Source organism: Sander lucioperca, chromosome 19 (assembly GCF_008315115.2).
Source record: "Sander lucioperca isolate FBNREF2018 chromosome 19, SLUC_FBN_1.2, whole genome shotgun sequence".
Taxonomy (NCBI): Eukaryota; Metazoa; Chordata; class Actinopteri; order Perciformes; family Percidae; genus Sander; species Sander lucioperca.
In genome coordinates this window covers 5,968,533-6,037,668 of record NC_050191.1, presented here as the reverse complement: position 1 = coordinate 6,037,668, position 69,136 = coordinate 5,968,533, and the positions used below count along the sequence as shown (strand labels likewise).

The following is a 69,136-nucleotide window of genomic DNA, read 5'->3' as shown; positions in this document are numbered from 1 at the left end:
AATACAAAAACAGCTCAAATAGAATAAGACAGGGCTGAAAAATGAAAACAAGAGTTAATGCTCCAGCGCTTAGTAAGAAATTAACAGTGTTGAATTATTTAAAAAAAAAAAGGCAGCATAAAAAAAAAAGTCTTCAGCCTTGATTTAAAAGAACTGAGAGTTGGTTAAAGACTTCTAATCAATCAATCAATCAATCAATCAATCAATCAATCATTCATTCAATCACATGACATCCTATAAGATTTCAGTGAAATGTAATTCCAGCAGCATTTCGCCTGTACCTTTGCGTCCTTTGAGACTTTTCCGCTCTTTGACCGAGTCTTTGCGAGTGATATCATCGTTGTCCTCTGCCTGGGAGCCTGACTCATCATTGGGATGACTAAGCGCTTCTTTTGCAAAAATGTGAAGGTACTTCAATGCCCTGGAGAAATTTTGTGAAAAAAAAAAAATGTAATACAGAAGGATTACATTGCCCTGTGAAAAATGGTATGCATGCATGGAGAACGTCTGATAAATGTCTGAAGCCGCTGGCTGTTAATCGAAGAATGTTCTCAAAGCATCAAAATGTTTATAGTTCCAACCCGTACATCTACGCATGAATTACTTTTTAACCCTTGTATTGTCTTTCCTGTCGACCATGCAACTTTTAAATTTTCTGGCTCAAAACTTTTGAAAAAATGACACTTTTGTCGCTTTTCCTGATGTTTTTGTCGATTTCTTCTGCACTTTATTTGAAGTTTTTGATTTTTTCCCAGGTTTTTTTTAAACTTTTTATCATTTTCTTTTTTCAAATGCTATAAAATTGAATAAAAACACCCAAATTCAATGAAAGTAGTGAACTATTTATTTTACTTGTGAAGAGTGTTGTATGGAACCATACTCGTTACTTTTTTTTTGACAATTTGGTTGAAAGAAACCCAAATTTTTGATATAGAAACTTTTTGAAAATGGGTCAAATTTGACCTGAGGACAACAGGAAGGTTAAGTGTATAGGTATGCAGGGTTTCCCTACCATTATAAGGTTTAGGTGCAGCACTCAAGCCGTTTTGGGCACCACCTAAGCCAAATCAAAGTAAACTCAATATATGAGCATCAAAACTAACTAAATGACTTTTCTCAGATCTAATGACTGTAGTTGGTCCCCAGTGAACTTCTTTAGCAAGTTTTGTCTTTAAGCTTTTTGAGCGTTATTTATTTATCATATGCTCTAGCCTTTTCAACATTTTAGACACAGATATGGAAATAACGGCAGAGCTGCAACGATTAATCGTTTAATCGATTAGTTGTCAACTCTAGGGCTGTCCTTGACTAAAGAAATTCTTAGTCGACTAACACTTACATGATTTTGTCGATTAATCGATTAGTTGATGTAATCGACAGAGCTGTGCTCTTTGAGAGGTGGTTAAGACTAGAAAAGCACAATATAAATGTAGTTAATGAACCATCTGTAAAACTGAGTTTCTCCACAATTAATCATGCAAAAGCACCACTTTAAATCTTGTGTTTACCAGAAATGTGCTCACAAGTTTCTTGGAAATGAGTAATTAAGCATGAATAAGCATTAAAAAAAATGACTCATCAACTAAAGAAATCTTAGTCGACTAAGACCAAAACGACCGATTAGTCGACTAATCGACTAAGAGGTGGCAGCCCTAGTCAACTCTTAAATTTTGTTTTGACAAAAGTCAAAATTCCCTCATCCCAGCCTCTTAAATGTGAATATCTTCTAGTTTCTTCTCTCCTCTGTGACAGTAAACTGAATATCTTTGAGTTGTGGACAAAACAAGACATTTGAGGACGTCATCTTGGGCTTTTGGGAAACACTGATCCGCATTTTATAGACCGAACAACTAATCGATTAATCGAGAAAAAAAATCAACAGATTAATCGACTAAGAAAAAATAATGTCAAATTGCATATTTTTTTCTGTGAAAAACGTAACATTTTCTTGAGGGAGGAACCCTAAACCTCGCCGCCAAATACGCTCACCTTAGTCTTCCGCAGACCTAGTGAAAACGCTGGTATGTTTCTCCATCTTTTGCTGAATGTAATGACAGACTACATGTCACTTACGCTTTAGCAGCACCTCTCCTGTGGCGGCCACTCGGTGTGGTCTCCTCCTCGGGTTCCCCTTGAGCCTCCTGACGTGGTGGTTCTGGAAGTGGTTCCGGTGCAGGCAGCTTCCTCACATACTTTCTCTTTGGCTTTGGGGTCCCATTTTCCTGCAGCACGGTATCTACAATTCCACCCTCCCCAGTTGCGAGGCCCCCATCGGTGGTGGGAGTTTTTTTGGCAGGAGTTCTTTTAGCTCGAGTCTTTTTTGTCGGGGTCTTCCTGGCTCGAGTCTTTTTTGTCGGGGTCTTCCTGGCTCTCACGGCATTTTTAGGAGTTTCCTGCAAGGTTTTGCCGTCAGACTCTTGAGGTATTTCGTCAGCTGCTACTTTTTCCCCATCTTCTGTCTGTTGTGTGGCATTCTTAGCTTGTCCCCTCTTTGCCGGAGTCTTTTTAGAAGCTGCTTCTCTTGCTGCTACTGGGCTCTTTCTACGTCGTTTTTGCCCATCTGTGCCCCCAAACACAGCATCGATTTCATAGTCTGAATATTTTGGATTAATCTTCCGTTGCCGTCCTTTGGAGCTGGGTGATAAATTGCAACACTGCTCCGACGACTTCTCTGGCCCTGCAAAGAGAGTGATGTTTCACTTCACAGGTGTACAGTACAAAGTATAAACAGAAATCCATAAACTAAAATACAGATGTATTGAAAAGACAATTAAAAGAATGTATTTTCACCAAGAGGACCATGTGCACAAATCTATCTTCACAACTACCTCACCAAATGTTGCTCTTACAGGCTTCATCCTAACAAAAAGAAAACATGATCTGAAAAATAATAATATATAATATGGAAGGTGTCATTGGGAAATTGAAGAAAGTGAGCACAAACGAGTAATTCATGCAACATTGAATTAGTAATTTTTTTTTAGCAAATGAGGGGATTATTTTTGCTCTCAAATTAAACCATTTGTGCGCACAAATCAGCTCACGCACTGGAATTAAAAACTTTGAGCACACAAAATAACAGTACATAATGTTAAAAAGTACTGTGTACATTCCAATGGGATGTCAAAGATGTTGCATAATGGGCAAAATCCAAAGTTTTATTCATGTATATCCATGTACAAAATAAACACAACACTGCATTAATCCAAGCGGTTTCAGCATTGGATTGTCAGGCCTACAGTTCAGGCAATTTGAGCTTGCTATCCTGAAAATATGGACAAAAGAGTATTAAAATCTGACCTTTGTTGCTTGATTCGAAGGCCTGCGTCAAGGCCTATCAAAACATATCTATTGGGTTTTACCGTTGCACTACTTACTTTTGATCATAGTGATAACTGCTAAAGTAATTCATAGATTTTGAGAAAAGTACCTGTAACTAATTACTAATGTTCAGTAACTTGCACAACACTGTTCATAAATGACCAGAGTAGTGCAACAACCTGCAACTTCAGTTTCTATTAAAACAGAATCTTGTTACAATTCAAGAGTAAAAAATGAGTCATTTGTGCTCACTAATTATTTATTTCCTACATGACATCTTTATAATAGTTAGTAACCTAATGCATTTGTAAGTTATAGCCTCTATCACCTTGTCCAGAGTCAATGGGATCCATAGGCCCTGGGTTCCTTGTGCTGTGGTGGTCTTGTCAGATGCCTCCTCACGTATGGAGCAAGGTTTCTTCTCACTCTCACTTTGCTGCTGTTCAGGGAAGAAAACCGAAATTAAGACAGACATTAACATTTTTATTAACCACACCACAATATCTGAGAATATAGTACAGACAAAGAGTTGAAGAATACTTTCTAACAGTTATAAAGTGACTGTACACATAGAGTAATATTCAATCATAACACCTCAGTGTTTGCTTCTTTTGGTCTGGACTGACTGACCCGAAGTTGTCAGCGACAGCTCAACAACTTGTAAAGACAGACATAACCAGATACGTCTTTATTGTACGTTACACAGCCTGACACCTTCCTAAGTAGATAGTTTAAAAGATGTAATGTAGAAACGTGGAGTGAAAGAGCCAGTCGCAGACTACTAAAACCATACCTCGTTCAGTATTGTGATAAGTGTATGCTTTCTTCCCTACTGCCAAGTGCACATAGGTGATAGATAGAAAGAGACTTAACGGTTCTAATAGTTTTGGACCACTCATCAATTCGGCGAATTTTTCAAATATCACACATACCAATTACCAAGTTATTTAAGTAGTACACTTTTGTTACTCGGTTGTTTTCCCGGTGACTCACATCGTCTTCTAGGCACGCTATTGAGCTAAAACCACACAGCTAATGCTAACTGGCTAAAGTGGCTGTAGAGTGTAACGTTAGCGCTTCTTACACTGCCGTTAAGTAAATAAAACCCTCTTAAAATCGGCCGGTTACCGACAGCCGTTACAAATAACACTACTAGTACCATTAAAAACTCACCCTGCATGGATTTGAGGCTTCTTCCTCGGTGGCGAAGGCTGAAAAGCCTCGTACCGAATCCGGGAAGCTAGAATCTGGCCACTCGGGATCGAATCCCAAACTCCGCTACCGGGTACGACACCGTGGAAGATCACCGGAGCCGTAGAGACATACCGGACATATGAAACCAGCCGTTATTCTTTCTTGAACGGCAAAATATAAACATCACCCGCGTTGTTTCCACCGACTCCGGTTGCTAAAACTCGCATTATGCTTACGTCAGACCGCCATGTTACTGTACCAGCATGGTGACCTACACCGCCCCCTAGCAGCAGAACATGGAATTACACCGATGTACAACTGCAGCGGTCGGGAGTTCAATCCCATCAACCGGAGGTCTTGGAGTACATTTAACCTGTGGTGGAGGGAGGAGTTCAGATGATTTCTTGCGGTGTGTTAATTTCTGTTCAGAAAGTAATGTAACGTGCTTGCAAAATGTAGTTCTCTGTGCTCAAAACATACAATTACTCGCTCAGGAATGAGGCACATATACATAACGCCATAAAAATACTCCGTGACGAGTAAAAGTCCAGCATTGAAACTATTAAGTAAAAGTATGAATCAGGAAAATGTATTAAAAGTAAAAGTAGGCCTACTCAATGCAGAAAAATGTCCCATCTTATATCATTTGATTACCATAACTCGTGCATGAATGCAACAACTGTCCATAGTTTTATGTGGCACTAGTTCATTTTTTATATTTAAAAGTACATCTTTTAATTATTAAAATCATCTTTAAGAAAATGTTAAGCAAACAAACAGGGAAAGCTCAAACAAGAACTGCAGACTACCACAAGTAGGCCTAAATCCTGAGTAGAAATAAAAAAAAAAAGCATTAGTATTTAACAAAGACACCAAGTTACTGCATCAGTAATAATAATCTAAACACTCCGAAAAGGCTCAGTCTGCATAATGTGTACTTTTACTTTTGGTCCTTAAGTGCTTTTGATCTTTTCATATTTTAGTACATTTAGCCAAAAACACTTCTGTACTTATATTTACTAATATAAGCCCTGTCTAATATGTAATTATTTTTTAAATGCAGGAAAAATTTTACTTTGTAAACTGAAATGTTGTTGAAATTGAGTATATTAAATTGTGGCTTTGATTTTTTTTCTTTTTTACTTGAGTACGGAATCTAAAGTAAATGTGTATTTCACTACTGCCAAACATAAACAGTTATTAAACATAATGTAAAACATCACGTCAAGTGTAAAATAGTTCTCATAACAATGAATATAAAAAATATTCCTATTTCATTTTTATTTTATTTTTTTTTAAGATCAGTTTTTACATTCCATCAACTTGACTTCAATATCTGTCACTGCCCTGTCATTTCAAAGTTTTCTGTTTTTGTCAATTTAAACATACTTATAAATTCTCTATTTTCTTTTATTCTTTTCAAATCCTATTTTAACCTTATTTGTGTGTCTAAAACATTAGTGACAATGTTGTGTCTTACCTGATGCTCTTTGTGACAGTTAACAGTCCCCGCACCATTGTTACTGAAGACACAGAGCCCACAATGACCATGAATTAAACTTTTAATTATCTGTGGTTATAACACTGCTGGTACTATGAAATAGCAGCACATATCTTCTAAAAAAAACAAATAATGACATATTAAATGTACAGATTTGCAACGTAGGGTTGGCTGAGATTGAGTTTCACTTGAATATAAATTATGTCCCACAAAATGGAAAAAATTAAGTGCTTGCTTTGTGTCTTTACAAATGATACAAGACTGAACCTTTATTCAAATCTGGCCTAGATTATGTATACTGTATATTTTATGTATGGGTGGTGATGGCGGGGGCACAAGACATCAGAACATTCATTTTATTCTTCATTAATTCAGTTTTTTTTTTTTTACTGCACGGTTAATACTTTCACAACTCAGCCCCCGGTATTTGGAACCGTTTTTAATGCCTCTCACTAGTCCTCTCTATTGTGAAAACTGGTCACCACTGTTAACATTCAATTAAATAATGTAGCTGTTTTGGTTCTATTGCCTAAAGTAGGTGACAACGCCTCTGTTATTGCACTAAAATACAAAAAAAAATGATAACAGTACAAGCGTTCTATTTCAAATTAATCTAGATGACTGGACTGTGCTGCAGCATTAAGATGAAGAGATGCTACTGCAAATAAAGTAACAGCAGGAAGACACAAGGTGCAAATGACGGTGAAAACATGACGTATGAGGTTTCACTTATTAAATTACCGGTTTCACACAAATATTGGATTGTTTTTCCAATGATAAAGCAAATTACTTGTAAAGTCTCTTAATGCTGAGTAATGCTTTCCTTTGGGCCAAACAAACAGTTCAAAGTGCATGCACGGCGATAAAGATTTGGTCACGAGAATAAATGGACGTGGGAAGTATTTCAACAGCGAGGCAGCTTCAAGCCAGTTCCTAAAAGCTTTTTACATTTTTGAATTGAAAGCGTTGTTGTGAGACAACAATGAATGGGAAAACAAATGAAACAAGTTGCCTCACAAAAATCTGATGATGTTTTTGAGACACTCCTCTAGTAATAGTACCTTTTTTAGGCCTCTGGTTAACTTGGTTATCACCCAGACGTATGCAAACACTGGCGATGGAGTTGCAAGTAGATATTGCTTCCTTTCAAGGGATCACAAGCCATAAAAGGTTGGAAACCGCTGACCTGGGTGAGGAATCGTATCCAAAAGTACTGGATATTTCGCATGAGCAGCAATATAGACGGTGGCTGGAAAAAAAGACAAAAGCACCACCACCATGTGGCCGGGTTGGCTCAGCGGGTAGAGCAGGCACACATATACTTGGGAGGTTTATGCCTCGATGAAGAGGTCCAGGGCTTGAATCCGACCTGTGACGATTTCCTGCATGTCCTCCCCCTCTCTCTCTCTCCCCTTTTTCATCTAGCTGTCCTGTCAAATTAAAGGCGGAAAAGCCCCAAAAAATAATAATAATAAAAAAAATATTAATAAATAAATAAAAAGCACCACCACCGTCTTAGTAAACCATGCAACAACTTTTTAGCACTAAAGATAGAAACAAAAGTAACAGAACATCCTGGGTAAATGAAATGTTAAAAGGGATAGTTCAATTTTTTCAGGGCACCATTGTAAATAAGAACCTGTTGTTAATGACTTTGCCTGAAATAATAAATAAAGGTGAAGTGGGGTTGAATGAGGTACTTCTCAATAGTCAGTGTATTATCTACAATAGATGGCTGTCGGCACGCCCCCAGTTTGGAGAAGCAGACAATCCGAGCAGGTGAATCCGAACGAACCCTTTAAAAACACCAAAGTCACGCAATAACACTAACTAACTAACCGATCGAGGCAGCGGTAGATCCGCAACTCCCGTGTTCCGCGAGGTGAAATGACTGTTTTTGTTAAAGGAGTCTTGGTGGTTTTGAAGATATGAAGAAGCGGATAACGGCTTCAGTTCCCCGTCAGAAAGGGCTGTTTGAGGGGAGGGGCTAACGCTTTCTCACCCAGTGAGAGCGTGCGCCCCACGTAGGGTGAGTCCTTTGCAGCTGCCCGGGTTTCGAATCCGACCTGCGGCCCTTTGCTGCGTGTCATCCCCCATCTCTCTCCAACCCTTTCCCGTCTTTTCACTGTCACTACAAATAAAGGGAAAAAGCCCCCCAAAAAATCTTTTAAAAAAGAAAGGGCTTTCAGACAGCAAGGTAAAAGCTGTGAAAATATTCTAGTGTACACTTAAACATTATTTTTTTTTAGGTGACTAAAATCCGTTTAGCGGTTGCCCCCGTCCACAGCAGTACGTTGCTTAGCTACCGTGTCGGTACTCCTGCCTGCTTCTCCATACTGGTGGTGTACCGCCCGACCGCCGTCTACTGTAGCTAACACACTGACTGTGGAGAAGTACCGCACTTCAAAAGATCCAAACTATTACTTTAAAGCTTTAGTGCGTAACTTTTTGATATTAATGAGCGTCCGTTACATTCAAGCCATTGTCAAATGAGTTGCTACAAAGCTAATTAAGACTATTAGCTCCACACAACTATCTCTGTATTTCTCAGTATGGCTATGTCAACCCGTTCTCACTCCGAACTCGTAAAATACGGACGTTTTGGGCAGTGGCTGTCAGCGTCAGAAACGACACAAAAAAAGCACCCTTCAGCGTGTGTGTAGAACGCACCAGGGAGAGCAGCAGCTACACGGCGTTAGATGATGTAGCATCCCGTTGTTCTTTCACTAAACCCAACTGTCCCGTTCTTGTCCCGCGTGTCATGGAAACGTAAGCCCAGCCACGACCTTTTCCTTAACCTAACTGCGTCTGAAGTGACGCTAAATGAGTCAATAACAACGCCAAAGGCAACCGACCAAGCGTCGGTATTTTACGCGATGGAAGTGAGAATGTGTTGGCTATGTTCAGAAGATTGTGTTGTCCGGCGACTTTCGCGCTCAGAAACTCGAGTGAAGATAATGACCTCTTCTGAAGAGTCATGTTTTTTTAATCCTCCATGTCCTCCTTGGCTACTAGCAACTGCGTGGAGGGGGGGGGGTGTCTGTGCACGATCACGGAAGGCTTGTATCATGTGAGTAATAAAAGCCAGAACAAATATGATAGAGTTTTAACCATGTCGGTGCTTGAACACCTAATAAAAAAAAAAACATTCTCATCACAAAGCATTTAGTGAAACGACTGTAAAACAGTAAGCGGCAATAAAGTGTTCATAAAGAGATCGTTGCATGTTCTCCACGACCGCCTGTTATCCACTTTGAAGCATATAAAAACCATGCTTTTTGAAAAACTTCCCATGTCGTAGGAGGTTTTCTATTTTAAACTCTTCCAAAAAGGCATCTGATGGAGGGCAATGAAGGGTAAAGCACTTTAAACAGAATCAGATACAGTCAATACTTTTGACAGAATAGTTTGACATCGTTTGTTAAAGGTCCTATGACATGCTGCTTTTTGGATGCTTTTATATTGGCCTTAGTGGTCCCCTAATACTGTATCTGAAGTCTCTCTCCCGAAGGAGAGGAGGAGAGAGGGGGGGCAAGGTGGAGGGTGGGGGTGTGGCCTTGACCAACTGCCATGCTTCACTTGTTTTCAAGCCATGATGTCTCTCTCTCTCTCATGGGTGGGCCAAATTCTCTGGGCGGGCAAAGCAGAGAAAGGGGAGGTAACCTTCCTCCTTATGACGTCATAAGGAGAAGATTCCAGATCGGCCCATCTGAGCTTTCATTTTCTCAAAGGCAGAGCAGGATACCCAGGGCTCGGTTTACACCTATCACCATTTCTAGCCACTGGGGGACCATAGGCAGGATGGGGGAACTCATATTAATGTTAAAAAACCTCATAAAGTGTAATGTTCATGCCATGGGACCTTTAAGGACAGATAAACAGATTAAAGGGAACTCCTCTTTGAAGGTTTCAAATCAACGCAAATGATAAACTAATTATCATTTTGAAGAAAACTCAACAGAAGTGCACAACAGAGGGGTAACCAATAACCAAATACATTCATAAATGCTAAAAAGTTGTACAAAATATATATTTGAAATAGTGTTAAAACGCCACAAACAAATGACTGACATCTATACGTCACTGTAGTAGATACAAAATGTAGAGTACATACATATTAGGCTACATGCTAATCGGTTAAATATTCGGAGACAGACGAAAACAGGTCCGGTGAACGGAAAAGAAAAACAGCCACCCTCCATGTTAAACGCTTGGAATGTTAGCTCTCCTTCATCAGAGTTAAGTGTCGCTTGTGTCTGACCACCTGTCCAGTTCACCTGCAGTCCATTAACTTCCTCAACAATAACGTGACGGCCACATTTCCTGGCTGTTGTTTTGTAATCAGCCAATAAGATCCAATTCTATTCATGTGCTTTACATTTCTTTTCCTTCCCTGCTGCTGAAACTCCTGCATGGAATGTTTCAAAAACCCCATTTAATAAGCGTAGAAGTTAATGTTCACGTGAAAAATGCAGTTTGATAAAACAAAAACGGCATTTTAACTTAAAAAAACGTCCGCTTACTGGCTTTTCCCCTGAGCTTTCAAACGTATCTTTCGGGATTCCTCAGCAGATGGAGACTTCACCATGACATCTGAGCTCCGTCTGCAGAGGAAGATTCAAAAATGCCGTTATAAGTTTCAGAAAAAAGCTAGTAAGTGGATGTTGAGTTAAAAAATTATGGATTACTGCAATTCAGAGATTCTTACATCTTGACATCTTTTAGGAGGCTACAGGACAAACACATCACACAAAAAACCCTACAGATTGGCTTCACACACTGCTGGAGTCAATGTTGCACTGTAAGTTATCACATCAAGTATTTTAATTTCTTTTTAAAACATGTTTTCGGTTTCTTGGAAAGATATTGAGAGTACAATATCGTGAGGTAGGCCAACGCGACTGACTAGCTAGTCCAACATTTTGGGAAATAAACTGATAAGCTATCCGTCCAAGATTCAGATAGGATTGATCCCACTTTGGTGTCTGTGTGTTAAGTACAGGGATGGCGCAAGGTGGTGATTAGCTTAGCTTAGCATAAAGACTGGAAGCAGGGGGGGGGGAACTATTAGCCTGGCTAACACCTAAAAATACACCTACTGCTTAACAGGTTCTTTGTGTAATGCTTCACGAATAGGAATGTAACGACAACAATTTATGGTTTTAGGGGGAGCTACATACTCTAAGTATTTCTTGGCAAAAATTACAGCCGGGTGCAATGATTTCCTGGATTCTTGTCATCACAGTAGCCATGTTTCCATCTAATTGTCAAGCGAATTTTAAGCAAACTTTTAAAATGTCGCAAAAAAAACAAAAGAAAAAGAAAATGCAAATTAGAAGCGTTTCCATCAACTGGTTTAAAACGAATAAAGTAGATTGTGTAAAGCGTAGTTTCGTCACAAGTTGACGTTACGCATGGTTGTAGATTACAAACCGGCTTGCTAAATCAACGAGTTTAGAAGCCAAGTTCTTTGGCTAAATGGAGAGAGGTAGCATTGTACAAGTTGGGTTGTGGCAGAGACATTTCAGCCTGGTCCTACCAGACTGGTACATTTCATTTGTACAGAGAGTCTGGCCACTCTCCATTGACAAGCATTAACTTCCTTGAAGGTGGGTACTCTGTTGAAGTTTAAAACTATTGGATCTGCCCAGAGCCACTCTGGATCTGCCATAACCAATTGCTAACGTTTGGTCGTGACGTATGTCATGCGCTATAACTATTGGCTTAGCATTGCTAGCGTTCGCCTTAGCTAACTCCTTCACCGCTAACGAAGCGAGCTGGAAAATCTAACTTTTCCCGAACCCCGTGGGGAGGAGGGCCACAACATCATGGCCACCAACAAAACTCAGCAAAGATTGTTCTTGCTCGGGCTTTAACTTCTGGATATTCGGCAGCGTTGCCACAACGGACCGAATGGCTTCGCTCGCATCTTTCTCCGCCGCCATTACGGAACTACAATGTGCCAGCCGGCCAGTAGTTATCTGTCCCTGAATCTGGGGGGTGGGGGGGGGGGGGAGCGGAGCTTCTGAAGGGGGTGGGGGGTGGGGTGGCGGTTTTGTAGTTGTTTGGCAGTTGAGTTCAAATATCAACAATCTTTGCGCAGCATCGCTTACTGCACCTTTAACTGAACTTCTCAACGATTTAGCCAGTTAGTGTGTTCTCCAGAATGTTGAACTATTACTTAAATATTTAATATGTAATATAAACTTTAAAAAACTAAAAATAGTTTGCCATGGATTTGCTTCATTGCTCTCTTTCATATGTGATTTGCTTTGTTCAAACTCTTTTAACTGCACTGGACCACTACAAAGATGTCACCTCAAGCTGCCAGCAGACTCGGCTCATGAATGGCAACGTGACGCCGGTCACGAGCCAAGTTGCATTCACTGTCGGAAAAAATTAAATGTAGTCAAAATCGCACTGATGAAAATATGGTATGGGAAGGGACCAGGTAAGGAGAATCCTTTTTTTTTTTTTTTTTAGCCCAGAAGAGGCCAATCAGTTGATTAGTAGTATGAAGTGACACAGATCATACTTAAGAGGCACAAAATCTTTTCAGCGAGAAAGAGAGTGACTAGACTGATCTAATAAAATACTATACTGTAGCAGCCTCTCTTAAGGTTAAAGTAACTATTTCCCTTTAAGGTAATTATGAAAAACAGGAAAAGGGGTTTATCAAACTGTTTTTGAAAGAATAAGACACATTTAAAAGTTGGTGAAAAGAATCAACACACGGATAAACGGTATACTACATTTCTCAAGGCTATACAATGACAACCATTCCAAGACAGAGAAACACCCTCTAAACCAGAAGGGTGTCTCATATCCATGCAGACTCTGTGAGGTTCTTCTGAAGGTTTCCATCGTCATCTTCTCAAACTTTAAAAGTTACAGATTGTAGTGTAATCGGCAGCTGCCCCCTCACCTGTCGCGTCTTGTGGAAAACGGTTTGTTTTCTTCTACGTCACATTGTCACAGCTAATAAAGTAGGGACAGACGCTCGACCGTATCTTTTTCTACCTCTGTTAAACTCGGCTCTGACTATGACGAGTGTAAGTGTAAATTTTAGGTGTGGAGTTAGGTGTGTTCTTTTTAAGTGTTCCTTGGTTCCTTTCCAGCCTCAGGGTGGGGCTCCATGACGTCCGGCCGTTTTAGATTCCACTGGTCGATCTGTCTCTGCCTGTCCTGCTGCTCCACCTCTGATTCGCTGGATGAGCTGCCCGTATTGCTGCTGCTGCTGCCAACGCCGCTGCCGCCACCGCCGAAAGCAAAGCAATCTTTCCGCTTCCCGTCAGCCTTCCCCCTCTCCCCCTTCTCCCTCCTTTTCCCCTCCACCATCCTGCCGCTGTCCTCTCTGGGTTTGTCCATCTCCACCGGGGCCTGCTCTGGGTCCGGCACGGCTCCACCCCCCGGGTCCATATCCACCCACATGGGTCCGGGCGGAGGCTCCAAAGGGGTGTAGTGCAGCATGGGCTGCTGGAGTTGGGTGTCCACCGGTGGATGGAGGTTCTGGTGCTCTGGGTGGAGGAGCTGAGCCTGGTGCTGGAGGTGATGCAGTGGCTGCAGAGGGTGCTGCATGGGTTGGTGCTGGAGCTGGTGATGCTGCTGCTGATGGTGGTGGTGGTGGTGGTGGTGATGATGCTGCTGCTGCTGATGATGATGATGATGAGGATGATGATGAGGATGCTGGAGGTGATGGAGATGATGAGGATGGTGATGCTGGTAGTGATCGACAAGCTGCTTGTCCACATCATGGACAAACTCTTTGGGCTGGCTTTTGAGGAACTTCTCAAATTTCTTGGAGGCCTTTTTGTTTGTCACAAACCAGTCCTGTTGAGAATATATACAAGGCGGCGTCAAAGCAAGTCAGGAGGGCAAATTTTCTCACTGAATGCCATCTACAAGCCGACAGAAAAGCTATTCTTTCTAATTGAAGAATAGGGTTGGGTATCGTTTGTTTTTTTTCCCCTGATACCGGTGTAGGGGTGCATGATATATCGACTCAATATCGTTATCGCGATATCACGTTGCGCAATATTATATCGAAAGTGTCGCGATAAGTACGCAATATTTTGCTTATTTTGTGGAGCGCTGCGTCCCGTCAGTTGGCTGTGTGGCTTAGTTGTGTTTGATTTAGAGCTCGCTTGAAACGCTGTAATGATCATCATTTCATTGGCCAGTTACCGTGCCACTTGCACGTTAGTACACGTCAGTGCACGGGTCCACTACGTGACAAACTACGGAGCGTACCACGTGTGTGCATATATCAACAGAGTGACAGTGTAAGTGAAGAAATAGAGACAACAAAACGGAACGAATCAGAGAAGCGAAAGAAAAGTTGTGTCCCGTTCTCTTTATTTATATATTTTATACTGTCCAACCAGTAAAACGTGTCCTGTTCTGTAGACATGGTTATTTATTTATTCATGTTGGACCAGTCCAATATGACAGTCAGTTGAAATAAACCTTGTATTGTTAGCAAACTTGTTTGATTTGTTAGGAATCTATTTTGATGCGTTTTCCCGTAACTTTTGTAATTTTACATATGTATAAAAATATTGAAATTAATATCGATATCGCAATATTCATAATCCATATCACATTTTGTCAATATCGTGCAACCCTTAAACGGTGCCAGAACCGCTACTTTTAAAAAAAGAATTTAAAAAGAAAAGAAAGAAGAAGCACAAAACAACAGTAGGCGACATTAAAGAACGCCTTGTTTATTGCTAACGCCATATGGTCAGAATTAAAGGATTAATTAAAAATGTAATAACAATAACGTATTTCACCAAAAACAGATGAGAGAAGGGTATTTTATAATAACTTTAAATGCACCACGAAGCTTACCGGTTTCAAGTGAACGCACCGTCTGTGTTGTTTTTTCGAAAACGGCAGCTGCGGACTGTTACGTCCCGCTGTTGGAATCCTCTACAGTGAAGTACAGTCACACTTTACACTGTTTAGCTGTCACCATTTTAATCCAGCTGCTAGCTAACGTAGGCTAACGTTACCTGCTGTCCAGTCACTGAAGTGATATCTAGCGTCACGTGCAGCGATGTTTCTGTTGCCTCTAACAGCCGTTTCGGAGCATTAGAGAGCAGCGCAGGCATTTAAGTGGCACCGAAATGAGGCACAGAAATCCTCGTTTCTATTCGGTCTGGTAGATTCCGGTCGTTTTGGTACCCAACCCTATTGAAGAAACAACGTTAAAGATGCTTGTTGTAACTATGTTGTTACCTGTGAATGGACAGAGTTGATGTGGTATTTCACTCCACTTTCAGAATTGAACTCTTTGTTGCAGATCAGACATCGGTATTTACCGGCCTCAAAGTCGCCCTGAAATGAGATCAAAAGACATAAAAGAGCCATGAAATTATTACGAAGCCGGAATACTCTGTACTAAATGATATACTTATTGTATTAAACTATTTTACTGCAACTGTAGTGATCGTGAAAGTAAAGAACGTAGTTTTACTGATCATTTTGGAACAATCGCTGGTTGTGGTGGACGAGACTAAAGATGGATTCATTTGACAAATCAACAATGTCTCTACAACTCTGTATTCAATCTTGTGAGTGTGTATACCTAGTTAAAACATTTTCACAAAAATAATACTCCATACTCGAAAAAAAGGCCACAAAGAGCAGCACGTGAGAAACGCAAATTAGTAGATTCAGATTAAATTCAAACACATTTCAGAATGTATCAATCCTTACTTTACTATGCATGGTTTCTTTCACTCTGCTGCTTATCCCCATGAACACAATTGTTGTTACATTCAATGGACTGCACATTTTGTTCCAGAGATTAAGAAAAAAGCTGACATACCCTCGTGCAGAGTCCCAGATGTGCTTTCAGTCCGGACACACTGGTGTAGGTGGAGCCACAACCCTGAGGAAGACCCAAATAAAGTTGTGAGTTCTGCATTTCTTTCAGAAATGGACTTAATCTGTGATTTTAAAATGCATTTTGACAAAAGAAAGGTTAATATAAATATGACATGGATATACTACCAATACCAAATACGAAGGACCAAATTAATCAATTATGGCGTTTTTCCACTACATGGTACCTGCTCGGCCGCAGTGCCCCGTCCTCATGTACCGCCTCATGCGTGAGGCGAGCGTGGCTGGTCGTCATAGCGACGCCACAGGAAACTGCCGTGACCTAACGCGACACACACACAGAACGTCGAATGTGTATTGTTTTTGATTCTCGGCATGTGGCTGTTGCCACAGCCAGAAGACAAGTTACACCGCAACACTGCTGGCTAAACTATTAAAAAACGGCGGGTTTATTCAGGACACCCCCCCCCCGTCTGTCGCTATAGCAGTGACGAATCTCTCCGACCAATCAGCAGTCTGCAGGTTTTCACGTCACCTTTTGGTATCGCCTCAGCTCGCTTGGAACCTGGACAGAGGTGATACTAAAAAAAAAGGACCTGTTGGCAGGTACCAGGGACTTTTTTTCATAATGGAAAACCAAAAAATGCGAGTAGAGTCGAGCAGGTACCACGTAATGGAAAAACGCCATAAGTTGATTTAAATCGACACATCTGTAAAACTCTGTTTCTCCACAAAGAATCATGCAAAAGCACCACTTTAAATCTTGTGTTTACCAGAAATGTGCTCATATGTTTGTTGGAAATACACTAAGTCATTTAACATAAATAAGTATAAAAAATGTTCAAGTCCCCGGACGGACCAAGTACAGAGTGTGGGCTGGTAGCTGGAGAGGTGCTAGTTTACCTCCTGGGCACTGCCATGGGCAAGTCCCCTCGCTCTGAGATCTTTCCATTTAATACATGTGTATAAGTCCTGTTTGCATGTGTGTATTTTCAGGCTGTGAAAAACTTTCCCTTTGGAGATTAATAAAGTATATCTTAATCTTCTTCTATAAATGTGCAAATGTATCAATTCCATTTAGTCAAGTAGTACCATAATTATAATTATACCTTAGCAGGCTATCCCTCATGTCTGATACTAAATATCTATCTATCTATCTATCTATCTATCTATCTATCTATTTATATATATTGTATACCTTATTACCTGCTTGTGCGTGAAGTGAAAAGCGCGCAAGCAGACACGTTGCAATACTATTTCACATTGCAATATTTTTATTTGGAATCTTTTGCATGTTTGTGTGCTGCTGCGCGTCCCTGTGTGTGTGTAACAAGCATAGTATGCGCGATGTGCATAAGCCTAGGTGCATTTTACTAATGCGCTGTTAAAATAACAATGAAATGCTGTGTTATTGACTTTAGACTAGGTTTTTGTTGGTCAATGGCGTGATCACTTTCCGCTGCCTCGAGATAGCAATACGCCAAGAAAGCACCTGAACACACCTCCCTGTAAGACCAGCACGCCCATGGGCGCACAGATGGACGATAAACGATGCAGAAAAACTAGTCCATGCATTTGTTACTTCCAGGCTGGACTACTGTAATTCCTTACTATCAGGTTGCCCAAATAAGTCCCTTAAGACTCTCCAGCTGATCCAGAATGCTGCAGCACATGTTCTGACAAGAACTAAGAAAAGAGATCATATTTCTCCTGTATTAGCTTCTCTGTATTGGCTTCCTGTAAAATCCAGGATTGAATTTAAAATCCTTCTCCTGACCTACAAAGCTCTAAATGGTCAAGCACCATCATATCCCCCCACTAGAGCACTACGCTCGCAAAATTTAGAGCTACTCGTGGTTCCTAGAGTCTCTAAAAGTAGGATGGGAGCCAGAGCCTTCAGCTACCAGGCCCCTCTCCTGTGGAACCAGCTCCCAGTCAGGGTTCGGGGGGCAGACACTGTCACCACATTTAAGAATAAACTGAAAACCCTCCTCTTTGATAAAGCGTACAGTTAGGGAGTGAGGAGATCCAGAAATGCTTGTTACTAACCTAGCTCTGGGGAGTTTACTCCCCGGAGTCCTTATGTTTCTTTTTCCCAGCATATTTCGTTGGATTAGGATGGCACCAAGATCTTGGTTGCAGCTGTCGCCGTGGTCCTGCTACTGCTGCGCTCTACGGTGCCCTGCTGCGTCCTGCTGAACCTGCTACATTCAGCCATGCCCTGCTGTGCCACGCTACATACTGTAACGCCCTGCAGTGCCCCGCTATGACATGAACTACTACGACTACCATTTTCTAGTCACTGTTCCATTATCTTTGTTGTGACTATTATTGCCACTGTTCATCACACCCCCAACCGGCACCGTCAGACACCAACTACCAAGAGCCTGGGTCTGGCCGAGGTTTCTCCCTAAAAGGGAGTTTTTCCTCGCCACTGTCACACTAAATGCTTGCTCTTGGGGGAATTACTAGAATTGTTGGGACTTTATAAATTATAGTGTGTGGTCTAGACCTACTCTATCTGTAAAGTGTCTCGAGATAACTCTTGTTATGATTTGATACTATAAATAAAATTGAATTTAATTGAATATATGGGCACAGGTCCATTTGCTATTTAAACGACGTGGGCGCTGGATGGGAAATTGACACTTGCGTCGGGCTCTGCTCTGCGCTGCGCCGCGCCGGGTGCAAGATAGGGCCCTGAGTGTACTGTTGTTTCCTACCTGGTTGGGACAATGGACTTTCCTCTGCAGCTTCACCTCATTCTTCCACTTCCGCAGCACCTCTTGGCTGAAGGCAGGCAGGCCTGGCCGGGCGTATTTCAACTGGAGAGGCCAGCATGAACAAGAGGAGGTCAATGAAAGTGAGAAAGCCAATGTAGGGACACTTATATCTTCAGTATATACTGGCAAGAGAGGGAACTCTGAAATATGTCTGTTCTGGCCTTCAAAACAGTAAAAAGATCTTTTCTTTTTTAGTTCCTCAATCGAATCACATTCCTATTAGTTTGTGGAAACATTATAGAATAAACAACGGTACCCTCATATATCCTGCAGCTTGATATATACATTTAAGGCAATCTTCTCTTGCCTTTTTGTCATCTGGCACCAGGTCTGACTGAAACTTCCTCTTGGGCCAGTCTTTGGGCAGCTCGTTGTTGGCGATCTCAGCCAAGTGGAAGTTTGCCACCTGGGCTGATGCTCGCTGCACCCTGCCGCTGGCCGTCCTCTCCGGGTTGGCCTCCCTGTGGGCCTTCAGCGCCTCGTCTTCCTCGCTCTTCTGGGGCGTCTGGGTAACACGAGGGGAAAGATTTGAAGATTTATTGACTTCATTTGTGTATTAAATGTCCTAACTAGGGCCGGCTTCACACTGGCTGCGTGGCGTGAGCGCGGCGTGTCAGTTGCGTGTCAGTTGCGTGGCGGCTGCGTGGCGTTTTCTATGTCTTTGCACACCAGAAACGTGTCTGACGCGGCGCTGCTGCTGCTGCTGCTGCTAGCCTTGTCTGGACACATGTATGTTTCCCATTGATGAAATAAAATAAGCAGTAGTATACTTCATGTTAAACATAAATATATACTGATTTGATTACAGCAAAGATGTCGGCAGTGTTGACGGCAAAATAGGCTACAGAATATTTCGTTCTGTATTGACAGGTGCAATAGTTGAAAATTATTTATTATTATTTTTTGTTAAATTACATTTATATCTGCATTTATGTCAAAAGAGACTTTCAAAGAGACTTTCAAACATCAAAATGTCATCTATTAATATGAATTTGGGTCAAAATGACATATAAAGATCTTTTCGTATTCTATTTTGCCTGGAAACGCTTCCAACACGCTTGCGTGTCGCGTGAAAAATAGGCGTCGGTCCTATTTCTAGCATGCACGCGTTTTCGTGCGTGTCACGCAGGCAGTGTGCAAGCTCTAACCTGTTAACACGGGAGCCAAAATAAAAAACGGACACGCCACGCAGCTGACACGCTCACGCCACGCAGGCAGCGTGAAAGAGCCCGAAACGGTTTCTTCGGTCTGAGTTATCTGAATTGGTACATAAATTTAAAACACAAGACTCACAGGAGCATGCTCGGATTTCAGGTGGTACTCCAGACCGGCCTTGGACTTGTAGGTTTTCCCGCAGTGAGAGCAATTGAGCAGCATCTTCTCGAGCTCAGACTCCTCTTTCCCACACTTCTTCATGTGGTACACGTAGCCCATGATGCTGGTGAAGGCAGCATTACAGCCCTGAAGAGAAAACGAGAGAACACATTTTACCGCGGAATTATCATCTTTTTCTTATCTTATTTTAACGTGTCTCCTATCTTAGATGAATGATTTGTCGGTTTACCTCTTTAGAGCATTTTAATTTGCCCAGTCTCTTCAGGATTTTGCGCAGTTTGTCTTTGATGGCACGGTCATCCAGGTCCTTGGCGTCTTCTGCTGAGGGCTGAAAAAAAGAGGCAGCTAAAATCTGTCAAACCCCCCGAGCTAACCCTCAAACTCACAACATGTGTGAGTGTCTACCGTATTTATGAATGAGACAAGCATTATGTAAGATGCAAAGAAAGACCTCTACTTGAATGAAAGCTTCGATTATCAAGACAATTACACAGCTGAAAGATAATCAGGCACAGCTAATGGCTGAAAACGGTGTCTGAGGAAATAAATGAATGTGGAAAGTGTAAAAAATGTCAAAATGTAAGTCTGATTAGTCTTACCAGATGGCTGTGGTCAGCCATGATGTGGTACTTCATCCCTGTTGAAGACTTTAGCTGTTTCCCACAATGTTGACAGGTGAACGGTTGCTGCACACAACAGATTACAGTTACCTCATATGTGCCCATTTATACAGCGCATATTCAATAAACCAGTATAGTAGATCAATGCCAGTATATTGGGACTCGCAAGAGTGGAATCCTAACAGGAACTTAATACCCCATCACATATGATAGTAACCCGATGGTTACGAATCAATCTGTGTTTTACTCACTTGCCTTTCAGAGTTGTATTTCTTCTCTAGATAACAGCAGATATTCAGCAGCGGTGGAAAGTACATTTACTCAAGTACTGTACTTACAGTTTTGAGGTACTACTGTATGAACGTGTTGGATGGCCTTCTCTATCAACACGGAGACTTAAATACATTCACATACAAGGCTCTTTTAGGTCTACTTCCATCCTACCTTCTGACCTATATCAGTGTAAATAGTATCGGGACTTACAGTCTTCGTTCCCAGGATCTCTTCCAAAGGTTAGAACTGAGCTGGGGAGAAAGGCGTTTAAGTTTGCTGCTCCCTCTACATGGAACAAGTTACAGAAATCCATGAAACTCAATGAGCTGCTCTCACTGGTCGCTTTTAAGAGGATGTTGATTGACTTGGAGGCAGCCACATCTGGCTGTAGATGTTTAGGATTGGGGTTGACATTGAGGGCTTTTTGTTTTTGTGTATTTTGTGTTTGTACCTATGTGCGGTTGTATTGCTGCCTGTCTTGGCCAGGACACTCGTGTGTGTCTTTCAAGTTAAATAAAAGGTTAATAAATACTTGTACTTAACTTCAGTATTTCCATTTTATGCGTGTCTATACTTCTACTCCACTACATTTTCAGAGGGAAACATTGGACTTCTACTCCACTACATTCATCTGACACTTAGTTACTTTTTACATAACAACACGTAGGATATGCTTATATACCTTGTAGTAAACAAAATAAATATAAATCTAAAATTGGCTACACATTGACTAAGTACAGCATTAAAATGCTCTTTCAATAATATTCTATTCTATTCTATAAGTAACACCGTGAAAGGAGCCATTCTGCATCACTTTCTTTTCATACTTTTAAGTACATTTTGCTGATAATACATCTGTAACTTCACTTGAATTCTGGACTATACTTGTAATGGAGTATTCTTTTAGACTTTTATGTATTTGTAAATGATCCAAGTCCTTCTTCCACCTCAGGTACTCAGTATACGTTACATCTGTACTGTATGCGTTAGGACTTGGTCAGATGTAGAAGTCTGTATGCTTTAACCCTCGTATTGTCTTCGGGTCAAATTTGACCCGTTCTCAAAATGTCTATCTCAGAAATATGGGTTTCTTTTTAACTACCAAATTTTAATAACCCCAAAATAACATGGATGGATGATGCCATACAACGCGCTTCGCGAGTACAATAAAAGATCGGATCTCTACTTTCATAGAATTTGGGGTGTTTTATTCAATTTTTTTAGCATTTGAATTTGTAGCATTTGAAAGTTTCGGAACAGTATCCTCGCTGAACGTTGACCCTTCTGTGATTATCCTTCCTTTAATATTATTAGTCTAAATAATTCATAATTTCTGCTTCTTTAACTCAAGAATTAGGTATACAGTAGTTTCCTATAAATGAGGTTTTTAATTGACCATGAATTCCAAAAGTAAGTGTAAAACTATAGTGGTAGTAAGTTGGTGTTAGTGGTGTTTATACATGGTAGTGAAAAGAAGCGTTCAACGTCAAAAAAAGCGCCAAAAACATTGAAAAAAGCGCCAAAAGTGTCGAAAAAAAGAGACCAAAACATCAGAAAAAGTGTTGATTTTCTTACTTTTTTTACTTTAGGGTTCAAACACTGAGCGCTCACCAGTCTGCAGTTCTCCATGTGCTTCTTTAGCCCCTCCACAGTCTTCCTGCTCACACTTTTACATTTTGGACAGGTGACTCTGCCTTTGGCCACAATCTGGAGCTGCCAACGCTCCTCTTGACTTCCTGGTGGATGTCGAACAAATAAAGATCTTATTTTACACGGGGATGTGTCAGAAGGAGGAGCAGCTCATCTCAAGTCCTTCTGTATTCTGACATGAAGTCGGAGTCTTTATATGACTGAAAAATGTCAATTAATATGTTTATGTTGAATTGATAGTGAATATTTATTTTCTTAATTTTTTAGAAATTCCATAAAACATGAAAAACCCAACTATACTATACTATAATTTCTATTTCATTGAATCTCTTTTCTCACCTGGGGAAAGCAATTTCAGTCATTTGGAGACAAAAACTCATATTTTGGGGGGAATGACAAAATATATATATATATATATATATATATATATATATATATATATATATATATATATATAAAAAATGATCCATGACATGTTTTAGCTGTTACACAGTGAATATTGAATATTAACTATACTTTTTTTTTTTTTTTTTTTTTTTTTAAATCACAAGGAAAAGAAATCGCAATTACATTTTTTCCCCAAATGGTTCAGCCCTAGTGGGGATAGATAGAAGAAGGTGAACAGTCTCACCTGGAGGGTAGGTAGGAGGCTCCTTCTTGGTGGAGGGGACGGGGGGTTTCTGCTCCTCGCTGGGTGGGGCCGTCGAAGCCTCCCCAACACTGGCTGCATCTGAACCTGAAATAATTACATCAGATGACTACGATTTTATTTTGATCCAGAACATATACATACTGGGAACTATTCTCAGAAGGCGAAGCACTGCTACTTGGGCGGAGTGACTGTTAATCCAACTCTGAGTGAACTCCAGGCGAACTCTCTGCTCCTCACCACGGGGCTTCTCAGGTGCTGCGAGCAAATCACTCCGCCCAAGTAGCAGAAGTAGCCGTGCTTCGCCTTTCTGAGAATATAGTTCCCAGTTTGTATACAGTTAGAAGATGGCTGTGTCTCATGTGACCTTGTTATTTGTACACGCTGTGACTATACAAATCACAACATGTAAACAGGAACATGTTGGCGTTATTTTGTCACTTATTGGGAGCAGTAGTCTAGATGGAGCCGGTATCCTCCAGGATCTGTGCTAAGCTAGGCTAGCGCTGGGTGCGTCAGACAGTTACGACACGCACGGAGATGAGAAGGGTATGTATGGACTTATCTAACTCTGGGGGTTACGGTGAATAAGCTAAAGTCCCAATAAGTCGGCGTGTTCCTTTAAGACTAGGTTCTGTAGAGACAGTTTTAAACAAAGCAGGAGTCAGCAACTGCATTGCCTATTTGTCAGAAACCAGTTTTGGTTGATAGTCCAAACTTGCTGAACCCCTCCCCTCTGGCAGGAGGCTGCGGTCCATCAGGACCAAAACTATGATGGCAGGCTTTTTTCCCCACCTTCGAGTGTGGCCATTTGGAACAGGTATAAACACTTTTGCTTTTAGATGTGGTTGGATAACATGTTTGTCGTACGATCTAGATAGTTTGAAGCATACAGAGGCTTCAACTTTGTGTTTACTTTGTACCCAGTAGTACCCAAAGTCCCAATAATTCGGCGTGTTCCTTTAACGTGAATCGGTCCTCGGTAGTATCGACATAATTCGGTTGGTACCAAAAAATGTACAGAGTTCGGTACCCAACCCTAAATAATACTAAATATGAAATAATGTCAGTTGACAAAATCAGAATCAGAATGGGTTTTATTGCCAAGTACGTTTTTTAACACATACAAGGAATTTGTTTTGGTGTTGTTGGTGCACGTCACACATTCTCTAGATGGAATATTAAACAATATAAGTATAGGTATAAACAATATAAGTATAAGTATATGTACACAGTATGTATTAAATTAAATTAAAAATAAAGATAGCAATAAAAAAAAGAAATAAAGAGCAAAGAGCAAATAATGGCTCTATCACTGAAATGAAATTCAAAGGTGCCCCCTACTGACCAAACTATAATGCTGCCAGTGGGTCCATCAGAAGGCTCCATACAAACATGCAAGTGTCTTATAATGCTGCTGCCAAACACAATAAGAAGTCATTTGTTGTTTCATCTATTTCAACTTAACTCTTTATTTTCGCAGGAAAGACTCTGAATACAAGAAAAGTGATGTGCGTCTCACTCTCAGCCCATTGAATGTCTATCATCTATACTAGATGGTAACTTACGAGAGTCTCTGCCCTCTGGTGGCTGTGTGAAGTTATTAACAGGTGGGCTTCGCTCCATCTCCACTCTCTGGACTTTCTTCATGTTCAAGTCTTGAAAAGTAACACATGCAGAAGTCAATCTCCCCCCCAGAAAAAGACCAACATATCCAAGAGAGTCTATTGACAACTCACTCTACATGTACAAACACATTTCTACTCTTATCCATGCATGCAAAAACAACAACAAAACACTCAGACATTACGTATGGGATGTAAAATGTTTAAATATTATTATATACTATTTGTATTCATACAAACGGTCTCAGAACATGTCACTTTGTCGTATCTTAAGAAAAAGTAGAGGAGCTGTTGCAGTCAGCAGTCTGCAGTCAGTCCTGTTTTATAAACACTTTAGTTTTTAAATGTATTCAATTTCATAATTTAGTGTTAAATTCATATCCGTATGTATTCATATCCTGAGTTGTAGCTAGTTGTTTTACAACAAAATTGTAGAAAAAAAAAAAAAGTAGGGCTGCCCCCTCTGAGTCGTTTTAGTCTTAGTCAACTAAGATTTCTTAAGTTGATTAGTCATGTTTTCATGCTTTTTCATGCTGAATGATTTACTTCCAAAAAAACTTATGAGCACAATTCTACTAAAGTAATGCTTTTGCATGATTCTTTGTGGAGAAAATCAGTTTTACACATGGGAAAAGGACTGCATTTGTGCTTGCGCTTTTCTAGTCTTAACAACCATTTAAAGCACACAAGTGACTAATCGATTAGTCATTTAGTCGAGGACAGCCCAGAAAAACAAAAATGGGATATTTAAGAGTGTGATGCTAACTTGTAATGTGTTTGAGTACATACCAGGTCTCCAGACATGTTCTCTGTCTCTGCTGGTGTTGCTCCAGTCTTGGCCTTGGCCAGTTCCCCACGCCGGCTCTGACCCTGAGGAGGCCCGGTCTCTTCCCGGATCCCTGCCTGCGTTCCAGGCCTGATCCTGGCCTCGGTCTCTGTCGGCTGCCCAGCCCTGCTCTGGACCACGGTCCCGGCCCGTCATCCAGGCCTGGTCCGGTCCGGTATGGGTCCTGTCCCTGCCTGGAATCCACGTCTGGTCTTGACTGGAGTGTCCTGCTCGGTCTCTGCCAGAGTTCCAGACCTGCTCCTGCGGGCGGTCTCTACCGGGGGCCCAGGCGTCGGGGCCTCTGTCCCTGCTGGAGTTCCAGCTGTGGTCCTGAGGCTGGGGCTGCTCCCTGCCCGTCTCGGGGCCCTGAGGCCACACATCCTTCGCCCCCAGTCTTGGAGGCAGCCTTGCAGTGGGCGGGGCCATGGACCCTGGGTCCACCCCATTGGCCAGGCCACCCGGTGACATCACTGAGCAGCTGGTGGTTGGGTAATCTACTGCTCCTATGGAAACACTCTGGAGGTCCTCGTACCTGACAAAAAAAAAAGCAATATTTCCACACTTATTTCAGGAATAAAAATTAAAAAGTTATTCAACAGATAGAACAGACTTTAACACATTATTTAACAATGAGTTTGTTATTGCATTTTAAATAATGCCTCTAACATTTTGGATGGGACGAAGCCTGATGCATATTTATTGAATAACGGATCTATATTAAAAATGTTCATCGAAGAGGCAAGGTGTTTTCTGAGAGACATGTTTATTACTGGGTGGTGGTGGCGCAGTGGATATGACACATGCCTTTGGCGTGGGAGACCCGGGTTCGATTCCCACTGCAATACATCAACCAATATGTCCCTGAGCAAGACACTTAACCCATAGTTGCTCCAGAGGCGTGCAACCTCTGACACATATATATATACATATAGCAATTGTAAGTCGCTTTGGATAAAAGCGTCAGCTAAATGACATATAATGTAATACTAGGATTATTACAAGAATTGAGGATTTCTCAGCTGCTGACTTATTATATACTTGACATTTTGAAAAGTGTTAATAACATGCACTTGAAGGCAAATCTACCTACGGGTACAAATAAAGTTATCTGAACCTGAGGGCAATTATTTATCAGAAATTGTGTATTTTCTGAGCTGCATGTATTAGTTCACTAGTGATATGTATGTAACGTCAGTATCTATCATGCAAATCAAATTCAATCTACAAAGCAACAGGTCGATGAGTGTCTTACCTTTTTCTGCCATAAGTTCTCTTCATCTTTAGAGCATGTTGGGCTTCAGACTCGTCATTCTGAAACATTCAAGTGCAAAACGGTGAAGTAAAGATCCAACTATGGGCATTAAGTTGACAGATTCTGAGTGTTAGCAGACGGAAGTGGACAAACACATTCAGACACTTCTAATTTGGCGGCTTTTCCCCTCATAACTTCTGGATAGTTTGCTTACGGTAAATACATCATCGCATGCAAAGGGATGCACGTTCTGTATGTATGAGTTCATTCTCACCTTGGGATATCCAACTGAGTTTAAGTTACAGGTTCTTTCTGGCAGTCGCTGAACAACTGTTGGTAGAGGTGAAGGCAACGGTAAGAGAAATTTATCGGATTTTCACTGCCAAAATGACCACAATGACATGTGTCATATGCTCATAATGATTTGAATTCATTGTTTTTCTTTACCTGGACATGGCACTCCACCTTTAGGTTGTGACTGGATGGATTTTCTCTTTCTTGGCACGTACAAAGGTGACATATCCCCCCCAGTGTTTGCAGGGTCCATTCTAGGAGTGCCAACACCCCCCGTAGAAATCACCACTGATAACACAGACAACATCACAAAATGTGTGATGAAAAATATGTATTATGTGTATTTATGTTTGTGATACATACAGGATAAACACAATGTGTAATGATAAAAAGAAACAGAAGAGGTGGAGGCAGAGCAGTCATATTTTAATGGTCCTGAAACACCAACCAAATATTCCTACTTAATGTATGAAACCACGTGAAAAAACAGTCAACTGGTATTGATTCTTTTTTTATGTACTGAAAATTTGTTCTTCAATGCAATGATAATAATTCGGAATTTTCTCATGTTTACCACCATATAGGCTACAACAGATTCCATTTGTGTTTTGTAATAATCAAACATGAATCAATAATGAACTAAATAAACTTTAAATTTACAGATCATAGGATTTAAATGATCACGCTTTTGTCATTGGCATTACTTTAGATACAAATGCTTGAACAATATGCCTAAAATAATCATAATTAGTTTGAATAATTAACCTGCCTCACTAAACCAGACAGAAATGCTCAGAAAGTCAGATGTTAACTACTTTTACTTCCTCTTTAAAAGGTGCTGTAGGTAGGATTGCGAAGATCCAGGACTTAGCCAAAAAATTTGAACAGCGACAACTTCTCAGTCCCTCCCCCCTTTCTGCTAAAGCCCAAAACGCCCCCCCCATCCCCCCGGCCCTGATTGGTGCATCTGAACAGGGCTACAGGCTGTAGGTGGAGCCAGAGGAGCCAGATTTATTTTTTTTTAAACTACCTACTTCATGTAGTTCTACTGAAACATAGGGTCAGTTTCAGCAAATATGACAGAAAGTTAGTTTTATAAGTCTTACCTACTGCACCTTTAACCACGTATACAAGAGATTGTAAAATAATATTTCTCTGCAGCATCATTAAGAAAAAACATCTGCAGCAAGACTATTTCAACTGTTTTAGAGTTTAAATTGTCTTGCTGCAGATGTTTTTTTTTTCTCATAAATGTTCTTTAAAGTACTATTAAATTAAATTGGATGTGCGCCTGATGAGCCGTGCCCTGCTGCTGTTGGCTGTACAGCTCCCGTTATGTTTACAGTGTTGTGTTTCCATCATGCTTGACATTTGAATGGCGTATATACTGTATGTGGATGTTACCCTAATCATGTTAAAGGCCACTGGCAAGAGGCAATCAAACAACGACAGAAAATGTCCAACAGTTAAAATATAGTTAAAATTAATGCTGTTTTTTTCCCCCCTATCGGTCCAGTAAACCCATAAAAACAGCCACACCAGCCAGGGACTAAGGCAAAGATCATCATTGTGTATGTAGCTACATTTTGCTTTTGACGACGACGGGGAGGAAAACGCGTCCAGCTAAAACAGAACTACCTAGCTAACAAGCCGTTTTTCTACAGACGAGACTTCTTAACCTGTCCTGTCCGCCTGTCATTGTTTCTTAACGGGGGAAGAAATGCAACGAGAGCCTACCGTCCTACAGCTCGCTCCCTCTGCAAAGACGGCCAGCCTCCATGTCTGCGAGCCTGGCCTCCTCTGTCGCCTTTCCCCCGGCAGTGATGACACCCAGGAAGGCTAACATCAAGGAAGGCCGGGGTCCGGGATGTAAACAAACTCTTTAGACAAAAACCTAAGCTTCGACAGCATCTAAATGTGAAGCACGTACACCTGCATAATTCACCATACTGTGTTTGTATGCTCTTCAGCGGAACGCCCTCCTGCTTCTTCTTCTTCTTCATATTCTTTGTGGGGTTTAGTTGTTAGCAACCAGCGTAGTAGGTGCATTACCGCCATCTTCTGCTTCGGAGTCTGGATCAGAGAATAGAGGATATAGCTTACCATAAATCCTGTTTCTCTGAGAAAAACGCACTGTTTGCGCCACTTGACAGGTTCATTAATTGTTTTATATTAAAGGTCCCATGAAGTGAAATTTTCATGTTGTTTTTTGATTGTAAAGCAGGAGAGGTAGGCTACTATAAAATACTGTGAAAGTATCAAAACGCTCAATTTGCAGAGAAATGCACACAGTTTGTGTTAAAAAAAAAAAAAAAAACTATCTTTAAACAAGGACATCTGTACGCTGTGATGTCACAACTATACTAGGCTATAGGTAGAAAGTGCAGCTACAGTGCCGTTACAGTCATTCCCCGGCTGCAATGACGGTGCAGAGACTATGAATGTATAATAAGAACTATAGCCTACAGCGTTCAAGGCGGAGGCCCGTTCATCTGTTCTGAAAATGAGCATGATAGGAGACCTAGAGTATGAATGTTGGAAAGGCTGTTGACTGATGTACCAGTGCCCTCTTGTGGAGGAATGGTGCCACTGCACCGTTTATAACTACACACTCCATGATTACATGCACAGCAGACTCCTCAACCTGACAATGCTCACAATAACCAGTTAGACGTAGAAGTACAAAAGCATAAGCATCAAAATATACTTAATGTACCAAAAGTAAAACTACTCATTATGCAGAATGGCACATTTCAGAATAAGGTACATTATATCATCAGATTATAATTACTGATGCAATAATGTGTTCATCACTTTAATGCATAATTAATCATCTGAATCTATAGCTATATGTTTGTCTGTTGTTCGGTGCAGAGCAGGAAGTGTATTTTAAGCTTATCAGAGCTTATTTGCTGAAAACAGCGTCCTGCTACTGCAGGAAATGAGCAATGAGAGTACACCAAAACACAAAATAAACCACGCTGAACTTGGCTCCACATTCGCTCCGGTTCTCTTTAAGTTTCGATTCCACCTTAAAAAATTCCCGTTTCAGCCACTGTGTGGCAGTGTTTATCACAAAACGAGCCATTCTGCATCAGTGCCATAGATTGTATGATCAGTGCAGATCACAGCTTTATGTTATGTACTGTATGTGTGTGTGTGTATATATATATATATATATATATATATATATATATATATATATATATATATATATATATATTTCTTTTTTTCTTTATACAGTTTTATACACTTTATACACTTGTTTTTGTTGAATCTGTCTGAATGAAAGCCAACAATCTTGTAAATTATATTTAAAAAGTCAGAAATTCTCATGACCTGTAGACTACCACACTGTGAGGTATAAGTGTAATATATTGTTGTAATGTTGTTTTTTTTATGTCCATATCTACTGTGGAATTATGGACATGATCCAGCTCAAAAATGTACATTTTGACAATTCGATTGCAACAGATGCTGACTTTGCACTGCCCCCTAGCGGCAAAATATCCTTGTCCGTTGAATTTCTCACCTGATCCACATACTACAGATCATAAGGTTTCCAATGATGCCCAATATGTCCATATCTACTGTGGAAATATGGAGAAAATCCAGCTCAAAATTAGACATCTTGACATATTTTGACAATTAGATTGCAACATTTGCTGATTTTGCACTGCCCCCTAACGGCCAAATATCCTTGTCCGTTGAATTTCTCACCTGATCCACATACTACAGATCATAAGGTTTCCAATGATGCCCAATATGTCCATATATACTGTGGAAATATGGAGAAAATCCAGCCCAAAATTAGACATTTTGACATATTTTGACAATTCCATTGCAACAGATGCTGACTTTGCACTGCCCCCTATCGGCCAAATATCCTTGTCCGTTGAATTTCTCACCTGATCCACATACTACAGATCATAAGGTTTCCAATAATGCCCAATATGTCCATATTTACTGTGGAAATATGGAGAAAATCCAGCTCAAAAATAGACATCTTGACATATTTTGACAATTAGATTGCAACATTTGCTGACTTTGCACTGCCCCCTAGCGGCCAAATATCCTTGTCCGTTGAATTTCTCACCTGATTCACATACTACAGATCATAATGTTTCCAATGATGCCTGATATGTCCATATCTACTGTGGAAATATGGAGGAAAATCCAGCTCAAAATTAGACATCTTGACATATTTTGACAATTCGATTGCAACAGATGCTGACTTTGCACTGCCCCCTAGCGGCCAAATATCCTTGTCCGTTGAATTTCTCACCTGATCCACATACTACAGATCATAATGTTTCCAATGATGCCCAATATGTCCATATCTACTGTGGAAATATGGAGAAAATCCAGCTCAAAATTAGACATCTTGACATATTTTGACAATTAGATTGCAACATTTGCTGATTTTGCACTGCCCCCTAACGGCCAAATATCCTTGTCCGTTGAATTTCTCACCTGATCCACATACTTCAGATCATAAGGTTTCCAATGCTGCCCAATATGTCCATATATACTGTGGAAATATGGAGAAAATCCAGCCCAAAATTAGACATCTTGACATATTTTGACAATTCGATTGCAACAGATGCTGACTTTGCACTGCCCCCTAGCGGCCAAATATCCTTGTCCGTTGAATTTCTCACCTGATCCACATACTACAGATCATAATGTTTCCAATGATGCCTGATATGTCCATATCTACTGTGGAAATATGGAGAAAATCCAGCTCAAAATTAGACATCTTGACATATTTTGACAATTAGATTGCAACATTTGCTGACTTTGCACTGCCCCCTAGCGGCCAAATATCCTTGTCCGTTGAATTTCTCACCTGATCCACATACTACAGATCATAATGTTTCCAATGATGCCTGATATGTCCATATCTACTGTGGAAATATGGAGAAAATCCAGCTCAAAATTAGACATCTTGACATATTTTGACAATTCCATTGCAACAGATGCTGACTTTGCACTGCCCCCTAGCGGCCAAATATCCTTGTCCGTTGAATTTCTCACCTGATCCACATACTACAGATCATAAGGTTTCCAATGATGCCCAATATGTCCATATCTACTGTGGAAATATGGAGAAAATCCAGCTCAAAATTAGACATCTTGACATATTTTGACAATTAGATTGCAACATTTGCTGATTTTGCACTGCCCCCTAACGGCCAAATATGGTTGTCCGTTGAATTTCTCACCTGATTTACATACTACAGATCATAATGTTTCCAATGATGCCTGATATGTCCATATCTACTATAGAAATATGGAGAAAATCCAGCTCAAAAATAGACATCTTGACATATTTTGACAATTAGATTGCAACAGATGCTGACTTTGCACTGCCCCCTAGCGGCCAAATATCTTTGAATTATGGAAACTGAGAAGGGTTGGGCACAACCAAGTCTCACCCAGAGTTGGGGGGGGGGGTTGTGTGAAAAAATGTGTTTTATTTGCTTGCCAATTACATTGAATCAAGAAAGCCAACCACTTATAATGTTTTATAAAAGTTAATATTTTACATTTTATATTTTATTCTTCTCCGGGAACCATCACCTTATCGTGGTGGAGAGGTTTGTGTGTCCCTATGAACCTGAGGGCTGTGTTGTCTGGAGCTTTGTGCTCCTGGTAGGGTCTCCCAAGGCAAAGTGGTCTCAGGTGAGGGGCCAGACAAAGAATGGTTCAAAAACCCTATGAAAAAACGAGGTAGAGATGATGTGACCCTGCCCGGAGGAAGCCCAGGGCCCCCGTCTGGAGCCAGGCCCAGATGGAGGGCCCATCAGCGAGCGCCTGATGGCCGGGTTTGCCACGGAGCCCGGCCGGGCACAGCCCGAAAAAGCTACGTGGTACCTCTCTCTCCAACCCATGGGCCCACCACCTGTGGGAGGAACCGCTGGGGTCGGGTGCGCTGCCACATGGGTGGCAGTGAAGGTCAGGGGCCTCGACGGACCAGACCCGGGCAGCAGACGCTGGCTCTGGGGACGTGGAACGTCACCTCTCTGTGGGGGAAGGAACCGGAACTTGTGCGGGAGGTGGAGCGCTACCAGTTGGATCTGGTGGGGCTTACCTCTACGCACAGTCTCGGTTCTGGAACCATACTCCTGGATAGGGGTTGGACTCTTTTCTTCTCCGGAGTTACCCAGGGTGTGAGGCGCCGGGCGGGTGTGGGGATACTCACAAGCCCCCGGCTGAGCGCCGCTACGTTGGAGTTTACCCCGGTGGACGAGAGGGTCGCCTCCCTATGCCTGCGGGTTGTGGGGGGGAAAACTCTGACTGTTGTTTGTGCGTATGCACCAAACAAGAGCTCGGAGTATTCGGCCTTCTTGGAGACCTTGAATGGAGTCCTGTATGGGGCTCCAGTAGGGGACTCCATAGTTCTGCTGGGGGACTTCAACGCGCACGTGGGCAATGATGGAGACACATGGAGAGGCGTGATTGGGAGGAACGGCCTCCCTGATCTAAACCAGAGTGGTTGTTTGTTGTTGGACTTCTGTGCTAGTCATGGATTGTCTATAACGAACACCATGTTCGAACATAGGGATGCTCATAAGTGTACTTGGTACCAGAGCACCCTAGGCCAAAGGTCAATGATTGATTTTATAATCGTTTCATCTGATCTGAGGCCGTATGTTTTGGACACTCGGGTGAAGAGAGGGGCAGAGCTGTCAACTGATCACCATCTGGTGGTGAGTTGGGTCAGAGGGTGGGGGAAGACTCTGGACAGACCTGGTAAACCCAAACGGGTAGTGCGGGTGAACTGGGAACATCTGGAGGAGGCCCCTGTCCGACAGACTTTCAACTCACACCTCCGGCGGAGCTTTTCGTGCATCCCTGTGGAGGCTGGGGGCATTGAACCCGAGTGGACAATGTTCAAAGTTTCCATTGCTGAAGCTGCGGCGGGGAGCTGTGGTCTTAGGGTCTTAGGTGCCTCAAGGGGCGGCAACCCACGAACACCGTGGTGGACACCGGTGGTCAGGGAAGCCGTCCGACTGAAGGAGTCTTTCTGGGATATGTTATCCCAGGGGACTCCGGAGGCAGTTGCAAGGTACCGAAGGGCCCGAAGGGCTGCAGCCTCTGCCGTGAAAGAGGCAAAGCAGCGGGTGTGGGAAAAGTTCGGAGAAGACATGGAGAAGGACTTTCGGTCAGCACCAAGGTGCTTCTGGAAAACCGTTCGCCACCTCAGGAGGGGGAAGCGGGGAACCATCCAAGCTGTGTACAGTAAGGATGGGACGCTGCTGACCTCAACTGAGGAGGTAATAGGGCGGTGGAAGGAGCACTTTGAGGAACTCCTAAATCCGACTAATACGCCCTCTATGGTAGAGGCAGAGCTGGAGGATGATGGGGGATTGTCGTCAATTTCCCTGGTGGAAGTTGCTGAGGTAGTTGAACAACTCCACAGTGGCAAAGCCCCAGGGATTGATGAGATCCGTCCAGAAATGCTTAAAGCTCTGGGTGTGGAGGGGTTGTCTTGGTTGACACGCCTCTTCAACATTGCGTGGAAGTCGGAGACGGTGCCTAAGGAGTGGCAGACCGGGGTGGTGGTTCCCCTTTTCAAAAAGGGGGACCAGAGAGTGTGTGCCAATTACAGGGGTATCACACTTCTCAGCCTCCCCGGTAAAGTCTACTCCAAGGTGCTGGAAAGGAGGGTTCGGTCGATAGTCGAACCTCAGGTTGAAGAGGAACAATGCGGATTCCGTCCTGGTTGTGGAACAACGGACCAGATCTTTACTCTCGCAAGGATCCTGGAGGGAGCCTGGGAGTATGCCCAACCGGTCTACATGTGTTTTGTGGATCTGGAGAAGGCGTATGACCGGGTCCCCCGGGAGACACTGTGGGAGGTGCTGCGGGAGTATGGGGTGAGGGGGTCCCTTCTCAGGGCCATCCAATCTCTGTACGACCAAAGCGAGAGCTGTGTCCGGGTTCTCGGCAGTAAGTCGGACTCGTTTCAGGTGAGAGTTGGCCTCCGCCAGGGCTGCGCTTTGTCACCAATCCTGTTTGTAGTATTTATGGACAGGATATCGAGGCGTAGTCGGGGTGGAGAGGGGTTGCAGTTTGGTGAGCTGGGGATCTCATCGCTGCTTTTTGCAGATGATGTGGTCCTGATGGCATCGTCGGCCTGTGACCTTCAGCACTCACTGGATCGGTTCGCAGCCGAGTGTGAAGCGGCTGGGATGAGGATCAGCACCTCTAAATCTGAGGCCATGGTTCTCAGCAGAAAACCGATGGAGTGCCTTCTCCAGGTAGGGAATGAGTCTTTACCCCAAGTGAAGGAGTTCAAGTACCTTGGAGTCTTGTTCGCGAGTGAGGGAACAATGGAGCGGGAGATTGGTCGGAGAATCGGCGCAGCGGGTGCGGTATTACACTCAATTTATCGCACCGTTGTGACGAAAAGAGAGCTGAGCCAGAAGGCAAAGCTCTCAATCTACCGGTCAGTTTTCGTTCCTACCCTCACCTATGGTCATGAAGGCTGGGTCATGACCGAAAGAACGAGATCCAGGGTACAAGCGGCCGAAATGGGTTTCCTCAGGAGGGTGGCTGGTGTCTCCCTTAGAGATAGGGTGAGAAGCTCAGTCATCCGTGAGGAGCTCGGAGTAGAGCCGCTGCTCCTTCGCGTCGAAAGGAGCCAGTTGAGGTGGTTCGGGCATCTGGTAAGGATGCCCCCTGGGCGCCTCCCTAGGGAGGTTTTCCAGGCACGTCCAGTTGAGAGGAGGCCTCGGGGAAGACCCAGGACTAGGTGGAGGGATTATATCTCCAACCTGGCCTGGGAACGCCTCGGGATCCCCCAGTCGGAGCTGGTTAATGTGGCTCGGGAAAGGGAAGTTTGAGGTCCCCTGCTGGAGCTGCTACCCCCGCGACCCGTTACCGGATAAGCGGAAGAAGATGGATGGATGAATATTTTACATTGATCATTATAACATTTTTTCTGGTTTAAACTGGCCACTTTTGATTATTGTTAAATGTGGACAACGCCCATCCCCAAATGATACATTTGCGCATACTTGTGGACCAACTCAACTCTGACAGATTGGTGAGGGGAGTGATAGTGGTCATGTACTATTGATTTATTTATAATTTATTATTATTATTATTATTATTATTATTATTATTATTATTATTATTATTACTGTTGTGAAATTAGTGTTCTTAAACGAGTAATGTATGGTCTTTCAACAATTTCAAGTGAATAATATAACAATTTACTGAAAATATTGTTAATGCTTGTGTCATGTGGTGCCCCCCCTCTGGTTGTGCCCCTTGGGCACTGGCCCAAGTGCCCTTATGGATAATCCGGGCATGGTAACGCAGATGCCATGCACAGGCTACGCATCCAATAGGCCATTGTATGTCTATAGGCCATTAAGGAGTGTAATATACACTATTTTAATATGTCATCCCAGATAGTGATGCATATTTCAAGCAATAATGTCTGCGAAAAGTCACAGGTAAGCAAAAGACATTGATTAATCTGAGACTGTATTGTAGGCTGGTCACAGGCGTGGTAACATTTATTTTCTAGCTAGGCATTTTTGGTCAGAAATATTAACAAAAACTGTCTTCGGCACAAAAGTACTTATTTAATGCATTTTTCTTAATTTGCTTATCAGCATTAGGCTATACCATGGGTGTACATGAGCATTCGTTTATATTTTTAACCCAATATGTGGCAGTAACTTTCACTGTGAATATTTAGCTAATATTTGAACAATTATGTTATTAGCCTACAATGTTCATTTTTGGTAAGACGTGGTAAAATTAAGTGTTTGAACCTGTATAATAATATCAGGGTCAACTTTTGTGGAATACAATTAGTCCCGCACACTGACCATTACGCAAGCAATAATTTATTTAGAAAAATACAACATTTCGGTCTCAGACCTTCAACGTTGTATTTTTCAAAATAAATTATTGCTTGCGTAATGGTCAGTGTGCGGGACTCTTCTCTAAGCCTTTGATCATATCCTACGCACCTGCCCGACAAACGAGATGTGCAAAAAAGCTTTCTTACGTGGAATACAATTAAAAATAAATAACATACACCTTATATTTCATACTGACTTTAATCACAGGATAAAGTGACAGTGAGGCTTTGGTGATTAATAGCAGGATGAAATGTTGGTGACATGTCCAAACAGTGCTTTTGCTAAAAGGACAACTAGCATAGCATTAAGGGGGTTATTAAGAGTTAAAAGGGTCAGCAGTTTAGATGCATACACATTTCTTAAAGATCTTACCTCTATGCATTCTTGGTGTTAAACACATTAATCAGTATTTTTTTATATCAGTTTTTAAAAAAAATACATAACTGTAAAATAGGTGTTGACAGAACAAGATTGACCATAATTGTTAGATAATTGTCTTTATAATTTTTTTTTAAATAGTCATAATCTGACTTTGTCTTCATCTTCTAAACTCTTCTAGAGTCTCTTCTAGAGTTTAGAAGTGTACCACACACCTGAACTGGGGACTTCCCAGTTTGAAGTGTGGTCCTTGGAAAGGATAGTGTTTGACGTCACTCAACATAGTGAACGCTCTCGCTTCAGAATTGGAGAGTTTAGAAGTGGGAACCTTCCCACTTCCCAGCCACATGAACACGCTATAATTCATACAGCGTAACTGGTAATAACCATGTCATTACTTTTCCCTTTCTTAAAGTAAAAGTATTATACCTCTAGAGAGACAACACATGTATATCTTTAAGTAAATTAAACTTTTACGCTAATCAAAAATAGTCAGTAAAATCAAAAGAATTATAATGAAGAGACACAGCACACCATTAGGGAGCAGTGGAAAGTCAGCATCTGTTGCAATATAAATGTCAAATTGTGTATTTTATAGATACAGATAGATATAGATATAGATATGAACATATGGGGCATCATTGGAAACCTTATGATCTGTAGTATGTGAATCAGGTGAGAAATTCAACGGACAACCTTATTTGGCCGTTAGGGGGCAGTGCAAAATCAGCAAATGTTGCAATCTAATTGTCAAAATATGTCAAGATGTCTAATTTTGAGCTGGATTTTCTCCATATTTCCACAGTAAATATGGACATATTGGGCATCATTGGAAACCTTATGATCTGTAGTATGTGGATCAGGTGAGAAATTCAACGGACAAGGATATTTGGCCGTTAGGGGGCAGTGCAAAGTCAGCATCTGTTGCAATGGAATTGTCAAAATATGTCAAGATGTCTATTTTTGAGCTGGATTTTCTCCATATTTCCACAGTAGATATGGACATATTGGGCATCATTGGAAACATTATGATCTGTAGTATGTGAATCAGGTGAGAAATTCAACGGACAACCTTATTTGGCCGTTAGGGGGCAGTGCAAAATCAGCATCTGTTGCAATGGAATTGTCAAAATATGTCAAGATGTCTAATTTTGAGCTGGATTTTCTCCATATTTCCACAGTAGATATGGACATATTGGGCATCATTGGAAACATTATGATCTGTAGTATGTAAATCAGGTGAGAAATTCAACGGACAACCATATTTGGCCATTAGGGGGCAGTGCAAAGTCAGCATCTGTTGCAATGGAATTGTCAAAATATGTCAAGATATCTATTTTTGAGCTGGATTTTCTCCATATTTCCACAGTAGATATGGACATATTGGGCATCATTGGAAACATTATGATCTGTAGTATGTAAATCAGGTGAGAAATCCAACGGAAAACCATATTTGGCCATTAGGGGGCAGTGCAAAATCAGCATCTGTTGCAATGGAATTGTCAAAATATGTCAAGATGTCTATTTTTGAGCTGGATTTTCTCCATATTTCCACAGTATATATGGACATATTGGGCATCATTGGAAACCTTATGATCTGTAGTATGTGAATCAGGTGAGAAATTCAACGGACAACCATATTTGGCCGTTAGGGGGCAGTGCAAAGTCAGCAAATGTTGCAATCTAATTGTCAAAATATGTCAAGATGTCTAATTTTGAGCTGGATTTTCTCCATATTTCCACAGTAGATATGGACATATCAGGCATCATTGGAAACCTTATGATCTGTAGTATGTGGATCAGGTGAGAAATTCAACGGACAAGGATATTTGGCCGTTAGGGGGCAGTGCAAAGTCAGCATCTGTTGCAATGGAATTGTCAAAATGTACATTTTTGAGCTGGATCATGTCCATAATTCCACAGTAGATATGGACATAAAAAAACAACATTACAACAATATATTACACTTATACCTCACAGTGTGGTAGTCTACAGGTCATGAGAATTTCTGACTTTTCAAATATAATTTACAAGATTGTTGGCTTTCATTCAGACAGATTCAACAAAAACAAGTGTATAAAGTGTATAAAACTGTATAAAGAAAAAAAAAAAATAAATATATATATATATATATATATATATATATATATGTGTATATATATATATATATGTGTATATATATATATGTGTATATATATATATATATATATATATATATATATATATATATATATATATATATATATATATATATATATATATATACATACACACACACACATACAGTACATAACATAAAGCTGTGATCTGCACTGATCATACAGTCTATGGCACTGATGCAGAATGGCTCGTTTTGTGATAAACACTGCCACACAGTGGCTGAAACGGGAATTTTTTAAGGTGGAATCGTAACTTAAAGAGAACCGGAGCGAATGTGGAGCCAAGTTCAGCGTCGTCGTCGTTCCGCTGACAGGGAGGAGCTGCTATTGTTTTTCTGTCACTCGCAAGACGGAAATGCCAGAGGTATTACCGAGAAATTATCAATCTATTTCGTAAGTAAGACTCTTAAAAAAAGGTTTTGAATAATCTGTGCGAGGCTGTGAACTGCTGAATCTCTACCATGCGGAATAACAATTCAGGTTATAGACCTCTAAGGTAACTTTAACTGTGTCAGACACGTTTGTGCTGAGTAGCTGTGACAAAAGAGTTTGTGACGCATATACATCTCCACCTTGTTTAATTTCACTTAATTTAAAGTGCGTTGACTAAAGGTTTCTTTATCTCCTCCACAGAAACAAGGACAAGGGAGAGATGACTGGTGAGCAAACAAGTTTACTGTTTTTATAAATGTGTTGCTCGGTGGTGGAATGGAACTAAGTGCATTTACTCAAGTACTGTACTTAAAGTGCTCATATTATGCTCATTTTCAGGTTCATAATTGTATTTAGAGGTTATATCAGAATAGGTTTACATGGTTTAATTTTCAAAAAACACCATATTTTTAGCTCCTCTTTTCACCCTGTGTGTTGAGCTCTCTGTTTTAGCTACAGAGTGAGACCTCTCACTTCTGTTCCATCTTTGTTGGGAGTCGCACATGCGCAGTACCTAGGTAAGGACTACTAGCCATTCAGAAGCAGAGTAGATAGATAGATAGATAGATAGATAGATAGATAGATAGATAGATAGATAGATAGATACTTTATTGATCCCCAAGGGGAAATTCAAGGTCTCAGTAGCTTAAAGACATCACACACAACATACACATACATCATAAACAGGGTGATAAAATAACAAATCTACATGAATAATATGGACAATAAAAGAAAAGATACTAAATAAAAAATCCACATGAATGTACTAAGGGATGTATAAGCATGAGACGGTTGCAGTGACAGGGCAGGGACTGACCCTGTGATTCAGTATGTATGGTAAGGTGCTCTATGAGAGTGTGTGTCATGGTGGTAGTGCAAATAAGTCCAATATTGCAAGGATAAAGTCTAGAGACCAGCATTAAATATAGACAATATAAGAGAGTATAAGGGCGTCCAATGCTAGCATTTAGGCGAGCATTATAACGTGTTACAAAGTGACGCACGTTTGTCTCTGAAGTAAAGGCTGGACTACAATAGAGCTGTTTGGAGCAGTTTGTGAACAGTGTTTTCTGTTGGAGATGGTAAGTCCCTTTGGGGAGGACTTTGGGCTTTTTCACTTTGTAAACCTATAACTTGCACAAAGAAGATATATAACACAATAAAGGAAAGGGAAAAAGCATAATATGAGCACTTTAAATTTAAATTCAAATTCAAATACTTGTACTTCACTTGAGTATTTCCATTTTATGCAAATTTATGTTTCTACTCTCATACATCTCAGAGGCAAATATTGTATTGTTTACTCCACTACATTTGTCTCACAGTTTTAGTTACATTTTCAGATGACATTTTTTTCATCCCCTTCCTGTCCAGCATCTTCAAAAATATAATTTTACATTTGAATTATTCTGACAAACTGAAAGAGTAAGTGTTATGGCAGCAGTAATATTAATTCAAAAACATCAGCAAACACAACATATCTAAAAGTATAACACTGACAGTATCCTGATTTTTATGTGAAATAGGTGTGTATTTTTTAAATATAATTTTATTTATAGTGGCTTCACACAATGATTAATTATAGTCATGACTGTGCTATGATTGTCTGTCATTGCTGTACTTTTACTTTTAATACTTTTAAGATCCCATGACATGCTGCTTTTTGGATTCTTTTATATAGACCTTAGTGGTCCCCTAATACTGTATCTGAAGTCTCTTTTATATAGACCTTAGTGGTCCCCTAATACTGTATCTGAAGTCTCTTTTATATAGACCTTAGTGGTCCCCTAATACTGTATCTGAAGTCTCTTTTATATAGACCTTAGTGGTCCCCTAATACTGTATCTGAAGTCTCTTTTATATAGACCTTAGTGGTCCCCTAATACTGTATCTGAAGTCTCTTTTATATAGACCTTAGTGGTCCCCTAATACTGTATCTGAAGTCTCTTTTATATAGACCTTAGTGGTCTCCTAATACTGTATCTGAAGTCTCTTTTATATAGGCCTTAGTGGTCCCCTAATACTGTATCTGAATTCTCTTTTATATAGACCTTAGTGGTCCCCTAATACTGTATCTGAAGTCTCTTTTATATAGGCCTTAGTGGTCCCCTAATACTGTATCTGAAGTCTCTTTTATATAGGCCTTAGTGGTCCCCTAATACTGTATCTGAAGTCTCTTTCCTGAAATTCAGCCTTGGTGCAGAATTACAGCCACTAGAGCCAGTCCCACAATGAGCTTTACTTAGGATGTGCCATTTCTGTGTCTGTAGCTTTAAATGCAATTGAGGAGGAGAGAGGGGGGGGCAAGGTGGAGGGGGGGTGTGGCCTTGACCAACTGCCATGCTTCGCTTGTTTTCAAGCCATGATGTCTCTCTCTCTCTCATGGGTGGGCCAAATTCTCTGGACGTAACCCCTTATGAAGTCATAAAGGGCAGATTCCAGATCGGCCCATCTGAGCTTTCATTTTCTCAAAGGCAGAGCAGGATACCCAGGGCTCGGTTTACACCTATCACCATTTCTAGCCACTGGGGGACCATAGGCAGGATGGGGGAACTCATATTAATGTTAAAAAAACCCTCATAAAGTGAAATTGTCATGCCATGGGACCTTTAAGTAAATTTAGCTGATAATACATATCTTTTCTTAAGTAAGGTTTTGAATGCAGGACTTTTACTTGTAGTGGAGTACTTCCACAGTGTAGTATTAGTACTTTGACTTAAGGGTCTGAATACTTCTTCCAAAACTGGTGTTGTTCTTTCAAGACTGCAATATTTCAACATTAAAGAGAATAAGATATATTTACATTTATGCTAGCTAAAGAGCTTTTTGACAAGATTGTTTTACATCAGGGTCTGGTGGTGTGGCTGCACAAAACGATGTTACAGCGCATTAATGACTTCAACATTCTGCTCTGTCTTCAGTGTTGGGGAGAAAATTTTATGTCCACTTGGCGGGAATAACTAATGGTGCTCATCAAGCCTTTGTTGAAAAGTTTAAAGACGTTGGCAAAATTGAGGTGCAGTGTCCTGAAGAAAGTGACTACCTTCTGGTTTTCTGTCCCATCGCTTCACGAGTTGGAACAGACATCAGCGAGGCCCTGGACAACATGCCAGGTAGGAAATGCCTTCAGACAGTGTTTGGTTAATTTCACACTGATTGGTCAAATATATACAGGGACTTTTGACCAATGAATTGACAAGTCCCTTATTTTAGTAGAAAACGTATGTAATTTTTGTTTTTGTCTTGGCTTAATCCCTTGTGTTGTCTTCCTGTCGACCGTGCAACTTTGCTTTTCTGTGTAAAAATTGTAACTTTTTTCAATGTTTTGGTCGTCTTTTTTGACACTTTTGTCACTTTTCCTGATGTTTTGGAAATGTTTTGACGGTTTAGTCACTTTTTTTTCAGCGCTTTTTCTGACGTTCTTTTATCATTTTCTTTTTCAAATGCTATAAAATTGACTAAAACATCCAAATTCAAGGAAAGTAGTGAGTTGATTATTTAATTTACTTGTGAAGAGCATTGTACGAAACCATCCACGTTATTTCTTTTGAATATTTGGTTTAAAGAAACCCACATTTCTGATATAGAAACTTTTTGAAAACGGGTCAAATTTGACCCAAGGACAACAGGAGGGCTAATTGTACTTGCAATTCCCCCATTTTTAGCTCTTGCCCCCAAGGCCCTCACTCTAACCACACCTCAACTACTAAACCTTGTTTCCAGATGCAGCCGGCAGCTGTTTTAAGCAAAAAAAAGCTCTGATAGGCCAGCTGTATGCTACCTGCCCTGCACCAAACAGCAGACAGACAAAGTCAGCAACTATAGCTGGGGAACATAGTGGAACATTAAGCCGCTAAGGAGCATGACATCTTTTTCAGGAGTTGATGGAGACCAATGTATTTCTATGTAAAAATGTGAATAAAAACAATGGGAAAGATATAAAAAAGCCAACAGGTGACCCCCATGCTGTGGGCTACAGATGGAGTAAAAATCAAACTGATTTATTCATCTAATTTCTGACTCGTTTGGTTGTATTATCATTATTAACAGGTGATAAACCAGCAATTCTGGTGGTGATGCATCACACCTTCAGTCCTGACCATGTTGTAGCTCCAAGCATGAGACAGGTAAACAACCCGAACGTCCTCCTCACTGTGGACTGTCTGTTCTATGAGCGCGACCTCCTGAAGTGTAACCGCAATGACATCGCGTGGCATGCTGTCCAGAAGTTTCTGGGAATTCCCCTTTCACAGGTAATGACTAGATTTACTGATCCAATATAATTAGGTTCACACACAATTACGCAGAGTCTACCTCTGAAATGATGCAGTTTTATTATTACTAATGGATGAATCATTACTCATTATTTTGTTTGTTTGTTTGTTTGTTTGTTTCTTTCTTTCAGGACTCTATCTGGAACTACCTCGGAAGTTGTAAGTGTGACTGTAATTATGAACTTCCGATTAGGTTACTCAACTCTATCTTTAAACTTCACTCACATGGCCAGCAGTACATTAAAGAAGTTATTGCTCGGTGTAATCCAACTGTCCATTTGGAGTTGTGTAGTGATACCTTTCTAATACGACTCCAATGTAACAGATTGGGTCGAAAATCCACAGTTATCAAAAAACATAATTCTTAAATCCGATGAATCAGATAGCAACCCATGAAGAAGCTAACAGCCAATTAAGCTTGAAAATATACAAGTGGGCATAAAAGCATATGAAAGTAAGAAAAAAGTGTTGCACACTCAGGGACCATATGCATTTCTCTATTTATTTTAATAATGTATCGGCCTTCAGGAAAGTATATACCTGACTACAGTGTGGATAATTCTGACTTTTATATTCGTAGCAGATTTTGTCACCAAGAAAAGTTAACATTTGACGACTAGAGAGATGTCCACCAGGCTTAAAAAATACAAAATATTAAAAATGACTATGACAAGACGGATGGCCAAAACTATGAAAATAAAACCCGGATTTTAAAGAAAGAAACATTAAAAAAGATCTTGTTTCCTTTCCATGAAAGGGACTGTACTCGATATTTAGCATATTAATAAAGCAAAAAAATGTTTGTAAAGATATAATGGAGTAATGGTGTCCTGAGCAGAGAAAGAAGTCATGCTCCCTCTGTGTGTGTTGTAATACCAGTTTCTCTGTTCTTTGTTTTGATGGCCGGTCTGGCCGCACGGGCATGTTAGTTGATTTGAGTGAATCTGGTCATGAAAATTTGTAGCTATTTCACGTATTCAGTGGTGGAATGTAACTAAGTACATTTACTCAAGTACTGCACTTAAGTACAAATGTTGAGATACTTGTACTTTACTTGAGTCTTTTCTTTTCATGCCACTTTCTCCTTCTACTCCGCTACATTTCAGAGAGAAATATTGTACTTTTTACTCCACTACATTCATCTGACAGCTTTAGTTACTAATTACTTTACAAATTAAGATTTTTGCACACAAAACACGTAGTTTATAAAATACAATGTTTTATTAATATAGGCCTAAAAGTCCAGCTGAAAAGATTAGCCGATTAAACACTTAAACACTGTTGATTGCCAGAACTGTTCTTATCGTTTCCAGTTTCTAAATTGTGAGGACTTTTCTGCATTGAGTACTTTTACTTTAAATACTTTAAGTACATTTTCCTGATGATACTTTTATACTTTTACTTAAGTAAACTTTTCAATGCAGGACTTTTACTTGTAACAGAGTATTTTTACAGTGTGGTGTTAGTACTTTTACTTAAGTAAAGGATCTGAATACTTCTTCCACTGCTGCACGTATTGGGGAACAGTTTGTGAGAGCTGTGTGGAGGCAATCCCAGCCCGTGGTTTTTCAGTATTTCGAGTACAGCCCCTTTAAAGTGCTCATATTATGCTTTTTGGCTTTTTCCCTTTCTTTTATTGTGTTATATATCTTCTTTGTGCACGTTATAGGTTTACAAAGTGAAAAAGCCCAAAGTCCACCCCAAAGGGACTTACCATCTCCAACAGAAAACACTGTTCACAAACTGCTCCAAACAGCTCTATTGTAGTCCAGCCTTTACTTCAGAGTCAAACGTGGTCACTTTGTAACACACGTTATAATGCTCGCCTAGCTGCTAGCATGGCACGCCCTCATACTCTGCTTCTGACTGGCTAGTAGTCCTTACCTAGCTACTGAGCATGTGCGACTCCCAACAAAGATGGAACAGAAGTGAGATGTCTCACTCTAGCTAAAACAGAGAGCTCAACACACAGGGTGAAAATGTGCAAAAATATGTGTTTTTTGAAAATTAAACCACGTAAACCTATTCTGATATAACCTCTAAATACAATTATGAATCTCAAAATGAGCATAATATGAGCACTTTAAGAAATAAATACATTGGTATTCTTGTTCTAATATGTGAGCTAAATATTTTAGGGTCGTACATGATACCAGATGACTAATTTCTCTGTTTGTATTTCTTTTAGGTTGGAGGAAGTACTGGCAGCCTGCTGTTATAGCAGGTGGTTGTATAGTGGTGGTGACAATTGTGGTTGCGACATATTTTGCAGCGATAAAGAAGTAAGATGTGTGAGGCCTGTTAAAAACATGCATTACAAAAACAAAAGGAATCCACTGTAATGGCAGTTTGCAGTATCACAATAAATGATTCTCAAAGGGACAACATAAATGTGCCATGGAATGCATGTGCAATCATTTGTAAAAATGTAATAACAAAATAATGGTATTATTGTTATTATTGTAGTATAGTTGAGAAGGCTGATATAGAAGTTTTTAAGCTGAATCTTTAGATCTCACACATTTTGAACGAATAACAGATGTGCAAATACAGGCATTAAACAAGTAACTGGATGTGAAAAAGATGGAAAGAAAGAGGCAAAGTTAAAAAGTAACCTTGACAGTTGCATTTTACTTATTATACATACAATTGTCATAAGTTGAAAAGTCACTCAAGTCCATCTTAAAACAGTAATGACAAGCCCAACTGTACATTGAAAAGGTTTTTGGTGGCTGGCACAATATCATTTATTGAGATTGAGATGATTGTAAAGCAGGGGTTACTACCAACGTTACTTCACAACTCCATTTATTGTGCTTTTGAGATCCATGTTTTGTGGCATGTACATGTTTAAATGTGTGTGTAGTAGAGTAGTATGTGGTCAAATCATATGTTTTGAACGATGACATTTGAATGATGATGACATAACATCATTGCACAATGATTGCTGTTTTGTGCTCATTAAATATCAGGATTATCTGTTTTTCTATCATAAAGAATGAATAAAAATGAATCAGCCAAAGTGTCTCTGTAAATTGATCTCATCCCTGATAAACAAATGTGATGGATTCCTATCAAAAATTAGTTAATAAGTTTCAGTTGCCATTTTGGCTTACACATCTTTTGAATTGAATCTACAAAAACGTAACCTTAGTGTCCAGCTCATCTCCAAGCCAATACCACCCCAACTGTGAAGAACAGCAACGGCATGGTTATGGTATGTACATGCATTTAGATGACAGACACTGGGAGTCTAGTCAGGATTGAGGGGATGGTGAGTGGAGTCAAATAAAGAAATATCCTTAAACATTTGCTCTGGTGCGTCTTAGATTCAGCTGTAACTAAGATAATCAAGCATACAGCCATCAGGCGTTTTTCTATTGGTTTATTTTTAGTCATTTATTGCCAGACTTACCTCCTTACCACTGGGGTATGATCTGGCTACACTGCTGGTAGGGAACAAAAATAAAAACGCCTAGACTGTTTGTATTTCTTTAAACCAATCACAACCGTCCTGGGTGGCTGTAAGCCCCCGATGCAGGGATGGTGCCTCTGCAAAATAGATATCTGAGATTGCTGAAGGGGAGGGACATCCGGTGCGTGAGAGACAAAATGATTAATACATGCTATGTTAACATATCACAAATATGTGAAATATTCATAAACATCATTAGTAAATGACTGATAATTTGTTGATAATAATCTGTTGATATATTATGAATTACTTGAGAGCCATTTCAAGCAAAAATAAGAACTAAGGAAAAAAAGGTTTTATAAAACAACCATAAACTAGAAACCACCTTGCTATTGGATCACACAAACTGTGGTGCAAAATTAGGCCAGGGGTGTAAAGTGTGTGTGTGTGTGTGGGGGGGGCTCCCCTACTTCCCATTCCCCTACTTCCGGCCTGCTTGCTCGGACCAGTGGCGCCTGCAGCCGTAATAAAGAGGCGAAGTCCCTCCCCTTCCGGTGGACGTCATGGGACCTTAATTTGGAAAGAAATATGAACGGTAGTGAACGGGGAGAAGCAAATTATTTTTTGATCCCGTTTGAATTGAGCCAATTGTTCATCAATTCAAAAGATTATTTTTCATCCGAAGAAAGTCTCAGTTGGCCGTAGGTTTGTCTTATGACCACTTAGTTTTGTGCGAAACCGCTCAGTGAACTACTTCTCTCGTCTCACACAATTTACGTCACCTAGCTTGATGCATCAACTTGATTGCTAGCTAGCTAGCTTAGCTCTGTTCCACAACACATGTAACATTATCTTAACTGATGTGTTTTATCCAGTGAAGTGTTATTAGCAGAAAAGCAAAAGAACAAGCAAGATCCTCTGCTCCTTTGAGTAACGTTACATCCCCGGTACGATACACACAGACATCGTAGCTTCAGCGAGACGTCATCCATGTGACTTTGAAGTGTGGAGTCTTTCTAATTACGTATTTTCACAGTCTTATACTTCAACAGTTTAACAATAAACCAAGACTTTCTTGACTTGCGAAATTATCTATTAAACTGATGAACATCATATGTGTAATTCATGGCTCAATTCAAACAGGATCAAAAAATTATTTGTCTTTCCCCATTCACTCCGGTTCATATTCTTTCGAAAGATATGTCTCATGGACCTGAAGTAGAAGGGCGTGACTTCGGCTCTCTATCCTGTATGCAGACATGCAACGCATCTAATGACAACAATGAATAAATGCGCACAGTCTGGTCTGCTCTCTGCTATGTTCACAGTAATAATTTTCTCAATAATTATATGTTATTTTACCCACAACCCATCCACTATTAATAGGAATGTTCATGTATTGCTGAACCCCTTGATAAAGTGCTTCCTTTTCCTTTTCCTTTAAAGTCAAGCTGTTTTGCAAGTTGTTGAGTTAGAGTAAAGGTCAAGGTACTTTACTGTCCCATACACATACATGTAGCGGAAATCATTCTCTGCATTTTAACCCATCCCTCAAAGGAGCAGTGGGCAGCCATTTACAGCGCCCGGGGACCAACTCCAGATCTAAGCCAGTGACTTAGTTTAGTTTAGTTTAGGTTATTTCAATCAATCACATAAATATACAACATCACTTACATAACATAAATGGTAAAAAAACATGTAGTGTTAACTCGTTTATAATCAATACTGATCAAAAAGGTGTAGGTTGAAGCATTTGCTTATTACACCTACCCTTTTTACATTCTATTTTATTAATTTATTTTGTTCTTAGGTCCCTCAGGATATTAGCAATTTTATAAAATGTATTATCATTAATTTCTGTATTTGATATACATATTATTACACATGTACAGTATGTGCAGAAACAAATAACAAAACAAAATACATTCCCATTCATATACAAATTGCCATTCATGCCTCACTTTTATATTTGTTAATCAACCTACTTTTTAGTATTTTTTTTTTTTAAATCTTTGTAGTGTGTAACACATTTTTACTTCCTCATCTAAAAGATACCACACGTTTACTCCCTTTGCTGATATACATCTTTGTTTTACATTTGTTCTAATCTTTGTCTTTGTGAACATGCACATTCCCCTCAGTTCATACTTGCTCTCTCTAATCTGAAACTGCTTCTGGATAGACTCTGGAACCATCCTATTTTTGACTTTATACATTGTTTTGGCTTCCACCACCAATTTTATTTATTTGTTGTTTATTTGAATAGGGACAGATACAAAAAACATAGATTATTACATAAAGAACAATCCGATGCCTGTATCACAGTGTTTATAGCCATGGCTAATTCGCAACACCTGTCCCTAGAAAGGCTTTTAACAGTTAAAATAATAAAAGAGTCAAATTTTTACAGTGAATACAATAAAATGTCCAGAAACCAGTTAGCAGCAATAAAAATAAATGTAGTAAATAAACACATTCACTCGAACTCACACAGATGCACACCTCACATACACACAGCTATACAGTTCATGTGGCATGATCACACTGCTGCTGCTGTATGAACCATGCTTTTGATAGTTTTTTAAAGGTGGACATTTTAGTTAGAGTCTTTATATTGGTAGGAAGCCAGTTCCACAGATTGGCTCCTTTCACAGAAAAAACATTTTGGGCAAAAGATTTTTTTTACAAAATGGAACTTTACAGTCTCCACATGCAGCAGCTCTTGTGGATCTGGAGGATTCCAGCCTGTTCACAAATTTACAAAGTGGCTCAGGTGCAAGTCCAGTCAAACATTTAAAAAACAGCTTTATGTATTTAAGATTAACAAAATTAACAAAGTTTAAGATTTTATGTTTATTTAAAATGTAACAGTGATGGAATCGAATGGGATTTTTATCTAAAAGTTTTAGGGCACGGTTATAAAGCCTCTAAATTTAAGTGTGTGTGAGTTTATAAATAATCTGTTTGTTGGTTCAAGGTATTCTGCTCTGTTAATGAGTCGTATTGCTCTCTTTTGTAATATAAAATTAGGGTTAGTGATTGTTTTGTACGTGTTCCGAGGGCACTGACTGGAGAACCTAATCTACATGTTTCTTATGGTGGGGGAAACCGGAGCACCCAGATAAAACCATAACATGCAAACCCCAAACAGAAAGGCCCGGGATAACCGGGATTCGACCCGGAACCTTCTTGCTGTGAGGCCACAGTGCTATCCACTGGGCCAGCATGCTGTCGTGGGCCACTACGCTGCCGTGGGCCACCATGCCGCCGTGAAAATTCAGCAGACGTAAAAGGCACACACAGTTATTTTTCTACTCAATAACATATATATCATTCATTTCCCTCCGTAATGCTTACTAAAGACGTGTCTCCAGCCCGTAGCCAAGTATAAGTATAAGTAGTATCAGTATAACATTTTTAGGATCTGGTCATTATGATATGATAAAAGTATGCTAGGAGCACACTCTCATACACATTAAATATTATAAGAACAGCAGTTTCTGGCGCAGTAAGTGGGCGGGTGGTTCTTATGCGTACTATAAAACTTATGTACTAGAATTGTGCTCGGACTCCGTTTCTCGGACCACACCCATTTTCAAACTTAGTCTTCATTTTGATCCCAACCACACACTTGTTTTTGAGATTCATTTTGTGTGAGTTTTAGAGACACACACACACACACACACACACACACACACACACACACACACACACACACACACACACACACAGAGGCAACACCAACATCACTGTCAGGGCTGGTAATCATTTGTTCTAATGTGGATAAACATTTACATATGACTTATTATAACCAGTATGGTCATGCTGGTTTAAGCCAAACCTGTTCTCCAGGACTCCATTCTTGTCCAAGCAAAACTGAAAGTACCACACCGAAAGGAAAGAGTCAGGCATCAGACGGATATGTAGAGACCTTTCAAAGAAAGTTATAATCTATTTCAGAAGTAAGCACCTTAAAGGTTTTAACTAGTCTGTGAGGCTGTGAATAGCTGAATCTCCGTTCATCTGAGCTACAATACAGGTAGTAGACTATAGAAGGTAACTTTAACTGTGTCAAGCACAAAAAGAGTTTGTGACGCATATACACCTCCACCTTGTTTAGCTTCATTTCAGTTTGTTATTAGTGTTTTGACTAAAGGTTTCTTCATCTCCTCTTTAGAGACATGGCCGAAGCAGAGACGACTGGTGAGAAAACAAGTTTACTGTTTTTATAAATTCAAAACACATGTTGTTGTAATATCAGGAATGTGTAAAATTCATGCTGAATCTAGCTTAAGATCTTTTTTTTGACAAGATTGAAAACAGGGTCTGGTGGTGTGGCTGCACAAAATGATGTTACAGCGCATTAATGACTTCAACATTCTGCTCTGTCTTCAGTGCCGGGGAGAAACTTTTATGTCCACTTGGTGAGACAAACTAATGGTGCTCATCAAGCCTTTGTTAAAAAGTTTAAAGACGTTGGCCAAACTGAGGTGCAGTCTCCTGAAGAAAGTGACTACCTTCTGGTTTTCTGTCCCATCGCTTCACGAGTTGGAACAGACATCAGCGAGGCCCTGGACAACATACCAGAAGTTTGGTTAACCATTGTTTGGTTAATTTCATGGCCTATGTTCAGACAGCAGTCAAATATGATTTTGTAAAATCAGATCTATAAGACTGACTGTCCACACTGTTATTTGAGAGTGATCAGATCAGATTTGTGTGTCCAGACATCACCAACCTTTCTGCATGGGTTGCTGTTGTAACTTTAAAATGGCCCGGGGGATGTTTGGCAGGCTCTGTGGCCATTGTCTAAATGTCTTCTGACAGAGTGGGCATGTGCAGACTGTACTTGATTGGCAGCCCCATCACCTGTATGATGTCTTTTTTTAACGGAAGACACAGTTGGAAAAACCTTATATTCTCACAAGTAAATGGAGTTTACGCGAAGCTCGCGTAGTGTGTCGAGTATTCCGTCTGTAATGAAGTGTCCTGCATATTCTCCGATCTGTACCAATGTATCCCGGTGGGACACATGTGCGGTAGTTTGAATGCACATAATTGTTGTAAAAGTTTTCTGCTGAAAAGACGGAGCCTGTTTAGCGAAGCTTCGAGATGGCTGACACTCGTTTTGCTTCGGCAATCTTCGAGTAAAGACGACAGTCCAACCCCCTATGGGCGGGTTGAAAACATGCGGAAGTAGCTCCTACTACTGGCTGTAGTCCATTACCTCTGGGCAAAAAATCTTCCGATGACGCAAAAATCATTGTTTTCCGTCATCGGAAGATTTTACAGAGATCTATCGTCTCAGGGGGACATGAGGAAGGGAAGCACGCTCATTAGAAATTACTACCGTGTTTCTGCTGATACAAAGCTTAATGCTAAATCGGTGAAGTATCCCTTTAAAGCTGTGGTAGGCAATTTGTTTTTGGCGTCGTTGGGCTGAAATTCCATTACAATCTTTTAGCATATTGTAATTCAAGTGATCTGAAAGAAAACTAGACTTCTGCATCTCCTCTTGGCTTTGCTTTCAGGCTTTAGAAAATCCAGCCTCTGACGGAAGACTTTGGCCAATCACAGATCACTTCAGAGAGAGAAAACGTTTCTATAGGGTGTTCTGCGCATGCAACAAAGAGTGGAGATGGAGAGCAGGAAGAGGTCTCACTCTAATTCAAATCCTGGCACTTTTCTGCTTTCCAGTTACTGCAGCTTTAATCAAGATAACGAGAGATTATCCTTGAGCAAAGACTGTTTTCCTGTGATCACAATTTACATGTCATCATTGTGTTTTCTCATTAAACATGCTTTTTTTTTTACAAAATCCACTTATTAGGTTTTCAAACACATTGTGTAAGGTCTTCATCTGTGGATGTAGTTGGAGATGACAACTGAGAACAACATGACAACTTAACAAACTCCAGCCGCTGAGGAGACTGCACAGCAGACTCCTCAACCTGACAATGCTCACAATAACCAGTTAGACGTAGAAGTACAAAAGCATAAGCATCAAAATATACTTAATGTACCAAAAGTAAAACTACTCATTATGCAGAATGGCACATTTCAGAATAAGGTACATTATATCATCAGATTATAATTACTGATGCAATAATGTGTTCATCACTTTAATGCATAATTAATCATCTGAATCTATAGCTATATGTTTGTCTGTTGTTCGGTGCAGAGCAGGAAGTGTATTTTAAGCTTATCAGAGCTTATTTGCTGAAAACAGCGTCCTGCTACTGCAGGAAATGAGCAATGAGAGTACACCAAAACACAAAATAAACCTTTTGTAAAGCTGTTGTATTGAATTGCAATAGATAGTTATGCTATAGACAAGATGCCTTGTTAACATTCTGCAGTTGATATAAATCTACAGTATGTACCTTGAACCTTGAAACAAGCTGCATAGGCTACAGTTGCACAAAGGAAGTGTGAGCAGAATTTGGTCTCTGCGGCTTTCTCCTATAACATCATTTTGCATCTTGAAAAAACAGGTTTACTTCTGTTTAAGATCCTCGCTTAGACTCTCTATGTCAGGAGTCTGACGGTTCTTAGTAAAACTAATTTACTGTTTAACAAATAAGGTTGTGTACATTTTTCAAATATTAGCTGTAAATCAATCCATCTATAATTTAACATTCTCTTTAGAGTGTTTTAAACTAAACAACATGAATTGCTTATCCAAGTGCATTTTACAACAGTAACTGCCAGAGTGCACGTATTGCACCAGCAGCTCTACAGTTTCTGCATTTTCCTTCCTCTGCTGTAGCCTGGGGTCACAGCTTATCTCTTGTTAGACACGTCCCATCTCTGCACATTCTTTAGATAACACGTGTCAAAGCAAAAGTGAAAGTGCTCCGCTGACAGGGAGGAGCTGCTATTGTTTTTCTGTCACTCGCAAGACGGAAATGCCAGAGGTATTACCGAGAAATTATCAATCTATTTCGTAAGTAAGACTCTTAAAAAAAGGTTTTGAATAATCTGTGCGAGGCTGTGAACTGCTGAATCTCTACCATGCGGAATAACAATTCAGGTTATAGACCTCTAAGGTAACTTTAACTGTGTCAGACACGTTTGTGCTGAGTAGCTGTGACAAAAGAGTTTGTGACGCATATACATCTCCACCTTGTTTAACTTCACTTAATTTAAAGTGCGTTGACTAAAGGTTTCTTTATCTCCTCCACAGAAACAAGGACAAGGGAGAGATGACTGGTGAGCAAACAAGTTTACTGTTTGTGTTGCTCGGTGGTGGAATGGAACTAAGTGCATTTACTCAAGTACTGTACTTAAAGTGCTCATATTATGCTCATTTTCAGGTTCATAATTGTATTTAGAGGTTATATCAGAATAGGTTTACATGGTTTAATTTTCAAAAAACACCATATTTTTAGCTCCTCTTTTCACCCTGTGTGTTGAGCTCTCTGTTTTAGCTACAGAGTGAGACCTCTCACTTCTGTTCCATCTTTGTTGGGAGTCGCACATGCGCAGTACCTAGGTAAGGACTACTAGCCATTCAGAAGCAGAGTAGATAGATAGATAGATAGATAGATAGATACTTTATTGATCCCCAAGGGGAAATTCAAGGTCTCAGTAGCTTAAAGACATCACACACAACATACACATACATCATAAACAGGGTGATAAAATAACAAATCTACATGAATAATATGGACAATAAAAGAAAAGATACTAAATAAAAAATCCACATGAATGTACTAAGGGATGTATAAGCATGAGACGGTTGCAGTGACAGGGCAGGGACTGACCCTGTGATTCAGTATGTATGGTAAGGTGCTCTATGAGAGTGTGTGTCATGGTGGTAGTGCAAATAAGTCCAATATTGCAAGGATAAAGTCTAGAGACCAGCATTAAATATAGACAATATAAGAGAGTATAAGGGCGTCCAATGCTAGCATTTAGGCGAGCATTATAACGTGTTACAAAGTGACGCACGTTTGACTCTGAAGTAAAGGCTGGACTACAATAGAGCTGTTTGGAGCAGTTTGTGAACAGTGTTTTCTGTTGGAGATGGTAAGTCCCTTTGGGGAGGACTTTGGGCTTTTTCACTTTGTAAACCTATAACTTGCACAAAGAAGATATATAACACAATAAAGGAAAGGGAAAAAGCATAATATGAGCACTTTAAATTTAAATTCAAATTCAAATACTTGTACTTCACTTGAGTATTTCCATTTTATGCAAATTTATGTTTCTACTCTCATACATCTCAGAGGCAAATATTGTATTGTTTACTCCACTACATTTGTCTCACAGTTTTAGTTACATTTTCAGATGACATTTTTTTCATCCCCTTCCTGTCCAGCATCTTCAAAAATATAATTTTACATTTGAATTATTCTGACAAACTGAAAGAGTAAGTGTTATGGCAGCAGTAATATTAATTCAAAAACATCAGCAAACACAACATATCTAAAAGTATAACACTGACAGTATCCTGATTTTTATGTGAAATAGGTGTGTATTTTTTAAATATAATTTTATTTATAGTGGCTTCACACAATGATTAATTATAGTCATGACTGTGCTATGATTGTCTGTCATTGCTGTACTTTTACTTTTAATACTTTTAAGATCCCATGACATGCTGCTTTTTGGATTCTTTTATATAGACCTTAGTGGTCCCCTAATACTGTATCTGAAGTCTCTTTTATATAGACCTTAGTGGTCCCCTAATACTGTATCTGAAGTCTCTTTTATATAGACCTTAGTGGTCCCCTAATACTGTATCTGAAGTCTCTTTTATATAGACCTTAGTGGTCCCCTAATACTGTATCTGAAGTCTCTTTTATATAGGCCTTAGTGGTCCCCTAATACTGTATCTGAAGTCTCTTTTATATAGACCTTAGTGGTCCCCTAATACTGTATCTGAAGTCTCTTTTATATAGACCTTAGTGGTCCCCTAATACTGTATCTGAAGTCTCTTTTATATAGACCTTAGTGGTCTCCTAATACTGTATCTGAAGTCTCTTTTATATAGGCCTTAGTGGTCCCCTAATACTGTATCTGAAGTCTCTTTTATATAGACCTTAGTGGTCCCCTAATACTGTATCTGAAGTCTCTTTTATATAGGCCTTAGTGGTCCCCTAATACTGTATCTGAAGTCTCTTTTATATAGACCTTAGTGGTCCCCTAATACTGTATCTGAAGTCTCTTTCCTGAAATTCAGCCTTGGTGCAGAATTACAGCCACTAGAGCCAGTCCCACAATGAGCTTTACTTAGGATGTGCCATTTCTGTGTCTGTAGCTTTAAATGCTATTGAGGAGGAGAGAGGGGGGGGCAAGGTGGAGGGGGGGTGTGGCCTTGACCAACTGCCATGCTTCGCTTGTTTTCAAGCCATGATGTCTCTCTCTCTCTCATGGGTGGGCCAAATTCTCTGGACGTAACCCCTTATGAAGTCATAAAGGGCAGATTCCAGATCGGCCCATCTGAGCTTTCATTTTCTCAAAGGCAGAGCAGGATACCCAGGGCTCGGTTTACACCTATCACCATTTCTAGCCACTGGGGGACCATAGGCAGGATGGGGGAACTCATATTAATGTTAAAAAAAACCCTCATAAAGTGAAATTGTCATGCCATGGGACCTTTAAGTAAATTTAGCTGATAATACATATCTTTTCTTAAGTAAGGTTTTGAATGCAGGACTTTTACTTGTAGTGGAGTACTTCCACAGTGTAGTATTAGTACTTTGACTTAAGGGTCTGAATACTTCTTCCAAAACTGGTGTTGTTCTTTCAAGACTGCAATATTTCAACATTAAAGAGAATAAGATATATTTACATTTATGCTAGCTAAAGAGCTTTTTGACAAGATTGTTTTACATCAGGGTCTGGTGGTGTGGCTGCACAAAACGATGTTACAGCGCATTAATGACTTCAACATTCTGCTCTGTCTTCAGTGTTGGGGAGAAAATTTTATGTCCACTTGGCGGGAATAACTAATGGTGCTCATCAAGCCTTTGTTGAAAAGTTTAAAGACGTTGGCAAAATTGAGGTGCAGTGTCCTGAAGAAAGTGACTACCTTCTGGTTTTCTGTCCCATCGCTTCACGAGTTGGAACAGACATCAGCGAGGCCCTGGACAACATGCCAGGTAGGAAATGCCTTCAGACAGTGTTTGGTTAATTTCACACTGATTGGTCAAATATATACAGGGACTTTTGACCAATGAATTGACAAGTCCCTTATTTTAGTAGAAAACGTATGTAATATTTGTTTTTGTCTAGGCTTGATCCCTTGTGTTATCTTCCTGTCGACCGTGCAACTTTGCTTTTCTGTGTAAAAATTGTAACTTTTTTCAATGTTTTGGTCGTCTTTTTTGACACTTTTGTCACTTTTCCTGATGTTTTGGAAATGTTTTGACGGTTTAGTCACTTTTTTTTCAGCGCTTTTTCTGACGTTCTTTTATCATTTTCTTTTTCAAATGCTATAAAATTGACTAAAACATCCAAATTCAAGGAAAGTAGTGAGTTGATTATTTAATTTACTTGTGAAGTGCATTGTACGGAACCATCCACGTTATTTCTTTTGAATATTTGGTTTAAAGAAACCCACATTTCTGATATAGAAACTTTTTGAAAACGGGTCAAATTTGACCCAAGGACAACAGGAGGGCTAATTGTACTTGCAATTCCCCCATTTTTAGCTCTTGCCCCCAAGGCCCTCACTCTAACCACACCTCAACTACTAAACCTTGTTTCCAGATGCAGCCGGCAGCTGTTTTAAGCAAAAAAAAGCTCTGATAGGCCAGCTGTATGCTACCTGCCCTGCACCAAACAGCAGACAGACAAAGTCAGCAACTATAGCTGGGGAACATAGTGGAACATTAAGCCGCTAAGGAGCATGACATCTTTTTCAGGAGTTGATGGAGACCAATGTATTTCTATGTAAAAATGTGAATAAAAACAATGGGAAAGATATAAAAAAGCCAACAGGTGACCCCCATGCTGTGGGCTACAGATGGAGTAAAAATCAAACTGATTTATTCATCTAATTTCTGACTCGTTTGGTTGTATTATCATTATTAACAGGTGATAAACCAGCAATTCTGGTGGTGATGCATCACACCTTCAGTCCTGACCATGTTGTAGCTCCAAGCATGAGACAGGTAAACAACCCGAACGTCCTCCTCACTGTGGACTGTCTGTTCTATGAGCGCGACCTCCTGAAGTGTAACCACAATGACATCGCGTGGCATGCTGTCCAGAAGTTTCTGGGAATTCCCCTTTCACAGGTAATGACTAGATTTACTGATCCAATATAATTAGGTTCACACACAATTACGCAGAGTCTACCTCTGAAATGATGCAGTTTTATTATTACTAATGGATGAATCATTACTCATTATTTTGTTTGTTTGTTTGTTTGTTTGTTTCTTTCTTTCAGGACTCTATCTGGAACTACCTCGGAAGTTGTAAGTGTGACTGTAATTATGAACTTCCGATTAGGTTACTCAACTCTATCTTTAAACTTCACTCACATGGCCAGCAGTACATTAAAGAAGTTATTGCTCGGTGTAATCCAACTGTCCATTTGGAGTTGTGTAGTGATACCTTTCTAATACGACTCCAGTGTAACAGATTGGGTCGAAAATCCACAGTTATCAAAAAACATAATTCTTAAATCCGATGAATCAGATAGCAACCCATGAAGAAGCTAACAGCCAATTAAGCTTGAAAATATACAAGTGGGCATAAAAGCATATGAAAGTAAGAAAAAAGTGTTGCACACTCAGGGACCATATGCATTTCTCTATTTATTTTAATAATGTATCGGCCTTCAGGAAAGTATATACCTGACTACAGTGTGGATAATTCTGACTTTTATATTCGTAGCAGATTTTGTCACCAAGAAAAGTTAACATTTGACGACTAGAGAGATGTCCACCAGGCTTAAAAAATACAAAATATTAAAAATGACTATGACAAGAAGGATGGCCAAAACTATGAAAATAAAACCCGGATTTTAAAGAAAGAAACATTAAAAAAGATCTTGTTTCCTTTCCATGAAAGGGACTGTACTCGATATTTAGCATATTAATAAAGCAAAAAAATGTTTGTAAAGATATAATGGAGTAATGGTGTCCTGAGCAGAGAAAGAAGTCATGCTCCCTCTGTGTGTGTTGTAATACCAGTTTCTCTGTTCTTTGTTTTGATGGCCGGTCTGGCCGCACGGGCATGTTAGTTGATTTGAGTGAATCTGGTCATGAAAATTTGTAGCTATTTCACGTATTCAGTGGTGGAATGTAACTAAGTACATTTACTCAAGTACTGCACTTAAGTACAAATGTTGAGATACTTGTACTTTACTTGAGTCTTTTCTTTTCATGCCACTTTCTCCTTCTACTCCGCTACATTTCAGAGAGAAATATTGTACTTTTTACTCCACTACATTCATCTGACAGCTTTAGTTACTAATTACTTTACAAATTAAGATTTTTGCACACAAAACACGTAGTTTATAAAATACAATGTTTTATTAATATAGGCCTAAAAGTCCAGCTGAAAAGATTAGCCGATTAAACACTTAAACACTGTTGATTGCCAGAACTGTTCTTATCGTTTCCAGTTTCTAAATTGTGAGGACTTTTCTGCATTGAGTACTTTTACTTTAAATACTTTAAGTACATTTTCCTGATGATACTTTTATACTTTTACTTAAGTAAACTTTTCAATGCAGGACTTTTACTTGTAACAGAGTATTTTTACAGTGTGGTGTTAGTACTTTTACTTAAGTAAAGGATCTGAATACTTCTTCCACTGCTGCACGTATTGGGGAACAGTTTGTGAGAGCTGTGTGGAGGCAATCCCAGCCCGTGGTTTTTCAGTATTTCGAGTACAGCCCCTTTAAAGTGCTCATATTATGCTTTTTGGCTTTTTCCCTTTCTTTTATTGTGTTATATATCTTCTTTGTGCACGTTATAGGTTTACAAAGTGAAAAAGCCCAAAGTCCACCCCAAAGGGACTTACCATCTCCAACAGAAAACACTGTTCACAAACTGCTCCAAACAGCTCTATTGTAGTCCAGCCTTTACTTCAGAGACAAACGTGGTCACTTTGGAACACACGTTATAATGCTCGCCTAGCTGCTAGCATGGCACGCCCTCATACTCTGCTTCTGACTGGCTAGTAGTCCTTACCTAGCTACTGAGCATGTGCGACTCCCAACAAAGATGGAACAGAAGTGAGATGTCTCACTCTAGCTAAAACAGAGAGCTCAACACACAGGGTGAAAATGTGCAAAAATATGTGTTTTTTGAAAATTAAACCACGTAAACCTATTCTGATATAACCTCTAAATACAATTATGAATCTCAAAATGAGCATAATATGAGCACTTTAAGAAATAAATACATTGGTATTCTTGTTCTAATATGTGAGCTAAATATTTTAGGGTCGTACATGATACCAGATGACTCATTTCTCTGTTTGTATTTCTTTTAGGTTGGAGGAAGAACTGGAAGCTGGTTATAGCAGGTGGTTGTATAGTGGTGGTGATAATTGTGCTTACGACATATTTTGAAGCGATAAAGAAGTAAGATGTGTGAGGCCTGTTAAAAACATGCATTACAAAAACAAAAGGAATCCACTGTAATGGCAGTTTGCAGTATCACAATAAATGATTCTCAAAGATATAAATGTGCCATGGAATGCATGTGCAATCATTTGTAAAAATGTAATAACAAAATAATGGTATTATTGTTATTATTGTAGTATAGTTGAGAAGGCTGATATAGAAGTTTTTAAGCTGAATCTTTAGATCTCACACATTTTGAACGAATAACAGATGTGCAAATACAGGCATTAAACAAGTAACTGGATGTGAAAAAGATGGAAAGAAAGAGGCAAAGTTAAAAAGTAACCTTGACAATTGCATTTTACTTATTATACATACAATTGTCATAAGTTGAAAAGTCACTCAAGTCCATCTTAAAACAGTAATGACAAGCCCAACTGTACATTGAAAAGGTTTTTGGTGGCTGGCACAATATCATTTATTGAGATTGAGATGATTGTAAAGCAGGGGTTACTACCAACGTTACTTCACAACTCCATTTATTGTGCTTTTGAGATCCATGTTTTGTGGCATGTACATGTTTAAATGTGTGTGTAGTAGAGTAGTATGTGGTCAAATCATATGTTTTGAACGATGACATTTGAATGATGATGACATAACATCATTGCACAATGATTGCTGTTTTGTGCTCATTAAATATCAGGATTATCTGTTTTTCTATCATAAAGAATGAATAAAAATGAATCAGCCAAAGTGTCTCTGTAAATTGATCTCATCCCTGATAAACAAATGTGATGGATTCCTATCAAAAATTAGTTAATAAGTTTCAGTTGCCATTTTGGCTTACACATCTTTTGAATTGAATCTACAAAAATGTAACCTTAGTGTCCAGCTCATCTCCAAGCCAATACCACCCCAACTGTGAAGAACAGCAACGGCATGGTTATGGTATGTACATGCATTTAGATGACAGACACTGGGAGTCTAGTCAGGATTGAGGGGATGGTGAGTGGAGTCAAATAAAGAAATATCCTTAACATTTTGCTCTGGTGCGTCTTAGATTCAGCTGTAACCAAGATAATCAAGCATACAACCATCAGGCATTTTTCTATTGGTTTATTTTTAGTCATTTATTTCCAGACTTACCTCCTCACCACTGGGGTATGATCTGGCTACACTGCTGGTAGGGAACAAAAAAAAAACGCCTAGACTGTTTGTATTTCTTTAAACCAATCACAACCGTCCTGGGTGGCTGTAAGCCCCCGATGCAGGGATGGTGCCTCTGCAAAATAGATATCTGAGATTGCTGAAGGGGAGGGACATCCGGTGCGTGAGAGACAAAATGATTAATACATGCTATGTTAACATATCACAAATATGTGAAATATTCATAAACATCATTAGTAAATGACTGATAATTTGTTGATAATCTGTTGATATATTATGAATTAATTGAGAGCCATTTCAAGCAAAAATAAGAACTAAGGAAAAAAAGGTTTTATAAAACAACCATAAACTAGAAACCACCTTGCTATCGGATCACACAAACTGTGGTGCAAAATTAGGCCAGGGGTGTAAAGTGTGTGTGTGTGTGGGGGGGGGGGGGCTCCCCTACTTCCCATTCCCCTACTTCCGGCCTGCTTGCTCGGACCAGTGGCGCCTGCAGCCGTAATAGAGAGGCGAAGTCCCTCCCCTTTCAGTGGACGTCATGGGACCTTAATTTGGAAAGAAATTCAATTCAATTCAATTCAATTCAATTCAATTCAATTCAATTTTATTTATAGTATCAAATCATAACAAGAGTTATCTCGAGACACTTTACAGATAGAGTAGGTCTAGACCAAACTCTGTAGTTTACGAGTTTGTGTGATATGAACGGTAGTGAAGGGGGAGAGGCAAATTATTTTTTGATCCCGTTTGAATTGAGCCAATTGTTCATCAATTTAAAAGATTATTTTTCAACCGAAGAAAGTCTCAGTTGGCCGTAGGTTTGTCTTATGACCACTTAGTTTTGTGCGAAACCGCTCAGTGAACTACTTCTCTCGTCTCACACAATTTACGTCACCTAGCTTGATGCATCAACTTGATTGCTAGCTAGCTAGCTTAGCTCTGTTCCACAACACATGTAACATTATCTTAACTGATGTGTTTTATCCAGTGAAGTGTTATTAGCAGAAAAGCAAAAGAACAAGCAAGATCCTCTGCTCCTTTGAGTAACGTTACATCCCCGGTACGATACACACAGACATCGTAGCTTCAGCGAGACGTCATCCATGTGACTTTGAAGTGTGGAGTCTTTCTAATTACGTATTTTCACAGTCTTATACTTCAACAGTTTAACAATAAACCGAGACTTTCTTGACTTGCGAAATTATCTATTAAACTGATGAACATCATATGTGTAATTCATGGCTCAATTCAAACAGGATCAAAAAATAATTTGTCTTTCCCCATTCACTCCGGTTCATATTTTTTCGAAAGATATGTCTCATGGACCTGAAGTAGAAGGGCGTGACTTTGGCTCTCTATCCTGTATGCAGACATGCAACGCATCTAAACAATGAATAAATGCGCACAGTCTGGTCTGCTCTCTGCTATGTTCACAGTAATAATTTTCTCAATAATTATATGTTATTTTACCCACAACCCATTCACTATTAATAGGAATGTTCATGTATTGCATGTATTGTTCATGCCTGTATCACAGTGTTTATAGCCATGGCTAATTCGCAACACCTGTCCCTAGAAAGGCTTTTAACAGTTAAAATAATAAAAGAGTCAAATTTTTACAGTGAATACAATAAAATGTCCAGAAACCAGTTAGCAGCAATAAAAATAAATGTAGTAAATAAACACATTCACTCGAACTCACACAGATGCACACCTCACATACACACAGCTATACAGTTCATGTGGCATGATCACACTGCTGCTGCTGTATGAACCATGCTTTTGATAGTTTTTTAAAGGTGGACATTTTAGTTAGAGTCTTTATATTGGTAGGAAGCCAGTTCCACAGATTGGCTCCTTTCACAGAAAAAACATTTTGGGCAAAAGATGTTTTACAAAATGGAACTTTACAGTCTCCACATGCAGCAGCTCTTGTGGATCTGGAGGATTCCAGCCTGTTCACAAATTTACAAAGTGGCTCAGGTGCAAGTCCAGTCAAACATTTAAAAAACAGCTTTATGTATTTAAGAGATAAGATAAGATAACAAAATTAACAACGTTTAAGATTTTATGTTTATTTAAAATGTAACAGTGATGGAATCGAATGGGCTTTTTATCTAAAAGTTTTAGGGCACGGTTATAAAGCCTCTAAATTTAAGTGTGTGTGAGTTTATAAATAATCTGTTTGCTGGTTCAAGGTATTCTGCTCTGTTAATGAGTCGTATTGCTCTCTTTTGTAATATAAAATTAGGGTTAGTGATTGTTTTGTACGTGTTCCAAGGGCACTGACTGGAGAACCTAATCTACATGTTTCTTATGGTGGGGGAAACCGGAGCACCCAGATAAAACCATAACATGCAAACCCCAAACAGAAAGGCCCGGGATAACCGGGATTCGACCCGGAACCTTCTTGCCGTGAGGCCACAGTGCTATCCACTGGGCCACCATGCCGCCGTGAAAATTCAGCAGACGTAAAAGGCACACACAGTTATTTCTACTCAATAACATATATATCATTCATTTCCCTCCGTAATGCTTACTAAAGACGTGTCTCCAGCCCGTAGCCAAGTATAAGTATAAGTAGTATCAGTATAACATTTTTAGGATCTGGTCATTATGATATGATAAAAGTATGCTAGGAGCACACTCTCATACACATTAAATATTATAAGAACAGCTGATTTCTGGCGCAGTAAATGTCTTCAGTGGGTGGGTGGTTCTTATGCATACTATAAAACTTATGTACGGTACTAGAATTGTGCTCGGACCACACCCTTCTTTTAACACTTCAATTAGATCTCAACTACACACCTTCATTTTTGTGTGAGTTTTACACACACACACACACACACACACACACACACACACACACACACACACACACACACACACACACAAAAGCAACACCAACATCACTGTCAGGGCTGGTAATCATTTGTTCTAATGTGGATAAACATTTACATATGACTTATTATAACCAGCATGGTCATGCTGGTTTAAGCCAAACCTGTTCTCCAGGACTCCATTCTTGTCCAAGCAAAACTGAAAGTACCACACCGAAAGGAAAGAGTCAGGCATCAGATGGATATGTAGAGACCTTTCAAAGAAAGTTACAATCTATTTCAGAAGTAAGCACCTTAAAGGTTTTAACTAGTCTGTGAGGCTGTGAATAGCTGAATCTCCGTTCATCTGAGCTACAATACAGGTAGTAGACTATAGAAGGTAACTTTAACTGTGTCAAGCACAAGCTTGGGCTAAGCACCTATGACAAAAGAGTTTGTGACGCATATACACCTCCACCTTGTTTAGCTTCATTTCAGTTTGTTATTAGTGTTTTGACTAAAGGTTTCTTCATCTCCTCTTTAGAGACATGGCCGAAGCAGAGACGACTGGTGAGAAAACAAGTTTACTGTTTTTATAAATTCAAAACACATGTTGTTGTAATATCAGGAATGTGTAAAATTCATGCTGAATCTAGCTTAAGATCTTTTTTTTGACAAGATTGAAAACAGGGTCTGGTGGTGTGGCTGCACAAAATGATGTTACAGCGCATTAATGACTTCAACATTCTGCTCTGTCTTCAGTGCCGGGGAGAAACTTTTATGTCCACTTGGTGAGACAAACTAATGGTGCTCATCAAGCCTTTGTTAAAAAGTTTAAAGACGTTGGCCAAACTGAGGTGCAGTCTCCTGAAGAAAGTGACTACCTTCTGGTTTTCTGTCCCATCGCTTCACGAGTTGAAACGGACATCAGCGATGCCCTGGACAACATGCCAGGTGGGAAAAGCCTCCAACCATTGTTTGGTTAATTTCATGGCCTATGTTCAGACAGCAGTCAAATACGATTTTGTAAAATCAGATCTATAAGACTGACTGTCCACACTGTTATTTGAGAGTGATCAGGTCAGATTTGTGTGTCCAGACATCACCAACCTTTTTGCATGGGTTGCTGTTGTAACTTTAAAATGGCCCGGGGGATGTTTGGCAGGCTCTGTGGCCATTGTCAAATCAAATTTGCCCAGCCGGATCCTTTGGACTCAGACACACTTGTAGAAATCCAATTGGAATTGCATTTTAAAATACCTGTCATGGTTGAATGACATGTTTGTTTTAGAAAGTTGCTATATCATTGTGTGCCTAAAGGTTAAGGTTTTAAGTGACAAAATCAATTAACACTACTTTACAACTATGTAAAACGCATTTTAAAAATACCATGGTAAGACACAGTATTTAATTACAGTGTGCAATGTACTTGTATGTGAACATGTGGTTAGTAGATGAAAAAAATAGTAACAGTAGGTGAATAGAAGAATCATATGTATGCAGAAAATGGCCAGAACCAAACTGAACTCCTCTCTTAATTTCATCTTGTTTCTGACTCGCTTGGTTGCATTATCTCTGTGCTAACAGGTGGTAAACCAGCAATTCTGGTGGTGATGCATCACACCTTCAGTGCTGACCATGTTGTAGCTCCAAGCATGACACTGGTGAACAACACTTACGTCCTCCTCACTGTGGACTGTCTGTTCTATGAGCGCAACCTCCTGAAGTGTAACCACAATGACATCGCGTGGTATGATGTCCAGAAGTTTCTGAGAATTCCCCTTTCACAGGTAATGACTAGATGTACTGATCTTATATAATCAGGTTCACACACAATCAATGCAGAGTGCACTGATCTTGTGATTTTAGGGATCATCACTGCATGCAGTTTCATTATTAGCCTATAGGCTAATATTAGTCTACTCATTTTTCTTTCTTTCATTCAGGTACCTACCTCACAAGGCTTCAAAAATCTCCTCAACAAATTAAGTAAGTGTGACTATAATCATGAACTTAAGATCAGATTTTCAACTCTATTTTTAAACTTCACTCACATTGCCTGATGTAAATAAAAGGAGTTCTCTGTGTAACCCTCCTCCTGTGTAATTGTCATTGGTTGTGAAGCGATACCTTCCTATTCCAATGTAACATATTTAGTTCACAATTCACAGTTATCATTCTGTGAAAAATAATCATTCTGAAGTCCAGTTCCTAATTCTGATTTAAAAATCATTTGGGTATTTTCCAAAGTTACAGTCTTTTAGTACCAAAAGCCCTATTTGTATTTTCTTAAAGAGCTGCAGTGGAGGTAAGTGACACAGAGGGTAACAACCTGAAGCTTAAAGCTGATATTCAAATTAATGGACTGGGCCTGTGGTTTCATGGTTTACAGCCATTTACAGATGTGGCTAGGAAATCATAACAGAATATAGTCTGAATAAGTCTGCCTTATTTTAATAGTTGTAAATATACTTAGTATTAGAAAAGTTAACATTGGACTCCTAGAGATAAAGACATGTAAGACAAGCGTTACATGTTATCAGCCAATTGGACAGGTCTCCAATGAGTGAGTAATTAAATATGTATGTATGTGTTGAGTAGTGAGAATTTAAATATATATATATATATAATATAATATATTTGACCAAACATATAGTGCAATGAGGTATTTTAGTGGACATTTTGAGTCATGTATCTTCTCTAAACATGACTATGCTAAACTTACTGGAGATTGATTTAAATGTATTTAATCATACAGTACATTGCTTGTGTTGCTTTTAACAGTGGACGTAATTGTAAAATTGTATTTAGTGGAGTTGCTGTGTTATTATTCTAATATGTTATATGCGACAACATTATTTTAGGGTTGTTTAAGTTGTAAATCATGACTTGTTTCTCTGCTTTTCTTTATTTTAGTGGTCGGGGACCCTTGGACTTGGTTTGCTTGTGGTGCAGGGTCTGCCTGTGTCATATTGCTCATCTTTATTATAATCTACGTTACGCTAAAAATGAAGTAGGAAGATCTGCGAGGGCTGTCACTTACATTGATCAGAAAACCAAAAGTAATATTTTTTTTTCTTTTTCTTTTTCACAGTATTATCACAAGAAATGATTATTGAAGGGACACATTAAATATGCAATGTAATGCATGTGAAATCATCTGCAATAACTTGACAACAAAAATATTTTGTTATATATTTTATTATTGTAGTATTGTTGGGCAGAAGCTTTAGATCACTAATATTTTATCTACAGCACAATACAGGGCTAAAAGATAAAAGAATAACAGATCTGCAGATACATTAAGTGACTGGATTTGAAAAAGATGGAAGGAAAAGAGAAAGTTAGAAAAAAGGAAATCATTCCAAAAAAGATTTTTATGTAAGTGATTCTTTTATGAAGATTGTAAGGGTTACTTCAGAACCCCCAAAAATTGTGTGTTGTTTTTTTTTTTTATACACGTTATGTAACAGGTACATTTTAAATGTGTTTGTAGTAGAAGCACAAATATCTGTCAAATTATGATTTCTGCTGCTTTGCTTTTCTCATTAAAATATCAACGTTTTTCCTTCATAAAGAATACATCAAAGTGATCATAACCGACTTGTGTAGCTTGTCTCAATGCTGACAAACAAATGTGATGTATTCTTATTTCCAAAATGAGGGACATGTTTCATAAGTTTGGCTCACACATTTTTGATTTGAATACGCAAAAGTGTAAGGACTTAGTGTTGAATTATTGATATGTTCTAACAGGCAACAATACATTTGGTCTCTGCAGTGTGTCCAGATGAGCTACAAGTTTTGCACAGCCTTGTTCGATGCCCTTCAGACAATATAATACAATTGTTTACAATATTACACCTTCTCAGTTCAGTATTTGCTGCCAGATATAA

General features: G+C 39.8%; 3 protein-coding genes across 6 annotated transcripts in view; 1 reads left to right on the top strand and 2 right to left on the bottom strand.

The window, feature by feature from the left end:
* The window catches only part of gtf3c2 (general transcription factor IIIC, polypeptide 2, beta), a 34,028-nt gene extending 29,192 nt beyond the window's left edge, over window positions 1–4,836 (bottom strand). The window contains exons 1-4 of one of the 2 annotated variants that reach the window (XM_035995458.1): window positions 4,495–4,836; window positions 3,650–3,760; window positions 2,074–2,677; window positions 282–421 (exon numbers count right to left, since the gene is read on the bottom strand). In XM_035995458.1, the coding sequence (XP_035851351.1) occupies window positions 282–421; window positions 2,074–2,677; window positions 3,650–3,674 (769 nt within the window). In that variant the 5' untranslated portion in view covers window positions 3,675–3,760; window positions 4,495–4,836. The remainder of the gene's footprint in view (window positions 1–281; window positions 422–2,073; window positions 2,678–3,649; window positions 3,761–4,494) is intronic. The other variant, XM_035995459.1, reaches the window with a different exon arrangement.
* Window positions 4,837–13,105: 8,269 nt separating this feature from the next.
* On the bottom strand, window positions 13,106–29,235 carry znf512 (zinc finger protein 512). The gene is made up of 16 exons (XM_031316222.2): window positions 28,910–29,235; window positions 27,326–27,460; window positions 27,153–27,208; window positions 26,879–26,937; window positions 25,590–26,158; window positions 24,744–24,833; window positions 23,158–23,262; window positions 22,488–22,612; window positions 20,583–20,669; window positions 20,213–20,311; window positions 19,942–20,109; window positions 18,956–19,153; window positions 18,589–18,690; window positions 15,849–15,911; window positions 15,257–15,355; window positions 13,106–13,846 (listed from the first exon to the last, which is right to left on the bottom strand). Exons 2-16 carry the CDS (start codon window positions 27,423–27,425, stop codon window positions 13,109–13,111), a joined length of 2,658 nt encoding a protein of 885 aa, XP_031172082.2. The 5' UTR covers window positions 27,426–27,460; window positions 28,910–29,235; the 3' UTR covers window positions 13,106–13,108.
* A 10,670-nt stretch (window positions 29,236–39,905) lies between these two features.
* LOC118493844 lies at window positions 39,906–47,324 on the top strand. Of its 3 annotated transcripts, XM_035995305.1 has the most exons (6): window positions 39,906–39,989; window positions 40,230–40,255; window positions 42,950–43,141; window positions 44,079–44,281; window positions 44,434–44,461; window positions 46,491–47,324. In XM_035995305.1, exons 1-6 carry the CDS (start codon window positions 39,952–39,954, stop codon window positions 46,586–46,588), a joined length of 585 nt encoding a protein of 194 aa, XP_035851198.1. In that variant the 5' UTR covers window positions 39,906–39,951; the 3' UTR covers window positions 46,589–47,324. The 3 variants fall into 3 exon arrangements, with proteins under 3 accessions (XP_035851198.1, XP_035851196.1, XP_035851197.1); XM_035995303.1 differs by lacking the exon at window positions 46,491–47,324 and having other exon boundaries at window positions 44,434–45,091; XM_035995304.1 differs by lacking the exon at window positions 46,491–47,324 and having other exon boundaries at window positions 39,907–40,092; window positions 44,434–45,091.
* The last annotated feature ends 21,812 nt before the right edge of the window (window positions 47,325–69,136 follow it).

What these genes read in the sequence shown, in the direction of transcription:
- LOC118493844 (XM_035995303.1), top strand. Translation starts at nt 39,952, where the DNA reads ATGCCAGAGGTATTACCGAGAAATTATCAATCTATTTC. An exon ending in AGAAATTATCAATCTATTTC is followed by an intron (nt 39,990 to 40,229) that starts GTAAGTAAGACT and finishes TCTCCTCCACAG; the next exon opens with AAACAAGGACAAGGGAGAGA. An exon ending in GGACAAGGGAGAGATGACTG is followed by an intron (nt 40,256 to 42,949) that starts GTGAGCAAACAA and finishes CTCTGTCTTCAG; the next exon opens with TGTTGGGGAGAAAATTTTAT.
- znf512 (XM_031316222.2), bottom strand. Translation starts at nt 27,425, where the DNA reads ATGGACCCTGCAAACACTGGGGGGGATATGTCACCTTTGTACGTGCCA. An exon ending in AGAACATGTCTGGAGACCTG is followed by an intron (nt 24,834 to 25,589) that starts GTATGTACTCAA and finishes TTACTTTTCAAG; the next exon opens with ACTTGAACATGAAGAAAGTC. An exon ending in ATCTGGGACTCTGCACGAGG is followed by an intron (nt 15,356 to 15,848) that starts GTATGTCAGCTT and finishes ATCTCATTTCAG; the next exon opens with GGCGACTTTGAGGCCGGTAA.